The sequence below is a fragment of the Diadema setosum genome, chromosome 10 (assembly GCF_964275005.1).
Source record: "Diadema setosum chromosome 10, eeDiaSeto1, whole genome shotgun sequence".
Classification (NCBI taxonomy): domain Eukaryota; kingdom Metazoa; phylum Echinodermata; class Echinoidea; order Diadematoida; family Diadematidae; genus Diadema; species Diadema setosum.
Window position 1 is genome coordinate 39,489,241 of NC_092694.1, and position 72,089 is coordinate 39,561,329.

Genomic DNA, 72,089 nt, shown 5'->3' on the forward strand with positions numbered 1-72,089 from the left:
TCACCCAAAAGGCGAAGAGAGTGTAGGAGGCAGAGAAAGGGAGAGGGAGAGACAAGGGGGGGGGGGGGGTCGGGGGGAGAAGGGGAGTGACTTTTTTTTTCTAACATCACCAGATTCCTGACACGCAAACCGGGGTCCTGTGACATGCATGCATAACTGTCACTGACATCCCCTTCTCTCTTAGAGCAAGTATATGATTTAAAAGTACCATCAAAAAATGACGAAATGCGACCCACGTTTTTTAACATATTTAATTGACTTCCATGTATTAATTGTGAGCTTGATTCAACAGAAGCGTCTGACGAAAAATGAACTTTTATCAGATCACGTGCGTGTCTACCTTTCTTAATGTTGTATTTTGTGACTGTGATTCGCCCAATCACGATCGCATCGTATTGTGAACATAATTATAGTCAGTGACAGCTATGAACAAGACTGAAGCAATTGCATTTTTCCATGGCACACTTAAAAGCTCTATTAATATACTACAACAACTGAATGGCCCGTATTCTGCTAAAAACTTATACCCGAGTTTAAACCCACGCCTGGGTTTAAAGGGGGTTTTGGGGGTTTAAACCTGAGTTTAGACCCAGGTTTAAACCCAGGTTTAATTTGTATTCTACTAAGTCCAGCTGTGGTCTAAATTGGGTTTAAATTAAACCTACCCTGGAGGAGGTTTATTTCGAGTTTAAATCTAGTCTAACGATGACTGGTAAGGGTACCAGCACACAGATCAATGCCAATGGCACAAAACGAGTGGCTGGCTGGATACAGCAGCTGGCTTGCCGGTGTAGCGGCAGATAGCGTTCCGCGGCGTTTTTTTTGTTCTAAAACAGTATCCGCCGGCAGATCGTGTCCTAACACTGGCGGATACTGTTCTGAAGCGCAGGTGTCGTTAATATCGTTGCTTCTCACTGTGTTTTTTTCTTTTCGCTGCTTCTGCCAATGCGCCCCTGCTTGTTCGCTGCTTCCATTTCGAGTTTCACGTACAATACCTCTATATTTGCTGCTTCCGCCCCTCGCTGCTGCTGTTTCGCTGCCTCCACTTACACTCCAGACCGGTATTCCGTGGTTGATGTGGAGCAGCTAGCTCTGGTCCGCACGTATCTTTTTTTTTTTCGTAGCCATGCGAGAAATTATCTTATAAATATTCATTACGCAAGCAGGAAAAGCCTCGATTTTCGTCGAATACGTCTTGTTCTGCGCCGTATCCCTGTGTGTCACATAAAGCTTCCAAATTTCTTCACATATTATTGAAAAATAGTAATTTGGGGGCTGTCCACAATTGTGCATTAGATATCTCGATTGATATAACTTTGGGACAATTTCACATGGCTGAAGAGCAAGTCTCAGATTTATTGAAACCTAAAGGGTGCCTTGTACAAAATTGTGATGAGATCTGTAGGGAGAGAGAAAAATACAAATGGGATAAGAACGCTTTTATGAACACAGGTGTATTTCTTTTCATACACTGTAGCTTTATAACTGTAAAGATTACAAATGAAAAAAATAAAGAGCAATCTTTAATTCTATTCCATAAGGAGGCAGAAATGCTGCTTTTGAATAGCATTATGATCCCTCCCCCTCCCTCCCCCCCCCCCTCCCCTCGGCTCCCCCTCAAACGAGAAAATGAAAGGGAGGCAGAATTCACTCCAGTGCACATGGTGCAGGTATCATGCCTCGGTGAATGCAGCACTTTGTCTACTAAAATGTCCGCAGATTATAAAAATGTCAACAGATTATAAAAATGTCAACCGTGAGTCCCTGTAGCGTATTCAAAGAGAGGCATTAAGTCCCTGTTGTGTATTCATAGGGTGGCAGAATTCACTCCATCTCGTGACGATTCATGCAGCATTTTACTTACTAAAATGGCTGCCGTAAAGCTCGCGCAACTATTGGTAGCAATACAGTAGCCACTTGGGACCTAATCCGCGCAGCGCGGAACTCTTTTGACAGTCGAGTCCCTGACGAAGATCACGTGCACGCGGCAGGTTAAGCAACGCTATTATTACAACGTAGTAGCTTGTACGTATATCCGCCGCTGTACAGTATCTGCCTTAACTAATCGCGGCAGATTTCAGCCCATGTCGGAACGATAACTGCCGATTGAAACGATAACTACCGGCGGATACTGTTTTAGAACAAAAAACGCCGCGGAACGCTATCTGCCGCTACACCGGCCACACGAGAGTACACACGAAATACGCCTACTACTACGTACTAGATCTATAGTACTTGTAGCAAATTGTACACTTAGAAGAGACTCGAGATCTAAATGGTAGCAATACTACTACCTAGTATGGTAGGTGTTCAACCCACCGACCGGGTCCATAACGACCGACCGCGCATTATAATGGCATTGCGCGTACAGAAAGAAAATGTACGCATGGGACTACGCGCAACGGTGTTCGATTCTTCACTGGGCTACGCTACCGAGTAAAATGTGGCGAAAAAAACTAAGTATTCCCTCTAAATTACCGAAATTTAGCACAATCGAATAAGGTTTATCGTGTAACTAGATCCTCTACATATAATTAGGCCTACCTTTGCTGACTCGTTGTTAGATGTAACAATGTTAGAGTATCCTTCCGTAATAAATTTGACGATTTTGACCGCAAAATTGTCACCGCCGCTTGTACGATCGTGCACACACGTTGCGTACACATACACATGACATAAACATTTTGTCGCCCGCTACATACTACGACCGTACGAGTTGATGCAGAAACGAGAAATGAATGTGAAAAAACAAACCGACTCATCTATTATTTCAATTACGATGAAAAGTTTCCTAATGAAAATCGAGTCAAATTCATCAAACAGTCCTTCAAAAGTAATATCGAAGGATTCAAAATATATTCAAATATTATTGGGGAAAAATGACGGCTAGAAAAAAACAGCGGCCTGTCGAAAAAACGCATTTAAGTGTGCCCTTTATACGTACTGTCAGGGTGGTCGGCTGAAATGAGCAGGGCAACTGAGTGCGGAAAAAATGACACCCCACGCGTTCGAAGCCGCCATCGAAGAGCGCGTACCTCAGATCGCATTTTCAGTGCGTGCTTGTGAATCCGGAGTATTTTCTCCACACGTGAGTAAAATTCAGGCAAATTGTGAGATTTTTCACGTTTCTATTGATAGAAAAACGTTAGGTGTCCGGTATTATGAACACCCGACCATACTACCTGTACTAATACGTTAGTCTAGATAAGCTTTACGATGAAAATAACCTGAAGACTAGACCAAGAACTCAATGTAAGACTAGAGGGTAGAGCCTGAGGTCGATTTCGCATAGCCTAGATAGACTAACTGTTAGATCGAGAACCTAGATCGATCGTAGGACTAACGTTAGGACTAGCGTTAGTAGGAGTAGGGTCCGTGGTTCGGTAATCATGTAGAAATGCACACCTACCGTTCGCTTCGCCGTTTGTCTATCAAATTTTGTGCAGCTATTGGAGATGCTAAATTGAACCATATCCGAGATTTTCATGGAATTAGAAAGCCAAAAGGGAAGAAAAATGAGAAATCGGAGCTGAAAAGTACGGTTGTCGCGAACATTAGAAATCTCCGACGTAGTAAGTAGTGCATCGATTTCACAGAGAACGATGTCAACGATTATAATCGATTCTGGTAGTCTCTAATTAGCCGTTTACTAGATTCTATTCACAATATCGAACGCGATTCGTGCAATATGTGTAGGGCCTACTTTATTTTTCGTATTTTTTTTTTCTCATTGTTTCCATTGCCACAATCTTCACGATCTTATCACTATTACTAATACTATTCAAATTATTGATACAGATTATTCATATCAGGATTTGGACGTCCTTTCTTTAAAGATTGTGGCAAGTATTTCATCTTGGCAAAAGTTGATAATTTCATAATTTGAATAGTGTTGAAGGGAATAGAATGAAGTTGAGGGAAAAGTGGAAGAAAAAGGTAAGGCTAGGGTTAGGGTTAGGGTTAGGAGGGAGAGAGAGAGAAAGAGAGAGAAAAGAAGATGAGAAGGAAGTTGAATTCAAAGGGGATTTGTTTCTAGTAGTCTACATATAGGCCTAATAATGATAAATTAAAGGACAAGTTCACCTTCATAAACATAAGGATTGAGAAAATGCAACAATATTAGTAGAACACATCAGTGAAAGTTTGAGGAAAATTGGACAATCGATGCAAAAGTTATGAATTTTTTAAATTTTTGTGTTGGAACCGCTGGATGAGGAGACTACTACAGCTTGTGAGTCATATGCGTACAACAGTATAAAGAAAATATAAAAGAAAATTCAACATATTTTCACTTTTTTCGCATAATAAAAGAGCAATTGACTTGCCTCTTTCTAAAGGCAGGGGGAATAATATTACCCATAACATTTATCGGTAACAAGTCAGGGGAATGTGTACTTTTTTCAAAAGATGGAATTTTGTGAAATTCTCTTTATATTTTCCTTATATTGTTGTACGCATGTGACATCTAAGTTATTCATACACTGCAGTAGTCTTCTCATCCAGCGGGTACTGCACAAAAACTTCAAAAATTCATAACTTTTGAACGGATTGTCTGATTTTCCTCAAACTTTCAATGATGTGTTCTACTAATATTGCTACATTCTCTCAATCCTTATGTTTATGAAGGTGAACTTGTCCTTTAATGAGAATAGTGTCAGAAAAAGTGTACAATCATGTAGTAATATAGTGGACTTCTTAGTTATAAAGTGCTCATTTCACCTAAAAAGATATTCATGGCGCTGTGGAAATAGAATATTGAAATTGACATGGCGATATGTTTTTGATTTATAAGTTCGAATTACAGTACATTGTATAAATAATTGTTTTTTATGATAGTATTAATTTTTCCATTTCATTTTTTTAATTATGTATACAAGAACTGCAACCCCAATATTTGCTTTTGTTTTTGTAGAAAAGGTCCATTTTATTGTGCAATATTAATGATGGATATCATTTTCTCTTTTTTTCATATATCTTTTACTGTTTTGTACACATATTATCCTTCCATCATTTAGTCAGCAAAAAATGGTGATAGATATACAGTCATATGCACACACAGGAGAAAATTGACTAAAACTGATAAAAAAACAGACGCATCAAGATCACTATCTTCCACTTTTTACTGACAAGCCGACGTAATTTTTGTGGTTAAACACCAAACAAGCGGCTGTATCACAGACTACAACATCGATTATCATCGTTTTATCGCTCTTCCACATAATCGATCATTCATCATGCTACGCTGACACAGCCGTCAATCGGCGTACTTTTGAGTCAAAATTAGCTACTTTTCTTCTGTAATTGGCTATGAAATTTCATGAAACCGTCAGATATGGTCCATCTTGACATTTCTGATAGCCACAAGAAGTTTTCATTGACAAATTAAGGAAGGAAATGGTAGGTGTGCATGGTGTGCATTTCTACATGATTACCGGCTGTGGTTCTAGTAACGTTAGTAGAACCTATTCGAATAGCTAGAGTACATTATTGTAACGTTAGGACTAACGTTAGATCTATTAAAAGTTAGGTTAGTGTTGTACGGTAGGTAAAATCTAACGTTACTTCTATTTATCGAGACAGGGTTGATTGTAGACAGAAAGATCCGTCTGTCCGGAGGACTCTTTTGTATTTTGCCATTAACGCCGTCCTCTGTATACGGAGGGGATCCGTGAAGCCAGACGCAGTCTCCGCGGAACATTCCCCGACGGACAGATACAGACCGATCTTTCGGTCAAGGTTGATTGTAGATCTAGATCTATTTCTAAATTTTAGAATGGTTTCCATTTTTATCAACTGACAATCTTAAGAGAAAAGCTTTTATTCAATTTCCTACCTCAAAGTCCTGGTTTGATCAATTGCCAGTCCATTCCGAATTCACGATTCAATCGACATAAAAAGCCATGTCCCATCCAGCGCACACAGCAACCGTGCCGCCGCCGGCCGGCGCAGCGCGATGGGTCTGCTGGTACTGAGCATTCAAAGCTAGCTATGCGCTAGCCAAGAATATAATAGCGCTACGCTATACGCTTACCATTATTGTATCCTGTGATGTGCGTCGCACACGTCCACGTACACAAACTGTACAGTACCTGGCAACGGCGTAAATCCGTACTGAGGAGTGGGGGGGGGGGGGGGGATGATCGGCGATAGTCACCATCACCACGATTACAAGTAGAAGCCCATAACCGGACCGGCGCAGCCTTTTTTTTTTTTTTTTAAAGGGGCATAGTCCCGGTAGTGTAGATGGCGCTGTTGATGATACTGCCGAAGATTACCGAAGTAGAGCTGTCATCAAGAGTAAAGTGCGTAGGTGTCGCTAAATAACGTTGCCTTTGTTGTCTTCTCTGCGCATCGCGCAGTCTGTAGTAATGCCAGGGTGCGTGCATATGTGCTTGTTATTATGACATCACAAAAGAAGTTTGCTAAAGCTGTCATCCCCCTCAGCCGAATCATGAGCGAACTGTGATCGGACCACTGACTACAGTGAATCGGACTTCTTCGGACTCGGGAAAGTGGGCCAAAGCGTAAGCGCCAAAAGAAGTCGATAGCGTAGGTCTCTATAGGAAACTTGCGCCGTGCGCCCGCGCACGCATTTGACTAAAACACGGGGACCATGCACCTTTAAGGGGGGGGGGGGGGGGAAGGAAGCTTGGTACCCCCCCCCCCACACACACACACATAGTTTACAGGGATCGGATGTCCCACTCTTTTGCATAAAATATAAAGTGGGAGGAGAGTGATATATTTCTGACAAACTGTTACAAGCGAGCTTGAAAATTTTGACATTTTACAGTCCCAAAACTGCAGTTTGTGACTGTATTTTTCCGCTTTGGAAATTAAGGGGGGGGGGCACACCGGGTGCAATTGCTGGCATTAACTGACAGCAACATCAAGAGAATGGCATAACAATTAAATGCGAGCGAGCGAAGTGAGCGAGCTTGAAAATTTTGACATTTCACAGTCAAAAAACTGCCGTTTTTTGGGCTGCATTTTTTCGCTTTGGAAATTAAGGGGGGCACACCGGGCGCAACTGCTGGCAGTATACTGGCAGCAACATCAGGAGAATGGCATAACGATTAAATGCGAGAGAGCGAAGCGAGTGAGCTTCAAGATTTTTACATTTTACAGCCCAAAAAACTGCCGTTTGTGGCTGTATTTTTCGCTTTGGAAATTAATGGGGGGGGGGGGGGGGGGGGAGCACCGGGCGAAAACTGCTGGCAATTACTGGTAGCAACATCAGGAGAATGGCATAATGATTATATGCGAGTGAGCGAAGCGAGCGAGCTTCAAATTTTGACATCCCAAAACTGCCGTTTGTAGCTATGTTTTTCTTGAGAAAATTATGCATTCAATTTCCTACAAGATAGAATGCTGTTCAGCTCTGTTACCTGTCTGAAGGCCGGCGTACAAACGTCATGCAATGTGCCAAAATTGATACAATCACATTTCTGCTTCCTCCATTTTTTTTTTCAAAATTCAGGGGGGGGGGGGGGATGAATGTACAGGCCATCCACCCCTCCTCCATTTCAGGGGGGGGGGGATGTATCCCCCCCATCCCCCCGGGATTTACGCCCATGGTACCTGGTATATGCTCAGTGCTTCACGAGTCGTCGCAAGCAAAAATACAGCATGCCCTTATTCGACATAAATACCCGTAAAAACTATTCAAAATCCAAGAAAGTCACGCTCATGTGGCTAATACACTGCCAATAATAAATTCAAGTGGATTTGTGGAGAGAAAAGTATTCAGAGAGGGAGAATTTCTTCTTCCATAGAGGGCACCATGGTGGCTTGACCCAAGACTATTTCGGGTTTAATTCAAACCCGAAATAGACTTGGGTAAACCTCGCTAGCAGAATACAAAATTAAACCTCGGGTCTAGCTAAACCATAGGATAGTCTAAAATGGGTTTAAACCTTGGTCTACAGTAGAATACGGGCCATAAAGTTTATCATGCCCAAGTCTTATGTACGACAGAACTTCAGCTGCCAGTAGATAGGACTTTATACTTAATGACTTTCTATTTCTCACCGAAAGTGTCGCAGTGATAATTTCTGAACAGTTTCCTATAAAACTCTTCTCAAAGAAAATGCGATTTATCACTTGCTTTAAAATTGTATTTTGAGGAAAAAAGTTTGTAAAATATATTCTAAATGAAGGTCTTGCGGATTACGTTTCACAGCAACAACAGCAACGAAAATGCCATTATTGTACGCTGCAGTGATTGCTAAGATCGTTATTAAACATGTATACCCTGTGAAAGCTTGATTGGAATTAGGCCCTATATAGATTTGCTTCAATTTTCCTCTAAAGTAATTGTTTCCTTGTTCACCAAGCTGTCTTGAGCACTCTGCTCCACAGGCAGCAGATAATGGGGTCGTTTTTGAAGTAACACTACAACCACTAACCCCCTCCGCGTGGCGCCAAATTAAAAAAAAAAAAAACGACAAAACAACAAAAAAAAAAAAAAAAAAAAAACGAGCTCCCTTTCAGTTAAAGATGTCTTTATTTTTCTTCTTTTCTCGTGAATCTATAGGGACTCTTTATTGGGAGGGAAGGGGCGCCCAAACTAATGTTATCAGCTATCAATGTAAGACTATAACTTTTGTCGCGTAAACATAATTGCTTAAAGGGATGGTACAGTATTGGTGGAGATGAGAATTGGGCTTTTAACTTTTTGCGAGATACCAAGAAAACACTTATGAAATAGTACAGAGCATACCATTTTAAGAGGAATCCAAAGTTTATTTGATGAAAATCGGGTTTGGAATGACTGAAACATCCAAAAACAAAGTAAAATAAAGCGATAGTAATAAAAGGTTGGTCCCACACTTTATTAGAATGGTTTTGGATATTCCAGCCATTTCAAAACCAATTTTCATCAAACGTTGAATTCCTCATGGAATTACATGCTCTTTCAGATTTCATAAGAGGTTTCTCATTTTCTCACAAAAAAGAAAAAAATAGAAACCCGAAATTAGGTCTCACCCAAAACTGTACGATCCCTTTCAATGCAGAAAATGAAAACTTGCCTGGAATGTTTCCGTTAATTGTGCCTGTCTTGAACATGAATACAAATTCATTTTGTGCAACTATAGCAAACACGGATGCCGCGAGTAAATGATGAAAATTATGCGCAGCATTGTCTAGATTGACATTACACCTTTAATCAATGAGGGAAAAGATGACATCAATTACATTGTTTATCAGTCACGGCAAGAACATTGGAAATCCATACCTTTTCCTTTGGTTTTCGAACAAGGACTCTCTCTATCGATAATGATTCGAAAAACATCCTTAGCCCAAGGTCGAGAGGATGAACATAGATCTGTGTCTCCAGTGCGTTCCACATCCTGCCATCATGTCTACATCCGCCTATTTTAGACCAAAAATAGGCCTACATCGTCTCCCAGTTCCCCGTTGTAAAGTGCAATAGACCCGTTACATTCCCAGGTGCGTTTACCAGTCAAATAACCATAGTATGGAACGCCATATGTTGCAAAAGTCAGACAAGCCCTTGATCAGGGGTTTTAACAAGGCAAACGTCAAGCGATGTCTCGCCCGCAAATGGAAATTTGTAATCACAGTGTTTATCGATGTAAATCCTTTTGACCTTTGACCTTATACGACTTATCCGATATTTGAACTCTCCATAGGTGATGTGGATGTGTGCGTTTTGTGGTCAAAGCTCAAAGCTGTGGAAAGTTATTGAGAGCACACAATATTTTGTGATTAAATAAAGGAAGGTCATTGATATTTTAACCTTTGACCCTGTCGGAATTCACCCGAATATTCGAATTGACCGGCATCTTTATAGGTGGCTTACCTGTGGTATAAATTTGGTGGTCATAGCTCAAAGCTGTGGAAAGTTTTTAATACTACACCACAACACTAGATGTGCAGTGCCTACTATGTGAAGTTCATTGACGATTTGACATTTGACCTTGTCGGACTTCACCCATATTCGGACTTGCCAGCGTGAGTTTGGTGGTTATAGCTCAAATCTGTGGAAAGTTATTGAGAATAAAGACAGAATAAACTGACCAGAAAGAGTATAAATTATTAAGGCCACCGCACACTACACGATCCGACTGGTCTTAAAGTCTTTAGCCAAGCTGGGTCTTAAGACCAGTCGTACGACTGGACACCGCACACTATACGACCCGACTGTAAAGCGCGCGCAGTGCGCACTGCGTGCGTTTGCATTTTGCTGCATTGCGAATGGCTGAAAGCTCACGACTGGTCGTAGAGATTCAACATGTCAAATCTCTACGACTGGCGCTAAGACCCAGTCGTACGACTAGAAAATGGCAAGACTGTGACGTCACACTTCTAGTCTTAAGGTCTTAAGACCGGTGAATCGGGGCAAAATCGTGTAGTGTGCGGCGGGCTTTAGTGGAAAAGTGAGCAAAGAAATGGGATTCCATCGGGAGTCGAACCCGAGACCTCCGGATTGCTAGACCGGTGCTCTACCGACTGAGCTATAGAAAGCCCTAGTGCAGTGTTCGTCCCAGAAACCCTTAATTCTCAATGCTCGGGTGGTCAGAAGCTATATCAGTGTGTTTGTGTGTGACACACACGCACACACTTAAACCTGGCATAAACCCGAAGGATAATTCAACTTGGGGATAAATGCGAGGGATCAAGGGTTTCTGGGACGAACACTGTACTAGGGCTTTTTATAGCTCAGTCGGTAGAGCACAGGTCTAGCAATCCGGAGGTCTCCGGTTCGACTCCCAATGGAATCCCATTTTCTTTGCTCACTTTTCCACTAGAAAGTTGTTGAGAATACACCACAATACTATGAGTACAGGGCTTATCAGGGCAAGTTCATTGATCTTTTGACCTTTGACCTATTCGGACATCTTCCATATTCGAACCTTTTGGTAATTTACATGCGATATGCGTTTGGCGGTCATAGCTAAAAGCCGTGGAAAGTTAGAAAGGGTACTCCAAATTATTGACGCCGCATACTGAAAACTTTTGCCTTAATTCACGCAGAAAATCCAAGTTACCACCGAACGGACGCTCGCGAAGGTGAATGAGTGTGTGACGCTTAGCTAGTCAAAGCGGTGTGCGGAAGGACAAAATATTTATTGGCAACATAACTTCCCGCGTAATGTGTTGTGTGTAAGCGACAGAAATCGGGTAAAATCTGCAGTTGTGATGTAGTCAAGGACCTGATCATTGCTTTACAACATTATTTTATTACTATCAATCAGTTGATTACCTGTGTGCAACACGTGTAGGTGACCTATACAAGCGCGCGAGAGCAGACAGTAGGTGGCAAGCGACCGTTGCAACCATTTACATTATTACCACCTACGAAGGAAATGCACCAGTCCGGCTAGGGCCATCATCGAAAAAAAAGAGGAAAGTGGAATATATTTGGTTGTTTCTGCTCCTAAACATAACAATTTTGTTGTTCATAAGGCTGTCACATATCAAAATAATGTCTCACATACAAAAGTATCGGATATTAACTTGAATATGATATTTGGTGAGGAACAAAAGCTTGAAATTAAGGATATTTACATTGTTGACATCGGCAAAACATGGAGGTCAACGGCTCAAATTTTCGTGGGTAATCTCATCACGTGATAGTTCTGTATAGGTTGTACACGTTCCCTATATGCCAGCAATTGTGATTGGGTAGTCTAACTCTATTGCAAAAGTACGTCAGGACTGCTCAACCAATGAAACTGATTCTTTATCACAAAAGTGGGCAGAATCTCTGTGTTTGTTTGTTTTTTTGAAACTGTACGCCTCAAGTTCGTGCGGCCTTCTGTTCCCGAGATATCCCGTGTGGAAGAATGGCAAGACGGCAAAATAATTACGATCAAATTGGCCAAATTTGGACTGCTCGCCAAAGACAAATCGACTCATAAGGTACTTTTCTGATCAAAAGTGTGTCACTGCTACCAATCTTACAATAATGATATAAACACATGAATAATCCCTGAAGTGAATCTTTCAGAATCCGGGCACCCCAATTTTGCCACTTTAATGATTTAAAAGTTATGGCAGATTTTGTGGAAAGATGCATCGATTTTTTACCCGTTTCACATGTTGCAGCGTCCGCGCGGAAGCGCGGTTTTGTACTAGATGACCGAAAGTTTTGAATATGCCGACGACGACGGAAAAGTGATCCCTATGTACTACTGATCAGAGGTTTTTGCACTGTGCAAGCAAGAAAAATAAAAACTATTGATCAGAGGTTTTAACTTTGTAACAACGTAAAACTACTGAGCAAAGAAGAAGCTCTGATCAGTAGTATATACTTTACCCGAACAATAAGAGAAAAAAACCTCTGAACAGCAATGAAACGGAGTTAAAACCGCTAATCAGAGGTTTCGCGATGTACGTGCAGATAAAATAAAAACTACTGATCAGAGGTTTTCCTTTGCTCGTGCAGAGTAGAAACCTCTGATCAGTAGTTTTTATGCTGTGTGCACAGAGCAAACACCTAGTGATCAGTGGTTTGATATCTCCTTCTTTTACAACACATGGCGTTCCATACCTATCCATCCGCACTAAACTCAGAAGCTCAGTGGGATGAGAACCATAAAGACCTGCACCCTTCGCCGAAAGTAGCAGATTGTCTTTGCACATCTCAAAGAGCAGTTGTCGTTCATCGAGGTCGCATGCACCAACCTCATTATCAGTTTTTAAACGCTGTGAGCAGCTAATCAGTTGATGCGAAGAGACACATTGGTGTACATCGGGATATCTACTGGTCATTTAAAGTTGATAAGATTAACTACTCATCCGTGTTGAGAAGAAGACGCCAGAGTTGACTACTCATCCGTGTTGAGAAGAAAACGGCATAGTTGACATGTTTACAACAGTTTTTGCCACAACTTTCCTCTTCCTACTCCTCCATAGTCCATGTATTCAAGGTAAGTATCGTGTTACTTTGCTGCAAAAGGCTGTAATCTTTTAAATCCGTATTTCGTAGATCAGCGTAGACTGATTAACCGAATGATAAGATTCTTAGATGCTTTCCAAACTGGTATTTGTTATTTTCATTTCTGTTATATACAGTTTATTTTGAAGAAAGAAATGTTAGATACAAATATTATAATGAGACCTGATATATTCTTATGACTTTGAAAGGTTATACGAGCCGTAAGTTGTAAGGTTTTCCTAAAATTGGGTGCTATGAAATAATAATAGTACGTGTATATCGATCATGGATTCTTTTTTTTTTTTTACGTCACTAGTTTTATAACTGAGTGTACATCTTCCAAGTGCTTGTTTTTGTTTTTCCCGTGCAGACGTGGCAAAATCAACGGAGAGATGAATGGATACATGATAGGCCTACTGTAGATTTTTTTTTTTTTTTTTGACTGGCGCTTAAAAAAAAAAAAGTAAAGATAAAAATCTGCCTCCCCCCCCCCATACAATAGGTTTCAGCATCTAAGGGGCGTCTCTTGGCCGTTTCATTATTTTTCTCTCTTTTCTTAGTTCATGATTTCCCTTGACCAGTGAGTGTGGGTATCCTGGAGTACTCTGGATGAGATAAATGCCAGTTAGATATCAATATGTCACAAAGGAGAAAAGACCAAAAGGCAGACGTTAACTGATTCCGTTCAAAAGATTTATCAAGTTTTGAATATTTGTCATGAGCTGTAAGTCATCCTTTGGGGGCTTCCTTATTGGTACTAAATATTATCTTGCCGTAGTGTGGTTGCAGGACTCTTAATTCTGATTTGTGTGTGATGTTCCGTTTGCCCCTCTCCTTTTTAAGCCATTTCATAATTCATTCCACTGGCTGACAATGTCCCTGTTATTCGTACAATGATTTTCTACCTCACAGAGGAAGTACCATTAAAAGATTAAAAAGCAACTGTAGATCAAATTTAAGAATCTGTCGACTATTAAGAGAAACCTGTAGGTGATTTATTGTGTTTTCATTCAGGAACATGAGAAATTTACCCATATTGAGGAATAATCTTCTCCTGCATAGCAACAGTATGATGACTGAATGATTCAGTCATTATTCTGTTGCTATGCAGGAGAAGATTATTCCTCAATATGGGTAAATTTCTCATGTCAAGGGGAAGGATACAATATCTAGCCTACGACAAAAGAACAAGTCTCCTTCTGACATTTCATGTTCCTCTCTCTCTCTCTGTCTCTCTCTCTCTCCACACGTCTATTCTTCTGCATGAAATGGCACCCCACAAGGGAACTTGGGATGGAGTTTGGGAGGTAAGATAATCATGTGACCTGAGTACGAATCAAGCACTTCGACATTCTATTTATCCCTCTACACCTTTCCCCCTCTTTATATTTTCTTCCGATTATGGTGGGAGCAAAGCAGCTGGCAATTAACATTAGACCGGTTCAGTAATTTTTCTATTTCATTTCGTTGTTTTTATTTCCAACAAACTTTAATTGCAATAAAACATTTTAATACACTAAATGACACAAAAACAGTTAACGATGTAATCAAGGAAATTACTGTGAACTTAAATACAATAAATGTTGTGACTTGCATGTCAGAGTTATACCGAATCAAAGTTGTTGGAATGGAGTGGACTGCTAAAAAGCAGGGCTTGCATCCCAGTTCATGTTTTTGTTTGAGTTTCCAACACTTTTTTTAGTTTCATAAATGTTTTTACTTCTTCCATTTTTTGTTGTGTCTTATTAAGAATGACACTATTTTTTATGCCTCCGCCAACGAATTGGCCAGAGGCATTATGTTTTCGGGTCGTCCGTCCGTCCGTACGTCCGTCCGTCCCGTTTTGTTTTTGTCGATATCTCAAGAACCGTGGGTGGTTTTACATCAAACTTAGTATGAGGGTATATCCTGGGGGGATAATACTTTGTTTGGATTTTAGGGTCACGGGGTCAAAGGTCAAAGGTCACAGGTTATTTTGTGAAAAAAAGGTTGAAAATTCATGTTTTTCTCCATATCTCGCAAATGGTTCAAGGTATCTTCATGGAATTGAGTATATATGCTTGTTCCAATGGGCAGTGATTATCTAGGGAAGTTGGGGGTCATGGTTCAAAGGTCAGGGGGTCAAAGGTCAAGGTAAACTCCTCAAAATATCACTACTTTCCTTTATCTATGCAATGCCTGAAGGTTTGTTTTTTTAACTTGATGTATGCATGTATTACCCAATATCATATTCTGCGGGAAGTTTCTTGCCCAAAGGTCAAAAGGTCAAAGGTCAAGTGGAAGTGCTGAATTGCACTTTTTCCTCCATATCTCAAAAGTAACTCAAGATATCATCATGAAACTTACATATCTATGCATGTTCAACCTAACAGTGATTCTCTTTGGAACTGTGAGGTCAAAGGTCAAAGGCCAGGTTTAGATAATGCTATTTTCCCATTTAATACTGAAATTATACTTTTTCTCAATACCTTGAAAATTACTCAATGCATAAACTTATAAAAGGGTCAAAAGTCAAGTAAAAATCATCAGTTCCCCAAATACCAGCACTCTGACATTTTAATCATTCATCCAATTGAACCTAGTTCTAGGAAAGTGAACATTCAGCACATTTGTGGCAAACCTGTCATTTTGATATTTTGCCAATTGTGTGAAACTGTCATCACACATTGTCAAGACATTGTACTACATGTATATATCTATTAGGAGAACCATGCATTATGGTGGAGGCATATCAGTCGCCGTAGCGATATATCTAGTTTAGATATAACCCGAAAAAATCATTATCATCAGTTTTCATCGGGTGGACAGCCACATTTGTCTACTAGGTGCAGATCCATGCACCCGTTGCTGCCAATCTGCAATGTGATACATGAAATAACTAGAATAACAGTCATTTCCTTCACCTACCATGCTTGCATTCTGTGTTCCTCGTCTTTCCTACACTGATCCATATTCTAACTGATGTGTAGATGAGTTCATGCTGGTGGCTGACAGCAGTAGAGATGCAATATACGCTTCTAACATCAGGGACATCTCGTATACCAGACTCCCTCTCTCGAACCCTGGTAACGTGTACAATCTGGACTATGATCCTGTTCGCCAACTTCTCTTCTGGACGTCCCCGGGTCCAGGACGAATACACAGCTCTCGCCTCGACGGATCAGACGCTACTGTAGTTGTTTCCACAGACATAGATGGTGACATAGCCACATAATTCACAAACTTTTCGTAACGATTTTGGTCGTATTTTCTCTTATTTTTCATTCAAGTCACAAGTGCAATTATTCGCAAATAGTTTGATAATTGAGGGTATTATACTCTTAGGAGAGATGTGAAAATCTATCACTATCAGAGTGTCCAATTTTCTATAGATTTTCGGTAGGGTGCCTGTCCTTTAATTGAATTCGCATGGGATTAAACCGTTTTTTGGTTTTTGGGCAAGTCCAAGATATCGCGCACCTTACGTATGGGACATTCAGAGATTTCAAACCTGTGAAAAGTAATGAAGGAGCACTTGGATTTTACTGTTTATCATCAGGAGGACTGGTAGCCCTGAGAAGAATATTGTGTTTAAGTTTGATGTCATTTGACCTTGGGTTAATTATTTTATTAAGAAAAAAATGGCAACTTACGTATGGGACCAGAGAAAAACTGGATTTTTCAAAATAAAGTTTGAATTGAAAATTCTCTGAAAGTACCTTACTGATCAAGTTCTGTTTAGAAGTAAAGAAAGGTACAATACTGAAGTATCTTTCAGCAAAGTTTCACTGCAAAAGAATGGCGCATATTTTCATGAAGTTGGTTTAATTAACGAAAGTGCACCTTACGTATGGGACATGGCTCAACTTACGTATGGGACATTTGTCTTAAGTGCACAAGTGTATTCATGGAAATGACTTTAAATTTCCCCAGTGTCATATTCAGTTCCACAAATCATACTACAACATATAACAAATGAAATATACTTCTAAGTGGGTACTTTCCCAATTCAGATACCTAACAGAAGCTAAAATAAGACAAATAAAAGTAATTACCAATTTACAATTAAATGTCTTAGTTTGGATTCCGTCATGCATTAACACTGTCCTCATGATGTCTACACATACAGATACAGTATACTGACACTCTATTTCTAGCCCATTTGTAATACTGTGGTCAATATTTTTTATCAAATGAAAAAAAAAATGTGCGAATTCTAGCTTGTGACCTTAACGCATACATGCACATGTACCATGACTAATTTGTAATCTTGATAATTTCAACTGTAAAATCAAATGTCATGTACAGTGTAATTTGCAAATACAGTTTGAAGTGGGTACTTTCAGTAGTTTTAGGCTTACCTTGCAAGTTGTCTAAGTTTTCATAGAGCTTTGAAATTGTTTGAAATGCAGCACAAAACACAACAACAACAAGAGTAATTGATTTTGCTCTGTAATCATCATGTTCTGCCATGTGAATTTTAGCTTCTGCAAAATCAATCAAATTTTAATGAAACTTTTAGATTTTAAAAGCCGTGGTAGAACAAAGAGATAAAAGAATGTATGTGTCAATGCTGGCTTTTTTTTTCAAATTGCTCGGCTTCAGGTCTATGAAACCAAAGACGACAAAATTTGTGTTTATACTTTACATGCTTGTGTAGTGATACAGGAAAGATTATCATATTTGTACATTTAAATCTTAAGAGAAAATGTAATTCTAGATTTGAAACACTTAAGTAACTCACTGATCTGAAATTTACAATTTTGATAAATTCTAATAACCTATAATTTGATCATACACTATGAGATTGCAATGCTTGTTGATGATTGTGTAGATGTGGGGTACAAAGTATTAAAGTATGAGTTGATGAAGGTGTCTCAGAGCACATCTGTCTCTTCAAACACCTAGAAAAGAAAATTGAATTCCCTATTTGTTTGTGTAATTTGTGTTATTAGCACTCCAACCACAGAACCAGTATTGATATTGTGGTTCATGGCAAATGTAAACTATAGTCTTCATTTCACAGGATTTTCAGAAATCATGTTCATGACCTTGATAAGTCATGACATATTCTGAGGGTGTGCAGTTGAAATATTAAACATCATATCAAAATAAAAAGTATTCTCGTAGGGTTTTTCCGTTGCTATCAACTCAAGTAATGACAAAGTTACCTGCTGTCACCTCAAGTGATTTTTCTTTTCAGTAAGACCTGTAATGTTGTCATTGATGAGCGCCACAAGCACAATTGTTTTGATTTCCCTTTTTAGGCTGTACAGCCTGTAGTACATGCTGAACAGTGTACTGCACCTAAAATGACACTCAGAGAATCCCATTCTCTAGGACAAAGTCATTTTGTAGAGAGGTAAAGTTGAAAACGATAAGTGAATTAAGAAAATGTCCAATATCAAAATTTTAAAAGGAGGAATGTTAATTGAAGACCAGCTGCACAGCCTGTAATGAAAATAAGAAAATACAAGTGTAAATGAATATTCTTTATTTTCCTTTCTTAATCATAGAATGACTCAATAATGCTGTTCTTACACTCTCCCTGAGGTCAACTAAGTAGGAGAGGTAGATATATCTACATATCCTTCAGAGTAGGAGCAAAGATAACCATTAACCAAACAAATGTAAGGACATATACCATCCATGTCAAAAGGCGGTTTTCCCATTCACTTTGCATGTAATGTCCCATACGTAAGGCATTTGTACCATACGTAAGCAAACTTTAATTAGTTATAAGATGAAGGACTAATTAAATTTCCACATTTAGTTTTGCTAATCTGGAGTTAAAATGAATAAATTAGAACTTCCCAAAGTATGATTGGTCAATGTTTGAAATTTTCAGAAAAAACTTGAAAAAACATACTCAAATCCTTACGTATGGGACACTTCGTTCTGGGAAAGAGCGTAATTTGCATAATTAATATGCTGACCTTGTCTTACCTATTGGAAATTATACTAGCTCATACAGGGGTCATGTCCATAAAGGAACTAGGTCAAGGACAAATTCAACTGATTTTAGATGAATATTTTTAATTTGTCCCATACGTAAGGTTTGTTTTTAATTTATGCAAATTAAGGCCATATTTCTTGCATAAATTTGCATAATTAAATATTTTCTTTGCTGAAAATATATAATTTAACTCTTTGGCTACAACATCATATCAATAACTTTTTGATGAAATCAAGATGAATTTTGAGCATCTGAGGGGACATTATCTTGGACTTCCCCTTTTTCTTTTTTGCAGTTGTGTATAATGATGATGACGATGATGATAATGATGATGTGTGCGTGTGCGTCATTTTCCGTACAAATATGCGGTAAATCGTATGGATGCCAACATTCTAATGCATGAAACGTCTTCATTTATATAACCTGAATCTTTATACAAATACAAGTTATAGTTCTTCATAAGTTCATATAATAACACGAATGATTTTCCTGGGTTTGTGTTTTCAGAACCCTACGGAGTGGCAGTCGATCCAAGCGAGTCCAAGGTATACTGGAGTGATTACGATTCCTCTCTTGGCAAGATAGCCGTGGTGAATTACGATGGATCTGGAGGAAGAACTTTAGTTTCTTTACCACAAAGGCGACCATACGGAGTTACCATTAATCCTATAAGAAGGTGGGTCCGTAGGATTTTACTCAGTGTAGAAGATATTACTTTCTGCTAACAGTATTCAAGAAAAAAAAAATGAGTGAATTATATTTGATCCATTTGATTGAGGTCATAGCAAGTTGTGACAGTGGCATAAAGTTACACCCACAAACAAGAAATCATAGAAACTTTTAAAGGTATAACGTCAATTATGATTTAAAAAAAATAAGAGCAGATCATGTATAACTAAGTAAAGCCAGCCTCTCGTTAGTCTCAAAGTTGAATAATCGTTGATAACTTTTGATACCAATGTAATCAATGTATACGTTTCTAAGATGAACAATAACAATAGATTTGATGATGATATATTCTTTTGTAACCGTATTAATTTCTGCAAGCAATATCTTTTCGCTTCAAGGATAACTTCAGAATAGAAAAAGAGACAAAAAAAAAGGAGCAGATGATGAAAAAGAAAGCCACGGCCAATGCAGTGAAAGCTAAGATAATAAAGGGCGGAACACTTCCTTTTCAAAATAGAATGACTTAAGCATGGTTCTGAAGAAATTAACCTTTTTTGCACGTTTAATATATTCAGGGAGACCAGTCCATAGTTCTGCTGCCTCCACTGCAGAAACTCATGGTCCATTTAATTTTGTTACAGTTTGGGGTTGAGCAAAAAGAGGCTTGGAACGCAGATTTCCAGGTAACTGATATTTTTCGATAAGTTCTTGGAGAATCATTGTTTGGCCGAAATTATATATGCAGGAGAAAGTCAAAGAAAACCCAAACCCAAAGAGAAATATGGATTGAGTGAAAGCAGCAAAATTAGTAGAACATATCAGTGAAAGTTTGAGGAAAATCGGACAATTGATGCAAAAGTTATGAATTTTCAAAGTTTTAGTGTTGGAACGGCTGGATGAGGAGAATTCCACAAAAATTCATTTTTCATTAGATTTACACATTCCATGAACTTGATACTGACATGATAAGAGTAGCAAGTATTCCCCCTGCTTTCTGAAAGCGGTCAGTCAAGTGCTCTTTCAGTATGCTAGAAAAGTGAATTTTTGTGGAATTTTCTTTATATTTTCTTAATATTGTTGTCCACACATGCGTCATAACCTCTTGTAGTCTCCTCATCCAGAGGTTCCAACACCAACACTTTGAAAATTCATAACTTTTGCATCGATTATCCGATTTTCCTCGAACTTTCACTGGCTTGTGGTACTAATGTTGCTGCTTTCACTCAAGCCACATTGCTCTGTGGGTTTGGGTTCCCTTTAATAAAAGAATCTGTGCCGATATTGTGGTCTGGGCAGCCAGTGTAATCCATGCAAGTGGATGTGATGTGGTCATGTTTACGAGCATGGATTACACAACTTAAAGACGAGTTTTTTATTCTGTCAAGTATTTTATCAGGCATTTTGCCTACACTGTGTCTATTCCTCTCTAAATTCCGTGGATTGAAAGTCACAGGAGACTTTCACAGAAAACAATTTTATTTCATTTTTTTATGACATTCTGATAAAAAAAAAATGTCTTGGGATTTCGGGGTACGAGCCTCGACATCTCGCTCTCATCGAGAGCATACATAGGTAAGCTTAGGCTGTTGTGTGATACTTCCGGGTTTGCCCTTCAACCCATGACGTCATGGACACGCCCCCAAAATAACTACGGATCTTCCAATTGAGCATGATTCAGGAAATAATTTTTCTAAGTAGCCGTTCTCCAAAACGCAATTTTCTAAATGGATGAATTAAAGACCGCTGTGTTTAACATGCTCTAAGCTTGATATGGGGGAATAATCCAACAAAATATGCGTTTCCTTTAGTATTCTGCTTTAAGGAGCAGGTAGAGGACGTTTCCTACTTTGACTGTTAGCAGAAAGATGAACATTGGCAGGAAGGTTGATTGCCATTCAGCTAGACATGATCTACTAGCAAGACAATCGCCGTTCTGACAAAAACAATTAAGGACAGTAACCTGATAAGATCCTACCATTGTGGACAGTATACCTCCATGGCTACAGTATACAGCAATGGCTATCAGGACAATTACCTCTGCGCTCTGACAGTCTATAGGTATTAAACCGATTATGTTACTGTCTCCGATAATTTACACTCTATAGGCAATATCACTTTTTATACAATGCCATATCTACTGGTGACCTGTTCGTATACTTTGGTTTAATCATGACATCAGTTGAATTGTGAGTTGAAGGTCTTGAGAGGTCAAGTCAACCTTATCTACCGTGTAGGTAATAGATTATAAACTTCAGTTTCATCGCGACTGATTGACTTTTTGTAATGGTAATGATCGGTGTTTATATACGTTAGTCAATAAAAAAGAATCATTATTTATTCTTTTTATAGTAAATAAGCATTGATCACAACTTTCCCTGGCCATCAGGCGGAAGCTAAGCATTCTAATGGATATGAGGCATGTCTAGCAATCAGGAGATCCTGAAATTGAATCCCATTCAAATATTTTTGGCAATATGATTATCACGGTATTTACTCAGTCATAGATTGACCGGGGCTTGCTTACCTCGATAAAGAGCAATTTATCATTCAGTTTTGATAAACAACAACAACAACAACAACAACCCGACGCAAGAATAACTACATTTTAATTTGAGTAAACTTCAGTTGTTAGTTTATTTTGTACATGTTGAGGTGTGAGGATTACTTTTGACATGTTTTATGTCAAACATATAAGTAGTCATTCACCAAGTCATATTCAGCAATTTTCGCACATTACAGAGACTATTGGTTTAGAACATGGAGATTTTTTGAAAGCTCTTGAGGAGATTACCTTCCTTTTTGTCGAGCCCACCGGAGGTGCGGGGAGACTAAGAGATCGCCTGCGGCGTCTGTCCGTCCGTCCGTCGTCCGTCCTTCCGTCGTCTGTCCGTAACGCTACAAAAACTTCAATAACTCTTTACTCTGAGCTTCAATTGCAATCAAACTTCGAGGGAAGAGGGGTCGTACAAAGTTTCACATTTTACCATATATGAAGGTCACCTCAAAGTCAAAGCTCACAGGCAGGGGTCAACGAACTTCTAGAGCCCAATGTTAAGTTTTTATGGCGCGTTTCTATTATGGGTCATAACTTTTGATCCATAGGTCCATTTGTGACTAAACTTGGATGGTAGATGTCCCTTGGGGAATGGATGATCACAACAAGGTCAAAGGTCACAAGCATGGGTTAACCAACTTTTAGAGCTAAATGTTAAGTTTTTATGGCGCGTTTCTATTATGGGTCATAACTTTTGATCCATAACTCCATTTGCGACTAAACTTGGATGGTAGATGTCCCTTGGGGAGTGGATGATCATCACAAGGTCAAAGGTCACAAGCAGGGGTCAACCAACTTTTAGAGCTCAATGTTATGTTTTTATGGCGCGTTTCTATTATGGGTCGTAACTTTCGATCCATAGGTCCATTTGTGACTAATCTTGGATGGTAGATGTCCCTTGGGGAGTGGATGGTCACCACGAGGTCAATGGTCACAAGCATGGGTCAACGAACTTTAAGAGCCCAATGTTAAGTTTTTATGGTGCGTTTCATTTTTGCCATAAATTTTTGCCCTTTAATATCTCTTTATCTGTTCTATCTCTTTTTTTTTATCTGTTATATCCCATTCGCGTACAATTTCTTGTACGCGAATGGGCGAGACACATTATGGCACTTGCCTTGTTTATATTCTTGACTGCATGGAGAAGTCAGCCACGCCAAGTAGAAGTGCGTTGACATGTATACATATATTAACCGTGATCGCTAATCCCCTGTCATCTCATCAAGAATAAGTCTGATCCTAATCATCTGCCTTAATTCAAATTAAGCGTGATCTCAAAAAAAAAAAAAAACTACGAAGGGGAAAATTGGTGTTGGTAGATTTTTTGGACTGATGCCGGTAGGGTGAAGGAAAGTAAACTTGGAATGTCTTACGGAACATTGCGGAACGTTAAAAAAAAGTTTTGACGCTGATGGATCGAGACTCATTTATGATTTGAATTATTGTAAAAGTGAGTAAGTTTTGGTTTGCTATCTTCCAGAGAACTTTACTGGGGAGTCCAAAACCCAGGAGCCATTCAAAGAATAAGCATAGACGCCCTCAACGCTGAACCCGAGAACGTTGTTGACACTCAGATCCGGTACGTTCGTGGCCTCGCTTTTAACAATGAAGGTGTGTACATCGTTGTTTTGCTACCGTATCAAACAACGCAATGCCATCCAACCATACCATAGATAATGTATTTGGATGAATATGAGTAATGATAAATGTCATAAATATTGCGGGTAGGACCTACACGAGCACATACGTGACCGTGCACCTCAAATCGAACATAAAGTTGCACACACTGAATTTGCGTGAGGACTGAAAATAAGTGAAATGGGTCAACCTAACCGAACTTGACTTTGTCATATTTTCTGAAAGAGCGGGTCTTCTTTCACATTATGCTAAAATTTGGTATCATAAACCGGGCAGGAAAGTGTGTTTTTTTAGCAGTTTATCTCGAACATTTTTGGTAGAATAGTGTGATTAGGTGTGTCTTTTAGAATCCCTTTTTCATTTCTGAAAAAAGCCGTGTCCGCTCTTTTCACTTCCAACTCGGATAATTTTTGAAAGGATAGCGCTACTGCTTTGAAAGATAGCATTAATTATTGACAGAATGTGTTAATGAGGCATGCTTAATTTCAGTTTAATCCGATAATCCCTTCATTGTTGTTACTCTGGTGGTTTACTTCCTGTTTTTTGTCCCATTCATCGCACATCCAGCACGGTTGGTAAAGATTAAGCGCTTGAATAGACATTGTACTTCAGAGCCTTATCTCAGTTCACACTTTCCCTGAGTTTGTGCTCTCTTTTCAATATTTAGATAGGTTAGGAGAGCCCATTTTATTTGAGTCATACATCATTTTAAAGCTTAAGGTCTGCTCTTTTAGAATATGGTCTTAACTAAGAAATTTATGTCTGGCGACTTTTTGTTTGTTTTGAGGTGCAGAGTCACATATATTTGTATTCACATATTACATAGAAACAGGTCAGGTTTACAGACGTGTTGCTACATTTTGTGACTTCCGTTTAATGTCTCTCTCTCCTCCCTCCGATGGTAGCATCCGGGCACTTAATTGGTGTGACCATAAAAGTTGATTTTAATGAATTTCATACTGACTTCCTTTTCTTACTTGTTGCGCTATGGAGGATACATTGGAAATGTATAGAGATACTAGACCAAACGCTTTTTTTTTTTGCTAGTGTCTGTCTGTCTTTCTGTCTATCTAAGGGTATCTATTTTTAAGATTTCTCCTCGAATGACCTGCCATTATTATTTTAATGTCGCAATAGGTACCCATTTACACACCAGCTGGCTCAGGAGGGAGGAATCAAAGAGAGTAAAACATGCTTCCATATTAGAAGGGAAGTCATCACATAACAGTCTTGAAATAAATCTCAACATTGCCAAAGTCGCTCATAGTAGCTATATATGATACGTTCAAATCCATTTCATAAAGTCTCAGTGTGTCTTATGAGCGAAAAGTCTCATAGCCATCTCAAGACTTTCATGAAACCAGGGAGGTGATACATCCCTGATGAAACGGACCCCAGATCTGTATCCTCTGCACCGCAGTATTCCTACTTTTTTGCATTAAAATTTCACGTGTGGATTCGTCTTTCAACTTGAATTGTGTATCAATGATGTATTTGGTGTTCATGGACCAATGTGAGTGATTTTGTGAATCATCTCGTGTCCTCGTTTACCGGAATTCTGTGTGAGTATTACCATGACTCGTCATCATACTCTGCATACATGTCCGTGCACCGCACTCGGGCTTTGCGACAGCTCGCTGTCCAAGCTCAGACTGTTTGTCCTACTGACCCTTGCTGCCTTTGTAATGTCGACAATTGGCATGACCATGATCAAAGCCTCGGACAAATCTTCGTTCCCGCATTCCAACTCTACAATACCCGTGACTCTGGGAAGGGCTCCGTTCAATGAGACGTTTCGCTATTCAAGTTCGGAACTTTTGGAGTTACGTAACAAGGTCTCTGCCAGCAACGCCCGGATACCCTAAGATGTATTCAACAGCATACGCAGTCTTGGTATATCTCGTCAAAGAGGGCGTCGAGCAGGTAGAAAAACGCGGCGCCGGATTTCAGTTGTCCAGCAAGAACACCCGCAAGGACCATCACAAATTAAAAGAACAAGGACTTTACGCTACATTGACGTCGAGTCCTCATACAGACCGAATGTCACACGGAGTGCCTGGCCTTCGCTTTTTCTCCTGAATGCTAGATCACTGTGTAATGAATTTGATGACTTTGAAGCAACGATATCAACTCTGCACGACGACGTCCAAGTAATCGCAGTAACAGAGACATGGTTTTCTCCTGACAAACCATCGGCGTGCTTCAACCTGTCTGCATTCACACTTCATCGTAAGGACCGTCACGGACAGACTGGCGGCGGTGTAGCAATCTATGTAAGTGATACACTCAATTCAAACCTTGTGTTCACTGAACTTGTTCCCCAGCATCTTGAGATATTATGGATCAGAGTTACATCGTCGGGCATTGTTCATCTGCCTAAGCCAATGTATGTGTGTGTTGTCTACGCACCACCTCGGACCCCTCACCATCAGGCAATCACTGAGCACATCATCCAAACTGTCGACATTATCAATTCTATAGACGATGCAGCAATTTTTGTCCTCGGTGATTTCAATGACCTGAAAACTGATGTTATCGAACTAAATACTCGGCTCTGTCAAACAGTGCATGTTCCTACTCGCGACAACGCAGTTTTAGACAAAGTGTTGAACAATGTCGCAGAACGATTCGCGGAACCCAGTACTCATTCTCCGATTGCAACGAGTGACCATCGTGTTGTGAAAGTTCGAGCAATCAACATGATCAAACCGGAAAGGGCGAAGACACGCTCGTTGAGACCATTTTGCGATTCTTCCGTGAGGGAATTTGGTCGTTGGATCACTAAGTTTCAGTAGCATGAACTACAACATATTCCTGACCCTGACGACATGGTAGAGTATCTGCATGGTACACTATTACAAGAGTTATAAGCGATGCTTTGTAGAAATCAATGTCAAGGTGAAATCTGCTGATAAACCTTGGTTCAATGACTCGATCCGTCGGATGATAGATCGAAACTCCGAACATGACTGTGGCAACACTTCTCTGTTTCACCAGTTACGAAACAAAGTCCAGCGCACCATCCGACAAACCAAGAAAAAGCACTATCAAAGTAAAGTCAAACATTTAAAGACAACTGAACCGAGTAAATGGCATCGACAAATTAAGGATCTAATAGGTGATAAGCCCCAATCACTCCGACTGGCAAATGACATGACACCTCGTGAAATGGCGGACGATTTGAACACCTACTTCACAGACGTCTGCACGCAGTTGCCCCCGTTAGATCGTCAGGCTCTCACGTCGTACCTCCCAGCACCAACTCCTCCTCCTCCTAAGATCAAGCAGTATGACGTGTACAAACGCCTGAAACATCTTCATGCATCGAAGGCATCACATCCCAGAAATGTACCTAAGCGTCTCCTTAAAGAGTTTGCCCTGGAGATATCTGTTCCACTTACGACAATATTCAACGTGTGCTTGGATAAGGGACACTTTCCTAGGAGATGGAAGAATGCCTCTGTGTGTGCTGTGCCGAAAACTCCCAAAGCAACTACATATGATCAACTCCGCCCGATATCTGTCACGTCTGTTCTGGCAAGGGTGTTTGAGAGCTTCATTGCGGAGTGGTTGACAGCTGACCTCAAACCAAACATCGATCCTTCACAATACGGGAATATGAGAGGAAGTTCCATCAACCACTACCTCGTTCACATGCTTGACACAATTCATCGAAATCTCGACAAACAGGGTCATTATACCAACATTTGTACCGTGGATTTCAAGAAGGCTTTTGACCTCGTCAACCATACGAAGGTCATTGAAAAACTCATCCATTTAGGCGCCAATGTCTCCATCATACCCACTGTGTGTAGTTTCTTGACCGGTAGAACTCAAACCGTACGCTACCAAAGGGCAAAGTTCCGGACCCCTCGACATAACATGTGGAGTACCACAGGGAACAAAGCTCGGCCCGATCCTATTCCTTGTTCTTGTAAATGATGCTGCCCTTACTACCGACCTACCTTGGAAGTATGTGGACGATCTCAGTTTGGTCGAAGTACTCCACAAGTCACAACAGAGCTCCTTGCAGACACATGTGGATTCGCTCAGCGAGTGGTGTCAAGCCAATGACGTCACACCCAAACCGGAGAAATGTAAAGTTCTACAGGTCTCCTTCCTCAGGAGTGCCCCGCACCCGCTCAACATAACCATCGGAAATGTCTCCTTGGAGAAAGTGTCATCACTGACCCTGCTGGGTATCACCATCCGTTCCGATCTCAAGTGTGATGACCAGGTCAGCCAAATGGTATCGCGTGCTTCTAGACGCCTGTACATACTCTGCACCTTGCGAAGGAATGGTGTATGTGTCTCCGACCTCGTCCTCATCTACAAAATGTACATAAGGCCATTGCTAGAATTCGGGGTGCCTGTGTGGGGATCTAGCATAACTGCAGCCCAGAGTGAAGCTATCGAAGGGGTACAAAAACGCTCCCTCCGGTGTATTACCTACCCAAACACCACTTCTTACAGCCAACAGTTGAATCACTTTGACATTCCTACCTTGGAGGACAGGAGGCAGGAATTACTATGTCGCTTCGGCGCTGCCCTTCTTAAGTCTGAGCGGCACCGCAACATGCTCCCACCCACTCGTAGATCTGTCTCTCGCTACAACTTGCCTCTGAGAAACGCTGAACACTTGAACTTACCTTTCTGTAGAACTCAGAGGTATAAACAGTCATCTATACCTCATCTTACTGCATTACTTAACTCCAATCTGTAATGTTACGTGAATTTGAATGAGTCCCATACTGTTGGATATCAATATAATTCCATATCTCACACTTCTGGCAATTACATCAGAAGCTAATGATGTTTACTCTGATTTGTTATATTACGTGATCGCTGTCTGCTCGGTTTTGATGTTTATACTTGATTACTGATAACTGGATATTCATGATACCCCAAGCAATGTGTATAAAGAGTGTACTGAGTATGTTGGTCATGAAGTGCTAATTATAAGCAATACACGAGGCGTGCTTCAGGTACTGTGCTACAATTTTTAATTCACTGTGCTGCTGCTCGCTGGTGTTAATACTCGATTGGCCCTCATTCGTTTTTGATATATGGAATGACCGAGATGCCCTTTTTTTTTGTTTTTTTTTGTTAATAGAATGACCGAGATGTTTTTTTTTCCCCTCCCCGGTTTCAGTTCACGTATAATGGTTTTAGATGAAATGAATAGCGCCCCCATAGGGAAAGTCCGAGGAAGAGATCATCTGGATTTTGAGTTGTTTTATCTGATATGTATAGCAAACTATGACAGTGATATGTGAAATACATATGAAATTGCAGAGGGAAATTATGATTTTAATGTATTTGATATGCATTTTCTTGTGTGTTGGGGTTGGTGGCGCCGTCTGTGGATGACCTTGAAAAGGTTAAAGTGTAGGGTTATTTAGATTTTGAGTTGTTTTATGTATAATTTAAGGAGTTGGTTGCATAAATAACAATGTTTAAATAGTGAGGTTTTGAAGGACTGAAATAGTTGGATGTTTCTAAAGTCAACGTGGTCAAGGGAAGACATTCGTATGTGTGATATGATATAATATAAAGTATTTGTTGGTTTATTTTACTTTTTTGTTGTTTTATGGTATAATTCTGTATGCGTTTGTGATGTCATCTGTCATATTTTATGCCACCTCAATCGGTTATTTTCCCCTTTCATTAACCATGGGAAACACATCCTCACGTTTCGAATGGTATTGTAATTTTAATATGTCAACCGGCAATAATTTGTAGGTTTTCCTTTTTAATTTTATATCAAAATTTCTTCTCCTTTTTTCCACTATTTGAATATATTTCCCTTTTCTATCCTTAAAAAAAAAAACAATTTACGGATTTTGTATGATAACTAATATGTATTTCCGTTTGATGTTGTGTCGATATCACAATCTTTATTTGTAGTTCTCATGCTTCGGTGCATTGAAAATTTTCACCCACTTCAACATTTTACTTCCTTGCCCGCTCGTCTCCATCTTGCCATATTTGTTATTCTCTATACAAGTACACACTGTATCTCTTTACCTGTTGTGCAATACCCTCACCTATCCCATTTTCTGATGCCCCGGTGTGATGTGTATTATGTCTTCTTTTTTTTAACATAATTATTTCACGCATGCTTATCCTATCAATGTCATTTTATTTTTTTTTTAATGATTCTAATGTAAAGCAACCGTATCAGCCTTCGAGCTGCTGGATTGTTATTTAATTTTTTTTTTTACACACTTGCACAATAAACCATATTGAATTGAATTGAATTGAACAAAGTTCTAGACAGTTCTTTATGTCTATATAGGAGAGTGGATCGTATCACCGGACACTTTTTTTTTCGTGGCTCTGAATTCTCAGAGAATGAAATTTCTGCCAAAAATAAGGTCTGTTATTCACAAAGTCCTAATAATTACGAATTCGGCAAAATTATGAAAATTAGTATTCACTCCGATTTTTGGAGAATAGACTTCAAATATATCCCTTTCCCAAAAGTTGTCTTTTTGGGCGGTGTAAAATGAAATAATTTCGGACACGATTTTCGTAATGGAATAGTCGACGTCTTTCGCACCTTGTCCTTGCACCAGAATTACAATTCATCCCACGAATCACCGTACACATTCGTACCGAGCGGACGATAAGGAAAAAACCGGCAAAACCGACTCAAATTTTATATCTTACGGTAAAATGTCTAACTTGAACATTTCGAACAATTCACGGAAAAAGACCTTGTGATAGATCGACATTTTTTTTTCTAAATCTCAGGTGAAATGTGAATTTCTTAGCGTTTTTACATTTTTAAGTCGCGGTTTGTTTGTTGTTTTCGCGATTTCGGCCCATACAACGCTCTGTGAGGCTAATACACAAGGTCCCGCCAGTATTGAATGTCATTCGTGCGCAAAAATGGGCTCGTCATGCCGGAATTACCATGCTGCCCGGTAAAACCATGGAGGTTTTTTGTACCTCCCTCCCTGGTAAAACCATACCTGACACACACACACACACACACACACATATATATATATATACATATACATATACATATACATATACATATACTTCTATATCATATGAAATTGTTATTGACTTCAGCAGAAAGATAAGCAAGGAGTACCCCTACTGTTATTTATCTTATAGAGGATGTTGTCACTATAACTTACCTCGATTAATGTTCCTCCTATTCCACTTCTGGGCTCCTATTTAGGAACAAAAATGTACTGGCATGATGCCGGTTCGAACAGGATCGAATCTCTGGATTTATTGAGTGGCGAAAGGATCCTCTTGCTGAGTAGCAGTGGTTTTCATGGACTCACCTGGCACAATGGAGAAATATACTTAACGGAAACGTCCCGTGACGTCATAGCAATCATGAACGAGGCTTCACGAGGAGTGCGGTTCGTCGGTCCTCGGATATTCTCCAATGCCTTTGATATTTGTGTGGTCTCGTCTCTAAAAGGTCAGACTTTGTAAACGGTTATATCAGTGTATTCGCTCATTAGTTTGGAAGGGATCATCTTTAGTTATTGATTATGGGCCTACTTCAGATTCTCTGACAAGATTTTATGCTTTCTTTGTAGTCATGGATTCCATAATAACGAATAGCTCGAGCTTAACACCAAAGGCCAATGTAACAGAGATTCTGTTTTCTGTATGGGCCTGTGAGAGAATGTATTCGTGTTGTCACAATATTTTTAGAAACTCTTCAAAATGCTTTGATATACATGGGTCTTACCGTACAAGAGCAAGGGTTATATTTTTACATTTCTCGTCTAGCAGCGGATGATCAGAATCTTGAATTCATTAAGCAGTCAAATAATGTCATATGAAGTTATCAGTGAAACGACTTCGTCAAGTTTTGGTTCACTTTATCTCAGCGGGTTATTATCATTACTTCTTTGGTCCAACGGCCCCAAGATGTTCATAACAAACGACACACGCTGCGTATACTATAACGTTACAAAATCTACACCTTTCCTATGTTGAGTGACAGTATTCTGTTTCTACAGATCCATCACAATGGGCTTGCGATTTCGACAACTTTGGCTCTAATCTTTGTGGGTGGAGTCAAGATTTTCAGGACGATTTTGATTGGTTGAGACTGCCACGTAACGTCAGCAGACATTCAGAGAATGGTCCATCTATTGGTAAGTGGAAATGCCAAGTTTATTTCAGCCATCACTGTTCTTTGGTTACCCAATAAACCTCCGAAACAATAGCTGGACTTAAATAACATTTACCATGGGACACACTGCACCTGAGCAACAGCTAGTATTACTGAAGAAAGTATTGTGTGTTTTTTTTTCTTTTCAGAGCGACAGGGGGAGTGATTTTCTGGTGTTCCCGGAATTCCAGATTCTGAGCATTCTTCCCATGAGCCATTGAAGCCGACTGAATTGTCTTTCTTTGATACTACAAAGAATTTTAACAAAGGAAAGTGCATGCTCTATATCATGTTTATCGTTCGCCATCAGAGACGTGGGAAGGGAGGTAATCAGTTAGGTTGTGGTTATAGGGGTGCATGGTTTGACTAGCTACTTGATCGAAGAAACTATCTGCCACTTATAGCCTTCATAAACTCCTTCATTGTACTATCTTTCTCTGTTAGGAGATTACAGTATGTTCATCAACGGCACGACACAGGATGCCGGTGCTCGAGCTAACTTCACAAGTCCGTATACCAACACTGTAAGAACGACTGCCACCTGTTTACGGTTCGCCTTCCTCATGCCGGGGGTCTCCAGTCACTCCTTTCTCAAACTCTACTTCACCAATCAACGTTTTTCCAAGCTCATCTGGCTGAAGCGGGGTGACCAGGGAGCGTTTTGGAAACTAGCAAGGGTGGTAACCTTTGGCCTGGGTGAGGGACATTTCATCTTCGAAGGCGTGGTGGGTACTCCAGAGCGTAGCGTCATAGGAGTGGATGACGTCCAGTTCGGACCCTGCGATGACCAATTCGATGGTAATCATAGATCAGCACCTTGTTATCTTGGTATTCATACACGTTATTACAAATTATCATAAATAGCACATTAACTTCTTTGTGAAACATTAATCATTACTACTAGGTAATTTTGTTATGTTTTGTGAAATATCGCGACTGCTGGATTTCATGTCATACTTGGTCTTCTTCCATTAATTCTCCTTTTTCTCTCCCTTCTCTCTGGCAGCTCCGAGAGTCTCATGTGACAACGGCAGAATGGAAATACTCCTAAAAAGGGAAAGTTACCGAATCTCAGCTCCTAGCCAAATCCGTTTTTCCGATTCTCGTTGCTATGGTTACGCTTTCAACTCTGACTACGTCACCCTTTCAACATCTTTCGAAGAGTGTGGAACGCGCATAGCGGTAAATATGATAAAGGCGGAAACATGTACCGACAATAAATTATTTGACAAGACTCGTGTAGATTATCTGGCATCTCTTTTATTGTAACAAGAAAAACAAATTCTAGTAATTACGACTTATCCTGCCATGGTGAACGTTTTCAGGTATGCTACTCGTCATCTCTAACCGTCTCTCCAAAGAGCTGAGACGTCTGGTCTTGAATTAGTCCAGTTACAGTGAATCTTCCATTATCAACTTATTCAGTCGCTGCCTGCAACCTGAGATGGAAACTGTCAGAACCCAAATTATATAAACTACAGTCGTGGAAATTTGGCATCTTTCCCTGACTTTGTTTTTGTCAATGCGCTTTGAAATGTGAATATATTTCTATTCATTTAAGCCTAGTACTGTAAACATAACAACACATATTCTATAAATTGCAGGAAGGACAACGTGTATACGAAAACTCAGATAACCTGTTTACGATTTCTATAGACAGGGAGGGGTGTTGACCCCTGGTCATTCCATCTGACCTTGATCTGACCTGCAGCATGAATAAAGAGGGTGACAAGTTATAGACCATTGGTTCAGTCATGCTCTGTGTTTCGATATCACATGCAACCCTTATTTTAGGGGACCTTCATAACCCTGACACAAATACATTTTTTGTATTCAGAGTGACGAGGAGAACTTTTTCTTCACGAATGAGATTGAGGATGTGACCGGGCTTATGCAGAGCTTCGTTGTCAATTGCACGGTGAGGCGCAGACAACTCGTCCACACCTCATACATCGCCCAGTCATCTCTATCAGTCTTCACCATGTTCACAGAGGCGTTTGGCCATGGCAATTTCACCATTTCCATTCGACAATTCACCAGTCAAAATTTCGACGTAGCTCTGCCGGAACCGGCTCCCCCACAACAGGTATCCTACATCACCCGTCCTTGTATTTTATTGCAATTATCACGAGTCAGTGCCATGATCACAGTGTATATGGTGATGAACATCCAAATTATAAGCGGCTCATGCAGGCGATAATTTCATTTGTTCAGATCAAGAGAACATGATTATTTAAAGGGAAATTCATTCGAGCAAAATATTCCAATGTTTGCTACTATAGTGTGTGATGAAGATTGTACTTTATATTATTCAATTTGTTATCAAACGATTGATGCTTTCGAAAACACTTTTTCGCCAATCACTAATGAGCGAGCAGTACGTTTTGTGACTTCTGTGACATGTTGCTCCAGGGTACTCAGTACTGATATTGTAGAGATTTTACACGAGGTACCTTTAGCCTCTAAAGATGAGTGAATTAGCAGCTTTTCATATTGATACACTTGTGTCATGGAATTATCTCGAGTGCTTTTCATATCAATTGTCCGATGAATGAAAACTACCAAGGTGTTTGAAGGCGATACCATCTACCTCGGCACAACAATCGCATCCATGAGGAATCTTTACATCCTCAACGAGCGTTGCTGGGAGACGCCTTCTCCGAACCCAGCAGATCGGAGTTACCGAGATCTGATAGAAAGTGGGTAAGTTTAGGGGAGCAGTGATAGCCCTCTTACGCAATACGAGTTTTTTCCCTTTGTACGCCGCCTTGTGATGCTTTAGATTGGGCATCAGTTCCTTCTTTTATAGCAGGATTGCATCCAAACACTTCAACAACCTTTATACGATTACTGCGTCTTTGGATCTGCTCATCTATCATTTTGTATGTTATGCAAGACTCTGGACACCCTCGGAAAATCTTTGAGGCTGTACATGAAAGTCACTTTTGTTTGGGACAATACCATACGAAATGACTTTAATGTACTGTGAAAGTGATCAATGTTTCCTAAACATCTCTTAATTACGTGTAAACAAACTATTCAAACTCTACATTTTCAATCGTTCATCTACAAGCTTTTGAACATCTTCTCAAATTAAGTCAATATATGTCTTGCAAGTGAAAGCTCTTGAGCAAGATTCGTGATTACCGTGAAGATATTTGATGAGGAAAGCGGGTACACATTTCCAAGAGTTTATTAAACCATGAAGCTATTAGAGTACCTCTATGCAGGCCCGTAGCCAGGATTTTTCAAGGGGGGGGGGGGGGGTGCGGTCACTAAAAAAATGGACCTTCGGTACCAATACCAATGATGACACACACACACACACACACACACACACACACAATTATATATATATATATATATATATATTCTTTGGACGACCGAACTACAAAAGTTGTATAAGAATTTGCGCGCGAAGCGCGCCGCAAATTGTGAATTTTGACTGTTTTAATGACGTTTTAAAGTCTCGAGGAAATTCGTATGTTTGTCTGTTGCATGCAATCGCGTTACGGTATTTCATCTAGGAAATAGTAAAAACTCATTTTGCCAGGAAGTTGCAAAGTTTAATTGTGTTCGAGACTCTGCGCGCGTAGCGCGCCGCAAAATTGAGAATAGTGATTTTCCTGGTGTTGTTTTAACTTTTATTTTTTCTATTGTATACCCGCGTTAGCAGGCCTGAAGCCAGGATTTTTAAAGGAAGGGGGGATTGCGTTAATTAACAAAACGGTCTTTTGATACTGTCCCGGGAGGGGTAGCGACAATTAAAAGGTGGACACCTTCATTATACATGGACTTTCAAAATGGCCCCTAAACGAGTAATGATCATATGATTTTTTCGGGCCTTAAAATCAAGTATTCCTTAAATGTTTCCTGCACCCTAAAGAAGTACTTCATCATGATTGAACAATATACCATTTTCCCAAATTTCGGCCTTTTTGATACCCTTTGATTATATACGCTCGTACATCACACTTTCCATCAATCCGTGAGAAAAAACGACCCCTATTACGCGTTTTCTTTAGCGAGTATGGTCACGGCGTCCACCATTCAGTTGGAGTTTTCCATCCCATTGGATGCTGTTTGGAAGATGAAACATTCACTTTACTATACAGTATATCAGCCGTTGGTATGCGAGTTTGTCAAAAACGAAAATAAATAAGAAAAAGTTTAAAACAAAATGAATTGTAAATGTGAACCATTTATATTTTGCCTCCTTGTGGTAGGATATTTCCAGCATTTCCGAACTTTCAAATAATCATTTTAGATTTAATAATATTAAAGGTAGTAGATCCGATTCGCAAACATCTCCAATATCAGTCAAATGTCATATCAACCATCATGCTAAGAAGGTTTTCTTTGTGAAATTTGGAGGTCAGTGAAATTCAAAAATTAAACATCTGTTAGATATTGGAAGAAGTTGAGTGCAAATTCAGACCTCAGGCTTAGTGCTCAGATGTTTTCCTATTTGATTTGATCTGTCTTACTGTGCACACTAAGATACATACTGGAATGGTTATTTCTTATTTATTAAATTATAGTAGCATATTTGGTTACTAGCTGTCTCTAGGCATTTTCGAATTTGGGCTGCAAAGAGATCCACTACCTTTATGTTAGAAGAGAGAAAAGTATAATAATGATAAAATAAACAAACAAAAAAGAATGAGTTTCTTTTGTAATACTATCTGACAAACTTTTTACTTTACCATTTTACTTCATAGCTCAGCACTTTCCATTCTCTCTCATACCCTCTTATCCATTACATTTAAATGAAATACAACTAAAATGAGTTTGCGTGCCTGCATAATACTCTTTGGAAATTATAAGTGAGAATGTTCTTAGGTTTTGGCTCACTTTAAAATGAGAACCAATAGAACTGTCACAACATGAGAAAATGTATAAGTAATAAGAAATTCGCTACCTGTAAGTTAGAAAAGAGATTAGTAAATAATGATAAAATAAACAACAAAAAAGAATGAGTTTCTACCGCCATATCCAGAACAGAGCCTGAAACGGTGCAGGCTCAAGAAATCGTTTGTACTAATACGTCTTGAAGTATACTGTGTGATACTGTTGACTCAGACTTCTACAAAGCTGTAAGTGAGAATTTTAACCCAATCCGGCTCATTACCTGTGTTTTTTATGAAAAATATTAATAAAGAATGTAAATTAAATAACGACGCGTTACAATGCAGTCTAACGCTCTCACAATGTTATCATACATAGGGTTTTTCCCTGACTGTTTTTACTCCGGAGTTCTTGCAATATTCAGGCTTTTGTAATACTATCTGACAAACTTTTTACTTTACAATTTTACTTCATAGCTCAGCATTCTCTCTCATACCCTCTTACCCATTACATTTAAATGAAATACAACTAAATTGAGTTTGCGTGCCTGCATAATACTCTTTGGAAATTATAAGTGAGAATGTTCTTAGGTTTTGGCTCACTTCAAAATGAGAACCAATCGAACTGTCACAACATGAGAAAATGTATAACTAATAGAGAACTGGAGTAAGACAGGCCTTTCATTTTGTTTTGTCTCTCCTGATCGTTCGTAAGAAATGCTAATTCATGACCACCTTTTCACAATTTGATTGGAGCATGCATTCATAATGGAAAATAGTTGACATAATAATCTATCCCCAGGCATTATCATGCCAACATGTACTTATATGTACATGTACTATATCTTTGTGAGACGTAGATATAAAATGTCTCAGGTTTTCGATTATAGTAATTTCGAGGAAATTTCTTTAATTTTTATCATATATGTAAACTTGAGGCTATTAGATTTTCATCCACTTACCTCTGTTCCTGTGAAAAAAATGCAAGTGTCAACCTCAATGTCATCCACGAATCGCACGTACTCGGGCGGCCAGTGGAAAAAAAAAAAAAAAAAAAAACACCGGTCACACGCGCCAAGGGCCATGGCATGCAGTGCCAATATAATAATAGCTCGCACAAATTGATACATAACATTTGTGTTTGTGTGCATGGGGACGATCCGATGGTTCATATACAACGTGTCTTTATATTTATTTGGATTGTTATCTTGAGAATTGCTAAAAACCGTTATTATGAAAAAGTGGACCTTTCAGAATTTGGGGGGGGGGGGGGGTGCGTACGCACCCGACGCACCCCCCCCCCCCCCCTGGCTACGGGCCTGCTATGATTAAACCGTTCTGTATAATTATAAAAACATAGCTCATCATTAATGTATTCATCATGAAAGTGATTACTGTAACACGTTTTACATCGTGAACTGTACGCATTTTACCAAGCCTTGTCATCTTTAATCAAAATTTACGCAGATTGGCTGTATCGGGAAATGTGGAAATCTTTGATATTGACATCTCGACGGTGAAGGCGTTTTCCGTCAGGGCTTTCCAATTCAATCGCGTTACCGAGTTGGTGAGAATCTTTCAGCACTTATTTCCATTACCAAATTGCTCTGCAACGATGAACTTTACGGGTGTGTATGGTGGATGTGTGATGGTCTGTGGTAAGTGGGCATCATCTCTATAGTTTTGAATATGGATGAATAAGATTAGGGAAATGGCGACTGTAGTCCAGAGAAAGATCCACACCTTCACGATGGTCTTTATTTGGTACTATTTGGGTTTTTTGTTGTTGAGATTGTTGGTGGAAAAATATGAACTCCCTTTATGTCTGTGTAGTCGAAGATTGCACTGGTTTTGCAGACCCAGAGTAAGCAGAGTACTACATGTACTTGTCTGACAATAAATTATGACGTCATCATCTCAACCGGCCTCCAACATTTGGTCCCAGTGTATCTTAAATTCTTCTTTTTTTTTGAGGGGGGGGGGCGGTGGGCGGGGGAGATTAATCCAAGTTAAACGTTAAACTTGACCGTCGCAAACAAACTCCTTCTTCAGCTTATTCTACCACATAAAATTGCAAAAGTTTAAGGCAAAGAAATTCTGGTATGACAATAGATAAATGGAACGGTGAAAATATTTTGATTTTATGTGTATAACACTGAATTTGAGGTGCAATTTTATTCAATTTTCTCCCTCTACGATGATGGAGACAAATTGAAGAAAAATTCACACCTCAACTTTCACCGCTCTGCTTAATTATTCTCTTGCTTTCAAGACTGATTTTAGTATAGTGAGTAATAAAGCTCCAGCCACGGAGTCATTGAGCATAACTAGTATTTGTCATTTGATTATTTAACAGACATACATCCACTGTAACGTCCTGGCATGCCAGCAAAACGATCAATTGGAAAGTTGCCACACTTCGGACCGTTCTGGCCCACGTGCCAAAAGGTATTCGAACCGGAAACCTGCAAATGGTTACATACTGTCAAGCGGACCATTCGTCGTCCAGAGAAACAAAGGTATAATACTGATATTCCAAGATGCCATGCAGTTTAGATGGTCCCGAAAATAAAAATACACCCTGCTTTAGTACCATTTCTTCTTGTTCCTTCACAAAATTCGACATTTTTTCCATCATGGCGCATGCGGTACACCTTACAATGCTGGAGCCATGCGATCGGATTTTACCGGATGCATGGCTCAATGTGGATCAATAAGTAAAAATCAATGCATGATAATTGACCAATCAGATTGCAGAGATTCTAAATCCCATTTAGATTTTATTGATAAGCTTGAAACTGTATCTCTCTCTCTCTCTCTCTCTCTCTCTCGTATCTCTTCTACCTTTCAGTGGTTGTTTTCCATGACTATGCGTGTGCGTGAGTGTGTATGTGCTTTTGTGTACAGTCCTACGTGTTTTGGAGTATAAAGTATATGTTTGTATGAAATGTGGAGAACAATTTTACTGGATATCGCCAAATAAGAAACTGACGCATTCATCTTTATCATGTCGACGTAACCATCGTGACATGAATGCGGTTTCTCTTCAAACTGCAGTAGGCGCTTTTGATAGTTTTCATTCTTGTTATGTTATGTTATGTTATGTTTTGTTTTGTTTTTATTTGGTAGCAGCTGCTGTTAGATAGGTTTGTCATAAAGAGAAGTAAGTTAAAAATTTATGATTGTATACCTTTGTATTGGTCCTTACTAATTCCTTCCACTGTCCATCAGGTATGTCGGTGAGTTCGGTGACTGTGTACGTCGCTCTGTCCGCCATGTTGGTCTGCAGCATCAGTGTCATCTTCTATCAACGCCGTCAGAACACCAGAAACTAAAGGCTCTAGCGATGAGATGTTTTTAGATATGAATATTGCTTCATTTACAAAAGTAGTACATTGTACATGATTAGAAAGGGGAATAGAAAGGGATCAGAAATCTAGAAACGAAAAGGGGAATATGTTGATTTGAACACAGAAGTTGGTCTGTTTTGAAAAAGAAAACAATGAACGTGTTATTTTTTTCCATACAGGTAAGAGGTATCGCATGTAGGCACAAGTCTCCTTGACTTCTCTAACCATTATCAACGAAGCAGGACTACGCAGTACTGTCACTGTCACTGTGGGAATTTATGTGAAACATATCCCAAGAAAACACACAAGAGCATAACTTGATAATACTGGAATGTATAGCTAATGACGTGTCTAGTGTTATATAAAGACTTTATGCTTTCTTATTCATATTATGATATTCAGAAGGCTAATAAATGAAAATGTTATATCGATTGACATGAATATGCTTTAAAGGACAAGTTCACCTTCATAGACATGTGGATTGAGTGAATGCAGCAATATTAGTAGAACACATCAGTGAGAGTTTGAGCAAAATCGGACAATCCGTTAAAAAGTTATGAATTTTTGAAGTTTCTGCTCAGTCACGGCTGGATGAAAAGACTACTATAGCTTGTGATGTCACATGAGTACAACGATATAAAGAAAGAATAAAGAAGATTCAGCATATATCCATTTTTCTAGCATAACAAAAGAACACTCGACTTCTCTCTTTCAGAAGGCAGGGGGAATAATATTACCCTTAAGAAACGTCAGTAGCAAGTGGAAGAAATGTGCACTTTATTCAAAAAGTAAAGTTTTGTTAAATTCTCTTTTTATTTTCCTTATAAAGCTGTAAGCATGTGACATCATTCACTGTAGTAGTCTTCTCATCCAGCAGTGACTGCGCAGATAATTAAAAGATTCATAACTTTTGAATGGATTGTCTAATTTTCCTCAAACTTTCACTGATGTGCTCTACTATTATTGTTGTATTCTCTCAATCCTTATGTATATAAAGGTGGACTTGCCCTTTAAAAACAAAACTACCCCTACCCCTACCCCCCCCCCCAAAAAAAAAAAAAAAAAAAAAAAGTGCAGCAGAATGACGGTGATTGTACCCATGGATGAGATATTGTTAGTTATGGTTGGCTATGGTGCATGGTAACAGTGGATACAATTTTCTTGATAAAGATTGTTTTCGATTGTACCAAGCGATTGTATTAACTAAAAATCATTTTCGTTTTTGATATTTTCCATGGTGAATGGAGTTACTTTCACCAATTCAATGGCGCATATTGAAAGCTGCCTTTTGTGTTTGAATAGATACTGTGTCTTTAAACCTTTTATCTGTCGATACTGTAATGCATTCGTTTGCGAAATATATGTATTTATAACTTTATGGAAAATCACACAAAACTGAATAATGAAATAAACCCGATAAAGCAAGACCGAATTCAAGCGTGTGGATGAGCAAGTCATCAGGTTAAAATTTACTCTCTAAAAAAAAATCGAGTGAAAATATTCACTCTGAAAGGAGTGAATACATAAAAGAGAGTAGGATCGGTAAATATAGATCTTTGTTTACGATGTACCACGGGCTTCCTACAAGTACCAAATAAATTGGTATGAAATATATGAAGAAAGAAAAAGAAAAGAGTGTATTGGTGCTTTCATTGTGTACATCTTGTGTTCATTTAAAAGCGTAAAGTAAAAACATCAACACATCTTCGCTTTTGATTTCACAGTGTTACATTTCTATGCATTTCAATGTAACTAACCACCCAGCGAACTCTGTAGAATTCGTATGTAATTCTATCACAAAAATTAGAAAATCCAATACTTAATTGAACTTTATAGCCTGTCTGTATATATTTTGTCTTACTATGTTTGTTAGAATTCTCTGTTATATCATTTCCTATACGAAACCATAACGGTGGCATAGAAGTGCAGGTGTAATTATAGTTTTACGATGTGTTTGACTACCTGCATGTCCAGGGTGCTAAACGATGGAAATATCTCCACTTTTCGATATATCCATTCAGCTCTATCTATCTATCTATCTATCTATCTATCTATCTACACTGTATCTATCTATTTATCAACCCATTGTTCTGTTATATGACCGCGTGTATGTATGTTTGGTAAAACAATAACTGGTACAATCGTTACTGATAACCCATAATATGCTTTTAATGCTGACGTGGCTAGAGTATCAATTTATATCAGCGTTCAACTCAAGCACGTAGGCTCTTCATCCTCAACGTAATCATGAAATTGGGTTCCAGAAGATAAACGTGATAATAATGATAATAGTAATAACGACGATAACAATAGTAATTATAATAAAAAACACACGTAGTGAAAAGAGGCACGTTAAGAGTATCAGGGCACTATCCAAAATTGTGAAAAGATAAAAGAAAAAGAGAAAGTTTTGTTATTGAATAGATCAAGCAGTGTTTGCAAGGCTGCAAAGGTGAAATATATATTATCAGCAACGTGTAGCAGAACTCAGAAAGAACAAGCTCTTCAAGAGGAACCATATAAAGGTAGATATCAGATATCAGGTAGTAGGGATGTTAGAACATCAAGACGAGATCGAGAGTCAGTCAGAAAGTCTGGTGTAAGATTTGGGAGAATCCACTTAAGCGCGACAAAGATGCAAAGTGTCTAAGAGACGTAGGGAGACAATTCAAGTTGAAGAAGTATGTGGAGAATCAACAATACATCCCCATTGACAGAAGAAACGACTGAGTAAAATGCCGAATTAAATATCACCAAGGCCAAATCCCACAATGATCGGAAAAATCCTCCCCCAGCATTCCCACTGATTTCCACTGATCAGTTACTAGCCATCGCCTTTAAAGGGGGCGAACGCCCCACCCCATTTTTTCGTTTTATTTCTTTTGTTTTAACAAAAGAGGGGGCGCGCCCCCGATGAAACCTTTCTGTGGATCCGCCACTGGAAGCAGTGCATGGATTCTGGCTCAAACATTTCACGACAGTCTAAAATCACAGATTGCCCTGGAGAGAGGAGAGGTTCCCCACTGGCACTCTAACTGGATGACCACATTCGTCATGAAGGACAAATCCAAAGGTAAAGTTACCGCCAACTATCATGACTATCGACTCACAACTTGGTTGAACATAATGGAACTTTAATGACTGATATCTTTGATGTATATATGAGATCTATGGCTTCATTGAAAGGAAGGATTTGTTCCTTGTTGAACAAGAAGGTGGGAAGTGGGGGAGCAGATGAATTAGATATGAACTACGTATTGACAAAATGGTGTAATTTTTGTATAGCTTTGATTGACTACAAGAAGTCTTATATGGTGCCTCACTCGTGGATCGTATGACTGATTGCTTACGTACAGGTTATCTGAGTTGCAGATAACATCCGCACTTTATACTGGCAAATTCTATGAAGACATGATGTGCAGCCTTCACATCGAAAGGCAAAGATCTTAGTCAAGTGAGAACACAACGAGGAGTATTACAAGGGGACTTCATGACAAATCTACCCTTCGTTATATCGATCACTCATCCCACTTGTAATACGATATTAACCATGTTTCGGCCGGTTATGACCACGAGGGAATTCATAGCTCTCTGCATCACCCTCTGTTCATGGACGACGTGACGATAGTTTGTAAAGATGAAAAACTATTTCAAACGGTTCATCTGGTCAGCAAAGGCATCAAACAAGTGTACTACCCTGATTATGATGAGAGGAAGCCATACCATTAAGAGTGAGAAAGTAAAGTTCCTGAATTGTCAAGGGGTTCCATACAATGATAATGGGGCATTTCCAATTAAAATGAATTAAGTGATCAATGCACTATACATCAAATTCGTTCCAATGACTGAGTAAAGAAGAACAAGAGATCTTTTTCAAATTCTTTTTGAAAATGTATGTATGTGTATAAATTGTTTTGTTTTGACACTTACCACGAGCAAACTGATTCGCTTAGGTTTTCTAAAATTACAAACAACTTATCGCATCGAGATGTGTATATTTTTTATGTTGTCAATTTCATGATAAATTGGATTCCTAGCGAAGAAAAATGTCCAAACAATTGAAAATCGACATGCAGTAAATAATATCAACCCAAAGACGATTAACTACATCGTCATAGCAATGACGACCTATTGAACTATGTCATAGCCCTGTGATGTGTGAATCAGTTCTTCGAGACAGTTATGATTACGCTTATGCTCCTATACCATGTGTACAGCACAATTATAAGAGTTATGGAAGTCTCCGAAAAGATGATGAGAGATTATGAGGGAAAGGGAGAGGGAGAGACAAAAAAAGGGGGGGGGGTGGAGAAATGGGGATTTTTTTTTCCTTCTTACATCACCAGATTTCCTCACACGTAAAACGACGTCCTGTGACATGCATAAATTATATACATACCTGTCACTGAAATCCCCTTCTATATTAAAGCAAGTACATGAGGTAGAAGTACAATCAAAAAGTGACGAAATGTGACCCACTTTTTAAAAATATATATATTTATGTAACTTCCATGTAAAACTGAGCTAGATTAGGGTCTGACGAAAACTGAACTTTTATTAGATCACTTGTCAACCTTTCTTAATGCCGCATTTTGTAACTGATTCGCCGAATCATAATCACTTCATATTGTGAACGTAAAGTCAGTGACAGCAAGGAACAAGGTGGAGTCAATATGAATTTTGCTATGACACTTAAAAGCTCTAATACTATACCACAGGAACTGAAATAAATTAGTTCATGCCCAAGTCAGCTGGAAGTTTTATATACGACCAACTCCGAAACTTCAGCTGCCAGTAGGTAGGAATTAATGACATTCTACTTCACACATCACATTGATCATTTCTGAACAATGTGCTATAAAACTCTTTTCAAAAAAGTGCTATATTATCAATACTTTAATAATTTTTGAAGAAAAAGGTTTGCAAAATATGCAAGTAATATATATCCTAAATAGAGGTGGTGCAGATTACGTTTCACCACCACCATTTCCACCATCACCATCACCACCACAGCAACAATAACGAAAAATGCCGGTATATTAAGCTGCAGTGATCGCTAACATCATTATCAAACATACCCTGTGAAAGCTAGATTTGATTTATACAGATTTGTTTAATTTTTTCCTCTCATTCACCAAGCTGTCTTGAGCACTCTGCTTCACAAGCAGGAGATATTAATGGGGTCGTTGGTGAAGTAGCACTACAGTGACTTACCCCCTCAGCCAAATGAAAGAAAAAAGAAAGCTCCCGTTTAGTTTATAAGATGTCTTCTGTTTTGATAAAGATAATCATTAAGATGAATTAAAGAGAAAGTCAGAATGACTATGGGAACTCTTTATTCGGAAAGAAGGGGTGCCCAAACTATTGTTACCAACTGTTAATGTAAGACTATTGAAACTTTTGTGGCGTATTAAATGCAGAAAATTAAAACTTACCTGGAATGTTTCCATATAATTGTGCCTGTCTGGAATAAGGACAAATTCATTTGTGCAACTATAGCAAACACATAGGCCTACGAGCAAATGATAGAAATTATGCTCAGCATTGTCTATAGTTTGACTTTACACCTTTAATCAATGAAATAAAAGGTGACCTCAATCACATTGTTTGTTTGTCCAGTCACGGGAAGTACATGGAAAATTCATACCTTTCGCTTTCCCTGGATCAAGTTTCCCTGTAATATAGTTTTCTTTTGCCTTTCGTTTTCTAACAAGGACTCTCTATCGATGATGTTCGACAAACTATGTCATAGCCCTGTGATGTGTGAATCAGTTCTTCGAGACAGTTATGATTACGCTTATGCTCCTATACCATGTGTACAGCACAATTATAAGAGTTATGGAAGTCTCCCAAAAGATGATGAGAGATTATGAGGGAAAGGGAGAGGGAGAGACAAAAAAAAAGGGGGGTGGAGAAATGGGGATTTTTTTTTCCTTCTTACATCACCAGATTTCCTCACACGTAAAACGACGTCCTGTGACATGCATAAATTATATACATACCTGTCACTGAAATCCCCTTCTATATTAAAGCAAGTACATGAGGTAGAAGTACAATCAAAAAGTGACGAAATGTGACCCACTTTTTAAAAATATATTTATTTATGTAACTTCCATGTAAAACTGAGCTAGATTAGGGTCTGACGAAAACTGAACTTTTATTAGATCACTTGTCAACCTTTCTTAATGCCGCATTTTGTAACTGATTCGCCGAATCATAATCACTTCGTATTGTGAACGTAAAGTCAGTGACAGCAAGGAACAAGGTGGAATCAATATGAATTTTGCTATGACACTTAAAAGCTCTAATACTATTCCACAGGAACTGAAATAAATTAGTTCATGCCCAAGTCAGCTGGAAGTTTTATATACGACCAACTCCGAAACTTCAGCTGCCAGTAGGTAGGAATTAATGACATTCTACTTCACACATCATATTGATCATTTCTGAACAATGTGCTATAAAACTCTTTTCAAAAAAGTGCTATATTATCAATACTTTAATAATTTTTGAAGAAAAAGGTTTGCAAAATATGCAAGTAATATATATCCTAAATAGAGGTGGTGCAGATTACGTTTCACCACCACCATTTCCACCATCACCATCACCACCACAGCAACAATAACGAAAAATGCCGGTATATTAAGCTGCAGTGATCGCTAACATCATTATCAAACATACCCTGTGAAAGCTAGATTTGATTTATACAGATTTGTTTAAATTTTTCCTCTCATTCACCAAGCTGTCTTGAGCACTCTGCTTCACAAGCAGGAGATAATGGGGTCGTTGGTGAAGTAGCACTACAGTGACTTACCCCCTCAGCCAAATGAAAGAAAAAAGAAAGCTCCCGTTTAGTTTATAAGATGTCTTCTGTTTTGATAAAAATAATCATTAAGATGAATTAAAGAGAAAGTCAGAATGACAATGGGAACTCTTTATTCGGAAAGAAGGGGTGCCCAAACTAATGTTACCAACTGTTAATGTAAGACTATTGAAACTTTTGTGGCGTATTAAATGCAGAAAATTAAAACTTACCTGGAATGTTTCCATATAATTGTGCCTGTCTGGAATAAGGACAAATTCATTTGTGCAACTATAGCAAACACATAGGCCTACGAGCAAATGATAGAAATTATGCTCAGCATTGTCTATAGTTTGACTTTACACCTTTAATCAATGAAATAAAATGTGACCTCAATCACATTGTTTGTTTGTCCAGTCACGGGAAGTACATGGAAAATTCATACCTTTCGCTTTCCCTGGATAAAGTTTCCCTGTAACATAGTTTTCTTTTGCCTTTCGTTTTCTAACAAGGACACTCTATCGATGATGTTTGACAAACATCCTTCTTAGCCCAAAGTCGAGAGGATGAACCTAGATCTGTGTCTTCACCACGTTTCATATCCTGCCATCATAATTATCTCTACATTCGTCTTAAAACGAAAGAAAATCGTCTCCCACCTGCTCATTATAGATTTTTTATTATTTTCCCAGGTGCGCCTACCAGGCAGATAACTATATATATATATATATATATATATATATATATATATATATACATATAGTATGGAAAGCCATATGTTTCAAAGATCAGACAAACCCTTAATTGTTCAGAGGTTTTTAACAAGGCAAACGTCAAGCGATGTCTCGTCCAAGAATGGCAATTGTAATTACAATGTTTTTCAATGCAAGTCCAGTGTCCTTTGACCTTATCCGACTTATCCAATATTTGAACTTTCTTTAGGTGGTGTGCATGCGATGTGAGTTTTGTGGTCATAGCTCAAAGCTGCGGAAAGTTATTATAGAAAATACAATATTTTGTGCTTAGATAACGGAAAGGTCGTTGACATTTTAACCCATGGCCCTGTCGGAATTCACCAATATTCGAATTGACCGGTACCATATGTAAGGTGATGTAGGCCTACCTGTGGTATGAATTTGGTGGTCATAGCTCAAAGCGGTGAAAGTTTTGTTGTTGTTGTTGTTGTTTTGTTGTTGTTTGTTTGTTTTAGTACATCGCAAACACCAGATGTGCAGTCCCTATTTAGTTAAAGTTCGTTGACAATTTGACCTTTGACCATGTCGGACTTCACCTATATTCAAATATGGCCGGCGTGACCGAGTTTGGTTGTTATAATTCAAATCTTTTGAAAGAGGGTACACCACTATGAGTCAGTGCTCATGAGGCAAGTTCACTGACCTTTTGACCTGTGATCTTGTCGGACCTCTCCCACATTCGAACCTGCTCGAGCAAAGAAACTCCTCTGAACAGCAACAAAACGGAGTTGAAACTGCTAATCAAAGGTTTCGCGATGTACGTGCAGATAAAACAGAAAAAAAAAAAAAACACTGCTAATCGGAGGTTTTCCTTTGCATGTCCACAGTAGAAACATCTGACAAAGTGTCTGATCACTAATGAGGAGTTTTTATGTTGTTTGCACAGTAATCTGCGGTTTGATATCTAATACTTTTACAACACATGGCGTTCCATACCTATCAATCCGCACTTTTTTTTTCTCACTCAGAAGCTCTCTGGGACAAGGACCATAAAGACCTGCACAATTCGCCAAAAGTAGCAGATTGTCTTTGCACATCTCAGAGAGCAGTTGTCGTTCATCGAGGTCGCATGCACCGACCTCATTATCAGTTTTTAAACACTGCGAGCAGCAAATCAGTTGATGCGGAGAGACACATTGGTGCACATCGGGATATCTGCTGGTCATTTAAAGTTGATAAAATTAACTCCTCATCCGTGTTGAGAAGAAGACGGCATAGTTGACATGTTTACAACAGTCTTTGCCACAACTTTCCTCTTTCTACTCCTCCGTAGTCCATGTATTCAAGGTAAGTATCGTGTTACTTTGCTGAAAAAAGCTCTAATCTTTTAAATTTCGTACATCAGCGCAAACTGATTAATCGAATGATAAGTTATTATTCTAAGATTCTTAGTTTCTGTTATATACAGTTTATTTGGGAGAAAGAGATGTTAGATACAAATATTATGAGACCTGATACATTTTTATGACTTTGAAACGTTAAACCGACCGTTCATGTGACAGTTGTAAGGTTTTTCCTAAAATTGGGTGCTATGAAATAATAATACGTGTATATCGATCATGGATTTTATTTTTTTTTTTACGTGACTAGTTTTATTACTGAGTGTACATCTTCCGAGTGCTTGCTGATTTTTTCCATGCAGACGTGGCAAAATCAATGGAGAGATGAATGGATACCCAAAAAAAAGCAAAGAAAAATATCTGGTCCTGTAAGATAGGTTTTAGCAAGCAAGACGCGTTGTCCATTTTAACTCTTAATATGATACATCTTGACGCTTAATGCAATACCTTACCACCCTAAATGTAAAAACCTCATTATAGAGAGTGTAACCAACGCAGAATATCGGGCAAAAGGTCACGGGGTATATGAAAGGGATATGACGCAACTTCTTATAGCACTCTTGAAAGAGCAGCAATAGCTGCTTAGATTTGTTTTTGTTGTTTACTCAGGTAAAGATCACACAGTCTTATTAATTCCTTTGTTTGCTGCAAAGTTAATTAGGTACATTCGACATAGTTTTTCTTTTTAATCTATACCTTTATCATACAATCACATAAACATTTTGTATTCCAATCTTCATTCCGTGTTCACGTTTGTTTAAAGTTTTGATGAAAAAGAAAAAAAAATGGGCAAAAATTCTTTGAAAGGAAATTCTGAATATGAATAATATTGCTAGAAAAAAAACATATACCTACTGATGAAACGGGATGATTGTAGAATTGAGAAAATTAGAAATTAGAAAGATTTAGAAAGATTTCGCAAATTTTTTTACGAACCATCATTATCTATGTAATGTTTTCAATGACGAAATATCTGTCACACATTGACATGGCAGCAAATCACTGTCCGAAATATTAGCCTCATGACATTGTTCACGACTCCTGGTAATCACGATTATACTTACACGAAACTGGGACAATAATTGGTCTTGGGGAGGGTACACGAAATAAATTCAAAAATGCCAGTAAAGCAAAAAGAAATAAATGACTTTTTTTTCATCTTCAAGTCACCATTTATATAATGAGTTTCCTATGGTATATGAATGTATGAGTAAGGCAAACTGACTTAACTTTTGCCCATTTTTTTTTCTTTTTCAACAAAACTCTTAGCAATAATGAACACTGAATAAAGATTGGAATACAAAATTTTTATGTGATAGCATGATAAAGCTAATAGATTTAAGAACTATGTCACATGGACCTAATTAACTTTGCAGCAAACGATAGATTTAATAAGACTGTGTGATTTTTACCTGGATAAACAACAAAAACAAGTCTAACCAACTATTATCATTCTTTCAAGAGTGCGAGAGAAAGTTGCGTCATATCTCCTTCGTATACCCCCTGACATTTTGCCCGATATTCTGCGTTGCTTACCCTTTCTATAATCAGGTGTATACATTTAAGGTCGTAATTACATTAAGCGTTGAATATATTATATTTGATAGGGTTGACATGAATTACATTAAGGATTGTTATTACATTTAGCGTTAAAATGTATTACATTTAGGGTTGTTATTAAATTTAGCGTTAAAATGTATTACATTTAGGGTCGATATTACATTTAGGGTTGAAATGTATTACATTTAGGGTTGTTATTACATTTAGGGTTAAGGTGTATTACATTTAGGGTCGATATTACATTTAGGGTTAAAGGTATTAGCCCACATTTGCAAACCCACGAAAATCAAAACTGCATAAAACAGGTCCAATATGACTTCAAATACAAGTTATAACAGTAACATACCTCACCTGTTGCTCTTTGTCTATACCATTCGATAAAAGAGAGAAAATCATCGTTTTAAAATCAATTTTCAGACCGGGTCAACCCGACCCATAATCGAATTACGAGCGCGGGCTAGCTACGTACATGTAACTTACACATGTATCGCATGCATGTAGTACGTACGTGGACCGGAGCTAGCGAACGTTATACGCATGCATACGGTGCATTTTCATTTATTTTTATGAAAGTAATGGACTAATTGGAACGAAATTTTGCACAGGTGTTACTGCAATCATACCCAAACTCCATGCTAACTATGAGACCAATTGCTGCAGGTTTACAAATGTGGGCTAATACCTTTAAGATGTATTACATTTAGGGTCGATATTACATTTAGGGTTAAAAAGTATTACATTTAGGGTGGATATTACATTTAGAGTTGACATGTATTACATTTAGGGTCGATATTACATGTAGGGTTGACATGTATTACATTTAGGGTTGTCTCCAGTTATTACATTTAGGGTTAAAATGTATTACATTTAGGGTTGACTCGATTATTACATTTAGCGTTAAAATGTATTACATTTAGGGTTGTTATTACATTTAGGGTTAAGGTGTATTACATTTAGGGTCGATATTACATTTAGCGTTGATATTACATTTAGGGGTGATACACAAGTCTCCTTCTGACGTTCTATGTTCCTCTCTCTCCCTCTCTCCACACGTCTATTCTTTATCTGCACGAAATGACAACCCACCAGGGAACTTGCGATGGAGTTTGGGAGGTAAGATAATCATGTGACCGAATCAAGCACTTCGACATTCTATTTATCCCTCTACACCCCTCCCCCTCTTTATATTTTCTTCCAATTATGGTGGGAGCAAAGCAGCTGGCAATCAACATTAGACCACTATATTTTCTCTTTCATTTCATTTCGTTTATTTCATTTTAAAGAAAAAATGTCATTGCAATAGATCATTTGAATACGTTTAAATGACAAAAAAAAAAACAGTATAACGATGTAATCAATGAAATTTTTAGGAAATAAACTGAAATAGAATAAATGTTGTGACTTATATGTCAAATACCGAATCAAAGTTGTTGGAAATGGAGAGGACTAAATAAGCAGAGCTTGTAGATGTAGTCTCCTCATGCCCATCTCTGTTCATGTTTTGTTTGAGTTTTCAACATAATTAGTTTCATGAATTTTCGAGTTCTTCCATTTTTCGTCGTGTCGTGTTCAGAATGGCACTTTTTTTACACTCAACCAAAAAAAGTAAGTTCCCCCTATCATTTCTGAATATATTTCAAAAAGTATTTTACCAATTTTCATAATTGAAAATTCAAACGGGAATGGATAGGGAATTTTATTACTCATAACATAAATGGCATATCATTGCCACCAGATATCATTATTGATGTGAGAAAAAAAAAATGTATTTTATGTCAAAATGCATGCAAAAAAAGTTTCACTTTAGTGATTTGCATTAACTGGTAGAATCAAACAATCAGATCTTTGACCTCTCCAGTTTCCTGAAACTTTGCTCTAAGTTTCCTTATGGCATTGGGCGAATCCCCTAGTCTCCTGGCCACCTCCTTAACCAGAACCCCAGCTCTCCCTCTTTCCAAAAATTGCAGACGCGGCATGATGCAAAATGGCCATAAGCACATTGATGTGATCAACCCAAGCTGGAATTAAAAAGCACATGGCTTCGACCAACATTTTCATATTGAAAAGACCTATTTTTTTTTTTAAATAAAAAGCATGCATAACATCTGTTTAATTGGGGAGCACATTGTACCTAAAGAAATTCCTGAGAATTACATTACAATTTAAAAAGGTCATTCGCTAACTTGCATAGGAAATGTACACAATATACTTCATAAGTATAACCTTAAGTGCAACTTTTGTTCCCATGCATTTTGACATAAAATGCATTTTTCACACAATAATGATATATGGTGGCAATGATATGCCAGTCATGTTATGACTAATAAAATTCCCTATCCATTCCCGTTTGAATTATGAAAATCGGTCAAATACTATTTGAGATATATCCAAAAATGCTAGGGGGGAACTTACTTTTTTGGTCGAGTATATATCATACATATATAATACCCGAAATAATGATTGTTATCCCAAGTTTTTTATCGCGTGTATGCATTGCACGTTTGTCTATACAAGGTGCAAATCCAAGCACTTGTTGCTCCCTATCTGCAAAATGATACATGAAATAACTAGAATAACTGCCATTTCCTTCACCTAACATGCTTGCATTCTGTTTCCTCGTCTTTCCTACACTGATCCATCTAACTGATGTGTAGATGAGTTCATGCTGGTGGCTGACAGCAGTAGACGAGCAATATACGCTTCTAAAATCAGGAACATCTCATATACCTTCCTCCCTTTCTCGATCTCTGGTGACGTGTGGAGTCTGGACTATGACCCTGTTCACCAACTTCTCTTCTGGACGTACTCGGGTAATCCGACAGGACGAATACACAGCTCTCGCCTCGACGGATCAGACGCTACTGTAGTTGTTTCCACAGACATAAAAGGTGACAGGGCCACAGACATTCACAACTTCTCGTTATGGTTTCGGTCCTTCTCTCCCTCCCTCCCCCCCCCCCTCTCTCTCTCTCTCTCTCTCCCTCTCTCTCTCTCTGCCTCTTTTTCTCTTCTTCAAATACAAAATTAGTAGCTTAAAGGGACTGTACAGTCCTGGTTGAGATGGGGATATATGTTTGTAACATTTTTTTGCGAGTTGATGAGAAACCTCTTATGAAAAATAAAAAAAGAATTTATTCAAGAGGGGTTCAACGTTCATTTGATGAGAATTGGCCTTGAAATGGTTGAGATATCCAAAAAAGCGATCATAATAAAATTAACATGCCACGACTTTTATTAGAATCTCTTTGTTTTACCTCTTTTTTAGGTAATCTCAGCCATGAACAGATTTTCATCAAATAAACTTTTGATTCCCCCTTAAAATTGTAAAGCTTTCTAACAAAGGGTCCCTATATCCACTTGGATTATGAAAACATTATTCAGATCTATAAACAAGAAAAATAATTTGTATTATAAATATGTAATGAATAAATCTAATATTGTATCAAAAATAAATATATTAATTATAAGAATATTTTAACCTCATTGTTGCGTACTGTAAAGAAACAATAATACGCTGATCAGTTGATTTTACATAAAGATGATATGAAAAATACATGGAAAGTAATTAATCATGCTTTGAATAAGAGTGGGAAATCTGCAGTGATATCTCACTTAAAAGTTGGGGATGAGAATAATATGAGCGAACCCAGACAAATGGCTTAAACATTTAATTCTTACTTTTCTGAAATTGGTGAAGATTTAGCCCAATCTATTCCCGCCTCTAACAAACATTTTGATGTATTTTTACAGGATCCAAATCCCAGTTCTATTTTTTTTTTTCAAACCAACAAACTCCAGTTAGGTAATTGATATTGTAAATGATTTGAAATTACATAAAAGTTCTCGTTTTGATGAAACAGATAATTATCTTTTAAAGAACATCATTAATCACATTGTTGAACCTATTGCTTATATTTTCAATTTATCATTAACAGCTGGCAAGGTTCCAGATGAAATGAAGCCGGCTAAAGTTATTCCTATTTTTTTTAAAAAAAGATAAGCAAATAGTGAGTAATTATAGACCGATATTGTTACTTCTTTGTCTAAAATATACTTTTAAAAAATTGTATACAATAGGACTATTAATTTTCTGTGAATTAGAATAGTATTTTAAGTAATAAACAGTTTGGCTTCCGCCATAAACATATTATACCGCATGCCCTTTTGACATTAATTGACCAAATTGCTCATTCAATTGAGTCATCTCTACATACTGTAGGAATCTTTCCGGACCTCTCCAAGGCCTTCGATACCATAAACCATTGAATACTTCTCCACAAATTATGTCACTATGGGATTCGAAGAAGGACCTTGGAGTGGTTCACAAATTATCTATCAGACCGTAAGCAATAATTATGTTAACGTCAACGGTACCTCTTCTTCTATGCAGTTCATCTCTTGCAGTTTACTTCGGCCACTCCTATTTCTTATTTACATCAATGATGTTCAAAAGAATGTCCTCAAATATATTGCAGTTTATATTATTTGCTGATGACTCTAACATATTTTACTCTCATTCTGACCATCTTGAACTCGTTACCAAATATACCATGAACTTATTTATGTTATTGATTGGACGAAAGCTAACAAGTTATCCCTTAATTTGGAAAAGACTTCGTACATGATTTTCAGTAATATACCTTAACTGATCTTCCTAATCCCTTACTATTATAATTATGATATTCCAATAATGCAAGTTACCTCTACTAAATTTCTTGGTGTGCTTTTTACATAGATAACACACTTTCCTGGAAAGACAATTTTGATACCATTTCTCGTAATATAGGAATAATATACCTAAACTCAAATGTGTTTTGCCAATAGCACATTTATTAATGCTTTATTCTACGTTGATTTCTCCGTATATAAACTATGGTGTTTTAGCTTGGGGAAAATGCCTCATCAACATTACTCAACAGGATTTTATTATTAGAGAAAAAGGTTCTTAGAATAATCAATCATATGTCTATGTCCACATACCGCCAGAACTATGCACCAGCTCGTTGAATTGCAATCATAAACATGCAAAAGCTCCGCTACTGGGTCCCTTTCGATAGACTTTGTACATTTTTGAGAATGACGTATTTCGTAAAATGTTATCAAAGAGTGTGCAGCAGATCTTTCACTTACCAAACCTCCCTCATATGAAGAGGCGTCGATGGGGGGGGGGGGGGTGGTTCCCCCATAAAAGTATTGGGGACAAACATATTATTTTGCTCCTCCTCGTAACTCCCGAGATGTGGAAATGTTCGTACTTTTGTGATAGAAAACTGTCTAAATATTTCACCAAAAGATGGTTTAATTTCAATTCTGAAAATACAAAATCTCCCTCGCGTAAGAGGGGGATAGGTCTACTCCTTCCATACCCCCCCCCCCCCCCATTCAGTCCTTTCTACTTAATACACTTTAGATTGACAGATTTTAAAATGTTTCATCTAAAGAGTGCACCAGGTCTGTTACTTCAGTTAAAAAGAAAAAATGCAAAAGTTCCATGGGTGGGAGGAGATATCTATATACTAGGGGAGGGTGAAACCTCCGTTAATTAAAAGCCTTCAATTAACGGTGGGTCCCCCCCCCCAAAAAAAAAAAAAAAAAAAAAAAAAAAGTTTACACTTCTGGGATTGAAATTTTCCCAGATTACATCATAAATGCGTTTACGGGATATTTTCATCCGAATTCTAAAAATGCAAAAGCACCCTCGTATGCAGGGGCGTCGATCCTGGAGGACCATTTGAGGACGGGGGGGGGGGGGGGGTCGAACGGCGGGAGGGGGAGGGGGCAAACATATCATTTTAATCCCCAATGATTCCCGAAATGAGGACAATTTTCTTGCGTTTTTCGATAGAAAGCTGTGCAAACATGTTATCCAAAGTTTGCACCAGATTGCAGAATTTCAGTTCTGAAAAAAAAAAAAAAAATCTCACGAGGGAGGGGGATACTCCCTCCCTCTTTCGGTCTTTTTCTTCTTTTTTTCTTTTCTTGTTTGATTGACAGATTCCCAAATGTTTTATCTCAAGTGTGCACCAGGTCTGTCATTTCAGTCACAAAAAAAGAACACAAGAGATCCACAGCGGGTGGGAGAGGATATCTTCTTTCATTCAACACTTTCCCCGCTTTGTTTCCCGTTAAAAACTTTAGTACACTTTGGGGATTGACAGCATTCCGAATTTTCCATTAAAACTTTTCATTTGTATTTGTATTCCAAGACTGCAAAAGACCACTCGTATGCAGGGACGTCGATCCTGGAGGACTAGGTTGGAGGGGGGGGGGGAGAAAACATGTTATTTTGTCCCCCACTAATTCCCGAAATGAGGAAAATTTTCTTGCGTTTTGTCGAAATATCTTATCCAAAGTGTGCACCAGATTGCTGAATTTCAATTAAAAAAAACTTCAAAATCTCTCGTGCTTGGGAGTTGGATACCCCCTCCCAAACCCTCCCCGTCTGTACCCCTTTCCCTAGCCTTAGTTCACTTTTCAGATTAAAAAAAAAAAAAAAAAAATCTGAATAATTCTGACTGCACAAAACTTATAACTTATATTCCGAAAACTCGAAAGTTCCTTGATGTACAAGGGAAATATCCCCTTTTAATGAACCCTTTCTTCTCTCACTTCCCCCATCACAGATCATTTTTTTTTAACTTTCCTAAATATTCCATCAAATATGCGTATACCAGATATCTTTCACAAAAAGTGCGCTTCAGATCGCTTCATTTCAATTCTAATAACGCAAAAGCTTCGTCGACTGGGAGGGGGAATCCCCCTCCCACATCCTCCCCCTAAGCTCTACCTCACTAGTCTTAGACACCGTTTACAGTGCGGCCGCGGCCGAGCCCAGCCTCAATTGCGGGGCCGAGCCCCGCAATTTACACTGCCGGGCTCGGCCGCGCTTTTAATTCAAACCTCTCAATATTTTGTCGTAGTGGCGCTCTGCCTGTTAAACAAAAGCAATTTGGTATAGTCTGGTTTTCAGACCCTTTGCCAACTGGATTCCGTGGCGACGAAGTTGCCGTTCGGGCAAAGGCCTTTGCCGAAGGAAAACTCCTTTGCAGGACAAAGCCACCTTAAACTATACTAGTTTTCGACGTTGAGGGGGTTAATATCCTGAAGAACAAAATAGTACTGGCAGAGGGTTTGGAAGCCAGACTAAAATTGGCCTCGCACTGAGCCTCGCACTGTAAACGGGGTCTTAGACCCCGTTTACAGTGCGAGGCGCCGCGGCCGAGCCCGCCTTCATATCAGTGTAAATGCGCAAAAGGCCAAATACGAGGCCAAAATTGGCCGCGCATTTGGCCACGCTCTGGAGGTGGTCTCGGCCTTTTCTCAGTGTAAGTGCAAAGTAGGCCAAATGCGCGGCCAATTTTAGTCTGGCTTCGAAACCCCCTGCCATAACTATTTCGCTATTCAGGATATTAACCCCCTCAACGTCGAAAACTAGTATAGTTTAAGGTGGCTTTGTCCTGCAAAGGATTTTTCCTTCGGCAAAGGCCTTTGCCCGAACGGCGACTTCGTCGCCACGGAATTCATTTGGCAAAGGGTCTGTAAACCAGACAATACCAAATTGCGTTTGTTTACAAGCAGAGCACCACTACGACAAAATATCGAAAGGTTTGAATTAAAAGTGCGGCCGAGCCCGGCAGTGTAAAAGGACAAAATTTCGGCCCCGCAATTGAGGCTGGGCTCGGCCGCGGTTCGGCCGCGGCTCGGCCCAGCCCCGCACTGTAAACGGGGTCCAAGTACAAGTATAAGTTTGCACCAAATCTCTAAATTTCAGGTCTGAAAATGCATAATCTCCTTCTTGTGGGAGGAGAAATTCCCCTTATCTGCACAGTCGTGTGCTTGCTTTTTCTGTTTGAATTGCTTAGCAGACAGCGTTCATGATAATTATTCATCGTAAAAATTGATACAATGAGTTTATTTAAATAACACCATTTTATATACAAATTTTTCATTGCAATCTACATCAAACTATTCTGCTACCTGAAACAAGTGGGACTGTTTCAAGTCGATAAAACACTCAAACATGCATAAAATTGCAATTTTTACAACATCAAAATGCAGAAAGTTCGCTCCGCTCGCATGATACGTGATAAAAATGTTCAATAATAATCTACATCAAAATATTCTGCTACCTCAAACAAGTGGGAGTGTTTCAAGCTGTTCAAACACACAAAAACATGCACCACATTGCACCAATTACTAGTACAACATCAAAATGCAAAAAGTTCTCACTGTGGGAAGGGAAACATCCCCCTCCCACACCCTACCCCCCCCCCCCCCCCCATCTCCCTCGCTCGCTCCGCTCGCTCGGGTTCGGTCGCGTTCATGATATTAAGTGTAAGAATTAATACGAGACGTTTATTTAAATGATACCATTTTATAGCCAAATTGTTTAATAATAATCGACATCAAAATACATTGCACCTTAAACAAGTGGGATTGTTTCAAGTCGACAAAACGCGCAAAAGCATGCATCAAATTGCACCATGTACAATTATCAAAATGCAAAACACCCCCTCCCACACCCTCCCTTCCCCCTCCCTCACTCGATCCGCTTGCTCGGGTTCGATCGCGTTCATGATATCAAGTGTAATAATTAATACAACAAGTTTACTTAAACGATACTATTTCATAGCCACATTGGTTAATAATAATAAACATGAAAATATATTGCGACCTTAAACAAGTGGGACTGTTTCAAGTCGACGAAACGCGCAAAAACATGCAGCAAATTGCACCAGGTACAAGTTTTCTACAACATCAAAATGCAAAAAGTTCTCACCGTGGGAGAGGGGACACCCCCTCCCAACCCCCCCCCCCCCCCCTCGCTCGCTCCGCTCGCTCGGGTGCGGTCACGCTCATGATATTCAGTGTAATAATTAATACCAGAAGTTTATTTAAATGATACAATTTTAGAGGCTAAATTTATTGTTCAATAATAATCTGCATCAAAATGTACTGCATCTTAAACATGTGGGACTGTTTCATGTCGATAAAACACGCAAAAAAGCATTAAATTGCACCATTTACAACATCAAAATGCAAAAAGTTTTCACCGTAAGAGGGGGAAACCCCCTCCCACACCCTCCCACCTAGCCTTTTGGCAAGACCCCTTGACTGAAAAAGAGACTAACTGCGAGAGAACGGGTGAACGCGAGACCGTGCGGCGCACGTTCTAACCCGTTTTTCGCCGTGCTGGGTGTGGCGAGTTAGTCTCAATCTTCAGCCACGAGGCCTTGTCAAGAGGATACTAAGCATTTCCCACATCGCTTCGCTCGCTCGCATCTAACCTCTCCCCCCTCTAAGATCATATCCTGGCTACGCCCGGTGATAGGCTCCACTATTTAGTAGGCCTTCACAGTGATGTTGCACAGGCGGAGCAAGAGCTGAATACCACGATTTATTCAGTCAATTATCTATGAATAATTCTTTTCTTACTTGTTTTTTTGATAGGAAAAAATCAAAAAATTCACCAAAAATGTGCACCACATTGCTGAATTTCAGGTCTGAAAATGCAAAATCTTCCTCGTGTGGGAGGGGGGAGATACCTCCCTCATCCCCCCCCCCCCGGTCGCTCATCTCCCTCGCACAGATATTCCTACTGAAAAACCCTCCCCCCCCCCACCATCATTAAAATGGAACGATGCCCCTGGGATGATTGCTTTATTGACTTAAATCAAGAAAATTGAACAAATACAATAGCTATAGGAAAATGTCTACGACGTTATTACATACAAAGAAATGGAGATCCATATTACTATTTTACTTAATTCATTTGGGCATTATTCAGGGCTACGCTTCGTTTTTGATGGGGGGGGGGTTCAAAATCACCTGTAAGTCAAGAAAAAAAAATCAAAAGACAACAGAAACAACAACAAAAAAGTCTTCATACTTTTAAGGTCTGATATTCAGCAAAAAAAAAGAACAAAAACAAAAACAAAAACAAGAATAAAAAGTCCCCCCCCCCCCCGTGGATCCGCCACTGTTATTCAAGGGTGTCGGTTCATGTTCATGATTGGGAGAGGTATGACCAGCGAGGGGGCCTCGAAGTGACCAAGCGGGGGAAGGATGTCCAAATTCTTCACTTTAGAGCATCCCCTAATTGTTTGTTTGTGTGTGTGTGTGTGTGTGTGTGTGTGTGTTATTAATCTAATACATGGAAAAGTTAGGAAATAGCCCACGTCAAGTCTTATTATCGGCAATGTAAGGCAATTTAATATAGACTATAGTAGAAAAGCAACACTGCAAAATCAATGATATCTTTGATAAAACAAAGCGTAAGGTGCATTCTACATCACATTGCGCAACATTGCAGCGACTCTTTGCCGTTCGGATGTTGAGTACACTGCGCACATCCTGCTTAATTCAGAATGCCAACCAGGAATCACGCTGAATCATAATCTTTTGTCGATGCCAGGCTTTTTGAACAATGTTTCACACTATATACCTCTTTAATCACAATTGTAGTTTAAAACTTTGGGGAGAATAGTTCATTTTTTGATCACCCTTTCATGTCGATTTCAAAAGCAGTTTAATAACCCTTGAATTTACCATTTTCGTATTTTTTTCACTACCAGCGGATTTTTTTTTCTTTTTTCTTTTTTTTTTGGGAGTGGGGGGAAGGGCCTAGTTATGCCACTGATGAAACCAATCTTGAATTCCATGATCAACTGAGTATTTGAAACATGGAGGTGGGTGAATCAATTACCGGTTTATGAAGAGGCACAGTGTGATTTACAACTACTTTGTATAAGCTTACATTATTGCCTACTAGTACAAGACACTGGTCAGTTCAGATTTATGTATGTTACGTATGGACCGGCCGCGTCTTAGGGCCGGAAAAGAGGGAGGGGGGGGGGGGGTGTTCAAGGGTCAGTGATCTCCACCCCCCCCCCAAAAAAAAAAAGAAAAATGTTCCCAAGTCCATTTGATACATATAGGGCCCATGTATCTCTGAACTGGGAATGGTACGTACATCACACTGCAATGCAGATGGCACCGCATAGCACTTTCCATTATGAATCGGTGATTAATTCAACCACCTCCATGTTTCAAAGGCATGCTTTGCTGCTCATGGAATTCATGATTGGGGTCATGCTTTCCAGTTCCATGAAAAAAAAATACCATAAATCTTAACCTCTTTTGTCACAACAGATACACTAATAGTAAATACGGGTGTCACTTTCGTGGCATGAAGCTTTCGCGAAGTGGAGCCGACGCGACGGCCTTTTTCGCAGGATGAAACTTCTGCGAATTAACTGCATTCAACATGTTCCATGCATTGTTAGACTCGTGCGCATTTTGCTGTCGCGAACCTTGGCTTCTCGCAAAAGAAAATACGAAAGTTTCATGCCAGTCAAAATTTCTTGAAAATGAAATTCAGCAGTCATACCAAGAAAAAAAAATCCAGAGAGCTCTTACTCTTGCTGTCTTGTGTCAATGAGTAGGTCCTGAGGGATCATCTCTCCAAATTTGGTGCTTTTATATCCACCGTGTAACGGTAATTTCACTATGCGACCTGAATAAAGGAGAGATGTGAAAATCATTCACGGTCTCCTGCTATCCAACTCTCCATAGATATCCGGCAGGATGCTATAGTCCTTTAATTGGCATGGGATGAAACCATTGTTTGCATTTGTATGTATGTGTATATGTGTGTGTATGTGTGTGTGCGCGCGCGCGCGCGTGTGTGTGTGTTTGTGTGTGGTGGCAATGATGATAATTTGTATGTACGTCATTTTCCTTACAATATGCGATGAATCGTATCAATTTACATAGCATTATAATTATCAAAGTCTTCATTAAGGTGTTTTTTTTTTCGGATCCACTGAATGTTTTGTTTGACATGAATCCTGATAATACGAGTTATAGTTCTGCGTCAGTAACGATTTTTTTTTCTGGGTTTGTTTTTCAGCTCCTTACGGAGTGGCAGTCGATCCCAGAGAGTCCAAGGTATACTGGAGTGATTACGCATCTCTTGGCAAGATAGCCGTAGTAAATTACGATGGATCTGGGAGAAGAATTTTAGTTTCGCTTCCACATAAGAACCCATACGGAGTTACAATTCATCCTACAAGAAGGTAGGTCCGTAGGCTGGCTCAGCTTTTTTTTTTCTTTTTTTTTCACTGATTGCAGAAATGTATACTTTGTGTCAGCATTCTATACAGCCAATACGTGAATAACGTAACTTGATTTATTTGAGAGACCATTGCAATTTTATTTTCGAGTATAATATAATGACGTTTTCAAGGAAGGCGACCATGGCGATCAGTGAAAAAAAAAATACAAATCGTGGCGCGATCGCAATCCGTCTCCATCTTTGGCCTCCGAGGCGATTACTCTACGGTTTCTCTACGCTCAACCTGCGCTGAAAGCGCTAGTGCCACGATAATAATATGACTCTGCAACGTTGTTGCCGCGTTTCCAGGCCGACGAGACGCGCTGCTTCTGCGATCGAACCGATTCCATTGCGATATTCGTACGCTTATCAAGACCTCGCAACAACAGTGGTACGATCGGAGCGACAGTGATACGTTAACGCCGGGCTCATGCTACGATCTCAAGAGATCGTGGTATAAAGTGGGTTTCATAATTGAATTTTTTTTCAGGCAGATGTTAGTGTCAAACCAACATGGATATGCAGAATATGGCTTCATCATGTTACATCTTAGCATTCTAGAACTCACCAGTTAGAACTTACAACATCTATTCAAATAAAAAGGTAAAATGTGTATATTTATAATATTAAATAACCGGCTTACGAGCAAACTTCAAATCGTATCCTACAATGAGTCCATCTTATGAAGATATATTTGAGAAGATTACAACTTAATCTACTTGCATTGACCTGCAAAGGTAGGCATATAATAACAAACAAACAATTGAATAAACAGAGTAGATTCGTAATGAGTGTACGTGAAAAAGGAATTTTATACACTTTTCTCCACATCCACCTCCCTGGTCTGGTGCATTACTTTCTTGGTTGGTTTCTGTTACGTGTACTGTAAAAGTGAAAATTTTCATGGGCGATGCTGGGGGCCGCTTTACGCGTTGCTACACCGTCAAAGCTACGAATGCACTCGTGAGACGATCTAAAACCACGGCGCTTTCCCTACGGAAGTTTTGGACATGTTCAAAACTTGGCGGCGACCATGGCGATGGTGGCGACCCTCCGCGCTTCTGAACCGCTCAAGATACGATTGAGAAGATTTAAAGCGATCAAGCCACGATCCGCCTTTTTTTTTCCCGATTTTTGATGATCGTAGCGGAATTGCCGTCTAGTGAGAAGGGGGTATAAACAGAGAAAGTGATTCTAAGGAGAAGCATGAAATAGCGAATAGGGCCCGCGGGACGTTTTTCGGGGGCTTCCGGCATTCTTGACTGCACGACTGCACGCCGGGTCGGTGCAGCTAGATACGCCAAGAAGGGGTGTGGTGCCTGACATGTTTAAATATATTACCCGTGACCGCTAATCCCCTGTCATCTAATCTAAAATATGTCTGATCTTACACATCTGCCTTAAATGAGAAATCTAGTCCAAATATAAGTTAGTCTGATAAAAAAAGAGTTAAATCTTATGACTTGAACAGCAAAAAATTGACTGAAATCGGATGAAAAATAAGGAAGTTATAGTAATTTGAAGTTTTCAGTTCTTGTACAGTGGATATGAATATGCAAATGAGTGAACTAACCATGTCATAGCCTCACAATTTTCCATTGATCGTGTACACAAGAATTACGGAAATTCAATGTTTCTGTCACTGAAGTCTGAAACATTATGGTATTCCTGGTTGAATAACTTCAGAATAGTGGTCAGTTAGATATACCAGGATTAACCTATTGCTTTTGAATGAAAAACTAAAAATTTCAAAATTTTATGTCCAAACTATATGGCAAGTTGTGAGGGGATGACGTTGCATATTCGTACTGACTGTTCAAGAACTGTTTCCTGAAGAAAAAAAATAGGGAAACTTCAAAATGTTATAATTTCCCTATTCTTTTTACCCGATTTTATTCAAAGTTTTACCTTTGAACTCGTTATATTTTACTATTTCTTATCAGACTAGCTTATAGTTGGACTGGATTTCCCCTTTTTAAAAATTCAATTTTCAATAGCGTGATTTCACAAAAACTACAAAGGGGAAATTTAGTGTAGGTAGATTATTATTATTATTATTTTTTTTGGGGGGGGGGGATGGGGGGACTGAAGCCGGTGGGATGAACGAACATTAACTCGGAATGTCTTACGGGACATTGCGGAACGTAAAACAATAGTGTTGACGCTGATAGATCGAGACTCATTTATGATTTGAATTACTGTAAAAGTGAGTGAGTTTTGGTTTGCTATCTTCCAGAGAACTGTACTGGGGAGTCCAAAGCCCAGGAGCCATTCAAAAGATGAGCATAGACGCCCTCAACGCTGAACCCGAGAACGTTGTTGACACTGAAATCCAGTACGTTCGTGGCCTCGCTTTTAACAATGAAGGTGTGTACAACATTGATTTGCTACAGTATTAAATAACGCAATGCCATCCAACTATACCACAGATAATGTAATTGGATGAATATGAGTAATGACAAATGTCATTAAAAAAAAGCGGGCACATGAGTATACGAATAATTTATGAGTTGTGAGTGCATAGGGCACGAATATCGCACGAGGCGCGAGATAAGCCACTGGTCTATTCAACAAGGCGCGTAGCGCCGCGTTGAATAGACCAGTGGCGAATCTCGCGCCGAGTGCGGTATTACGTGCCCCAATGCACGAACAAAATCATAAATTATTCGTTTTATACAACACCTTGTCCACAATCACAGTACTAAATAAGTGACCGCTAACTCAGGAAGGCCCAAAAATAAATGTAACAATTAGGCCGAGAATTGTAAACCACCCTGTGTACTCCTTTCAAACACTCGTCGTGATTCCACCACACAGTCACAGGAATCACAAACTCCGCAGGGTCGCCGTATACCCATTCTACGCTAACGTTAGATCGAGTTAGGCCTGACTGTTAAGCCGATCTGAGATGTCGGTAGATCTAGTAGTAGGTCTAGACTTTCTCTATTTCCGAAAATGATTTTGTATGAAAACACAGAAAAATAATCAAATTACGGTTTCTCAACTCGAAATGAAGTCTTGATTTTGGGATCACTGTGGTCCACGTAGCAGATCAGAGTCAAAACTAAAACACAGCAGTAGGTAGGCCGCAATACATGCAACTAGCTAGGTAAAGTAGCTGCGCGTACACGTTAACGTTGCAGTACTCCGCTGCGACTGGTCTGTTTACCGGCAGCGCATCGCAGCGCAGCCGGCCAGCACGTACAATGTAGTTTGCTGGCGCTTTGCTGCTGTGTGCCACAGAACTCTGTGAGCGGCCATGCATTAGTAGCCCCCCACGAAGCCGTGCTATAGTACCTTCGAGCCGTGCTATAGTACCTTCGAGCCGTCCAATGAGTTTGGTAGGTATTTTCTATTGAATGTCATGTGACATGTTCTTGGCCAATCACAATTCGACATCATTCTGAGGTGTTGTATAACACACACTATACTGTATGCACATTGACCTATATTACATAGAAAAGGGGCAGGTTTACAGATGTGTTGATAAATCCAGCGACTTCCGTTACCCTTCTCCCCTCCCTCCGAAGGTAGCATCCAGGCGCTTTGGTATGACCATAAAAGTTGATTTAAATGAAATTCACACTGATTTTCTTTTCTTACCTGTTGCGCTGAACATCGCAAATGTATATACCGAGTTACTCAGCTATACATAATAACGCTAAACCTCTTTCAATGCCTGTCTACCTTTCTGTCTATCTAAGCGTACTTATAATTTATTAAAGATTTCTCATCGAATGACCTGCCATTGTTGCATTATAGATGATGACTGTTGTATATGGGTTAGTCAAATCACACTTTCGTACGCATTACAATAATCGGTCATCTGCTTTTTCACATGGTGTAATGGAATAGGCAAATTTATCCTATCGATTGCTTGAAAAATATGACCGTTCAATCGTTTGGTATCGTTTGTCATTTGCTACGTGAAAATGTTTTCCCATGGGAGAACATTACAAAAATGTTATGCCCATGAGCGAACATAACCAATGTGCCTCCATCACGACCTATCGTGACTGTGTTTAGCCAATCACTAACCGCTATTTGACTAACCCATTTGATATAATATTGTATCCTCTGCACCGCAGTGTTCCAATAGTGCGCGACAAAGTTCTAGACAGTTCTTAATACATACATTACAAAAATATTTGATGTATTATAAATACCCCTTTATCGCGTCGCCGTCCGATACGTATATATATATATCAACGGCGTAAATCCATACTGAGGAGTGGGGGGGGGGGGGGATGGTCACCATCACCACGATTACAAGCCCATAACCGGACCGGCGCAGCCTTTTTTTTTTTTTCTTTTTTTTTTTTTGGGGGGGGGGAGAAGCTTTGTGCCCCCCTCCCCCCCCCCCCCACACACACACACTTTACAGGGATCGGATCTCCACTCTTTTGCATGAAATATAAAGTGGGAGAAAAGTGGCAGCAACAACATAAAGACTTTTTGTTCTTGTTGCTTTTTTTGTGCTTGTCAGACGACTTTCGGCAGAAAATCAGACCTTAAAAGTATGAAAACATTTTTTTTTTTGGTGTGTGTGTGTGTGTATGGGGGGGGGGGGTATCCCTCTCCCATACGAGGAATATTTTGCATTTTCAGACCTGAAATTCAGCGATCTGGTGCTCACTTGTGGTGAAAAGTTTGTTTTGTTTTCTTTAAAAAAACAATAAGAAAATGAAATATTCACAGTATATTATTGAATGACACAATCGTGGTATTTCAGCACTTGCTGTGCGACATCACTGTGAAGGCCTACTAAATAATGGGGCCTATCACCGGCGTAGACAGGATTTGATCTTAGGAGGAGCGGTTATGTGAGGGAACGAATCAAGCGAGGGGGAGGGTATGGTAGGGGGGTTTCCCCCTCCTACGGTGAAATCTCTTTACGTTGAAAATCTTGACATTTTTCAGTCCAAAAACTGCCGTTTGTAGCTATATTCTTCGCTTTGGAAATTAAGGGGGGCACACCAGGCGCAACTGCTGTCAATCACTGGCAACAACATCAGGAGAATGGCATAGCGATTAAATGCGAGCGAGTGGAGCGAGCGAGCATGAAAATTTTAACATTTTACAGTCTAAAAACTGCCGTTTGTAGCTATACTTTTTCGCTTTGGAAATTAAGGGGGCCGCATCAGGCGCAATTGCTGGCAATTACTGGCAGCAACATCAGGAGAATGGCATAGCAGTTAAATGCGAGCGAGCGGGGCGAGCGAGCTTGAAAATTTTGACACTTTACAGTCCAAAGACTGCCGTTTGTGGCTGTATTTTTTCGCTTTGGAAATTATGGGGGTACACCGGGCGCAACTGCCGGCAATAGGGCAGCAACATCAGAATGGCATAAAGATTAAATGCGAGCGAGCGAAGCGAGTGAGCTTGAAAATTTTGATATTTCACAGTCCCACATGTCCTTTGTGGCTGTACTAGTATTTTTTCGCTTTGGAAATTAAGGGGTGGGGGGCGCACCAGGCGAAAACTGCTGGCAATTACTGGCAACAACATCAGGAGAATGACATAATGATTAAATGCGAGCGAGCGAAGCGAATGAGCTTGAAAATTTTGACATTTTCCAGTCCCAAAAACTGTCGTTTGTGGCTGTATTTTTTCGCTTTGGAAATTAAGGGGGCGCACCGGGCAAAAACTGTTGGCAATTACTGGCAGCAACATCAGGAGAATGGCATAATGATTAAATGCGAGCGAGCGAAGCGAGCGAGCTTCAAAATTTTGACATTCGCGTTTTGACAGTCCAGAAACTGCCGTTTGTAACTATATTTTTCGCTTTGAAAATTAAGGGGGCGCACCGGGCGAAAACTGCTGGCAATTACTGGCAGCAACATCAGGAGAATGGAATAATAATTAAATGCGAGCGAGCGAAGCGAGCGAGCTTCAAAAATTTGACATTTTACAGTCCCCAAACTGCCGTTTGTAGCTATATTTTTCGCTTTGGAAATTCAGGGGGGCGCACCTGCTCACAATCACTGGCAGCAACATCAGGAGAATGGCATAGCGATTAAATGCGAGCGAGCGGAGCGAGCGAGCTTGAAAATTTTGCCATTTTACAGTCTAAAAACTGCCGTTTGTAGCTATACTTTTTCGCTTTGGAAATTTAGGGGGCACACCGAGTGCAACTGCCGGCAATTACTGGCAGCAACAGCAGGAGAATGGCATAGCGGTTAAATGCGAGCGAGCGGAGCGAGCGATCTTGAAAATTTTGACATTTTACAGTCCAAAGACTGCCGTTTGTGGATGTATTTTTTCGCTTTGGAAATTAAGGGGGCACACCGGGCCCAACTGCCGGCATTTACTGGCAGCAACATCAGGAGAATGGCATACTGATTAAATGCTAGCGAGCGAAGCGAGTGAGCTTGAAAATTTTGACATTTTCCAGTCCTAAAAACTGTCGTTTGTAGCTATATTTTCGCTTTGGAAATTAAGGGGGGCGCACCGGGTGCACCTGCTGTCAATCACTGGCAGCAACATCAGGAGAATGGCATAGCGGTTAAATGCGAGCGAGCGGAGCGAGCGAGCTTTAAAATTTTAAAATTTTACACTAAAAAAAACTGCCGTTTGTAACTATATTTTTCACTTTTGTTTGTCCCACTTTTATTTGAGAACCATACCCCCCCTCCCATCGAAGCCTCTATACATATTAGGTTGCTTTTGTTAAGTGAAAGATCTGCTGTACACTCTTTGATAAATTAGGGAATATACGTCTTTGTCAAAAGTGTACAAAGTTTATCCCTTATCCTGTATAGCCTACCTTTTGCATGTTCATGATTGCAATACAACGATCTGGTGCATAGTTCTGGCGATATTTGCACAATTTTCCATTAAGAAAGTTCGAGATTTGTCCTCATCTCGGGAATTGCTTGGGGGATAAATGATTTGTCTGTCTAAACACTTCCTTTGGGGCGGGGCAAATGCCCCTTTGCCCCCCATAGATTCGACGTCCCTGATCTTCCCTTGGTATGCCCATAGATGTATCCTGACTGAGTCATCAGTCACTGTCGTTTCTCAGGAATGATTCAGGAAATGGAGGGGATTCAACTATGGCGATAAAGTTGTTGTTATTGTTTGTTTGTATGTTTTCGTACATATTTTGCAGATGGTCCCCAGTTACTCGCGTCATAGCATGTTTACATGTAGACCTATACTATTTGACGTTGTCAACGCCTGAGCCATACCTTACAGTGTATGTCGATGTTACTTTCTTCGCGAGCGAGCGAAGCGAGCGAGCGCTTGAGAAAATTATACATTTTCCTACAAGATAGAATACTGTTCAGCTCTGTTACCTGTCTGAAGGCCGGCGTACAAACGTCATGCAATATGCCAAAATTGATACAATCACATTTCTGCTTCCTCCATTTTTTCCCCTCAAAATTCAGGGGGGGATGATTGTACAGGCCATCCCCCCCTCCTCCATTTCAGGGGGGGGATATATCCCCCCCATCCCCCCCCCCCCCGGATTTACGCCCATGATATATATATATATATATATATATATATATATATATATATGTAGATATATATATAATATACCAATAATGAATGTTTATGAGTGCAATGGACAGAATATTTCATGAGGTTAAAGATGAAATGATATATTCAACGAGGTGCAGCTGAGTTGAATGGATCAAAGATTTCATCTTTCACAGAATGAAATATTCTGTCCATTGCACGAATGAAAAACATTTATTATTTGTTTTATATAACGCCTGAAATAGATCCTTGTCATTTGATGTTTTGTAATAATTAGGAACAAGAGAGATCGCGAGAATGCTCACTGAGCGCTTTACGCTGCGCTAGCGCGCTGTCGCATACACACACTGCAAACGCAAGCGTTTTACACGCGTAGTTTGTCGGGTTCTCAGCGAGCGTGCAATGGAGCAAATCGTATGGATCCAAAATTGCACGGTAAATGGAACCACAATTGCACGGATGATGACGTCATAGTGAAATGGGCAGAATGATCAATGTCAAACAACCAATCAAATGACAATGATCTCTTCAGGCGTTATATAAATATATATATTATATAACGCCTGAAGAGATCCCTGTCATTTGATTGGTTGTTTGACATTGGTCATTCGGCCCATTTCACTATGACGTCATCACCCGTGCAATTGCGGCTCCATTTACCGTGCAATTTTGGATCCGTACGATTTGCTTCATTGCACGCTCGCTGAAAGCCCGGCACACTACGCGTTTGCAGTATGTGTATGCGACAGCGCGCTAAGCGCTAGGCTAAGCGTAAAGCGCTCAGTGAGCACTCTCGCGATCTCAGATTCTCTCTTGGTTCTTTATTGATAAAATATCAAATGACAATGATCTATTTTAGGCGTTATATAAAACAAATAATAAATGTTTTTTTATTCGTGCTATGGACAATGTCCATTGCACTCATAAACATTCATTATTTGTATAATATATAATCGATATTGTAGTTGCTCCGCGTATTGGCAGTACTAGAAATAGCAATGATAATGTCACAATAGAGGAATGCATTAAATGCCAATCTTGATTTTAATTAAAAATCCGAATTTTCGGGGGTCCTCCCCCTTCGTCCGGGGGAGGACCACACTGCCATATTCATTAATACGGGTACACTGCCATATTGTTTCGCACTGTCATCCCTGACGAAGGGGAGGACCCCCGAAAATTCGGACTTTTAATTAAAATCATGATTGGCATTTAATGCATTCCTCTGTTGTGACATTATTATTGCTATAAAGATATATATATATATATATATATTCGGACGGCGACGCGAGAAAGGGGTCCTTAGGGCTTAAAATACCAGAAATGAATTTTCACTGCCATATTGTAGAATGAACTCTGACGTATTTAGATTTGCAAACCGTTTTCTGAAATTTCACTCCTTATGCCCAAGCTATGACATTTAAAAAAGCATGTTTTACAAAAATCATGCCACTTTTCAATGCGCTTATGCATACGCGAGCAGCAAGCCAGCTGATCTTCTTTTTTTCTTCTTTTTTTTTTTTGGCTCGTACTCATGGTTTGTCAAACTATGGCGTTAGTGCGGGACAGCGCTAATTAAGGGCCATTTTGTCGCGTCGCAACCCATATTTTGATTTCAGCAGAATGAAGCAAAGAGTAGGCATTACTGTTATCTACCACAAAGGATGTTATCACTATGTTCGCCTCAATTAATAATCCTCCTATTCCACGTATGGGCTTCTATGTATAGGAACGAAAATGTATTGGCATGATTACGGAACCAACAGGATCGAATCTCTGGATTTATTGAGTGGCGAAAGGACCCTGTTGCTGACTAGGAGTGGTTTCTATGGACTCACCTGGCACAATGGAGATATCTACATCACGGAAATATCCCGTGACGTCATAGCAATCATGAACGAAACTTCACGAGAGGTTCGATACGTCGGTCCTCGAACATTCTCCAAGGCCTACGATATCTGTGTGGTCTCGTCTCTAAAA

The 72,089-nt window shown here is 39.3% G+C and overlaps 2 protein-coding genes across 2 annotated transcripts in view; both read left to right on the forward strand.

The window, feature by feature from the left end:
• The first annotated feature begins 12,835 nt into the window (after positions 1 to 12,835).
• Positions 12,836 to 40,149, forward strand: LOC140234358 (uncharacterized). The gene is made up of 14 exons (XM_072314417.1): positions 12,836 to 12,899; positions 14,191 to 14,214; positions 15,877 to 16,104; positions 19,350 to 19,518; positions 23,546 to 23,676; positions 30,899 to 31,150; positions 31,701 to 31,838; positions 32,300 to 32,653; positions 32,862 to 33,037; positions 33,693 to 33,941; positions 34,422 to 34,558; positions 38,170 to 38,269; positions 39,059 to 39,221; positions 39,934 to 40,149. Exons 1-14 carry the CDS (start codon positions 12,836 to 12,838, stop codon positions 40,035 to 40,037), a joined length of 2,289 nt encoding a protein of 762 aa, XP_072170518.1. The 3' UTR covers positions 40,038 to 40,149.
• Positions 40,150 to 48,779: 8,630 nt separating this feature from the next.
• The window catches only part of LOC140234352 (uncharacterized), a 27,267-nt gene continuing 3,957 nt past the window's right edge, over positions 48,780 to 72,089 (forward strand). The window contains exons 1-6 of the mRNA XM_072314410.1: positions 48,780 to 48,896; positions 51,599 to 51,622; positions 53,164 to 53,397; positions 62,421 to 62,586; positions 64,861 to 64,991; positions 71,839 to 72,089. The exon at positions 71,839 to 72,089 is cut by the window's right edge and continues 1 nt beyond it. Coding sequence (XP_072170511.1) covers positions 48,833 to 48,896; positions 51,599 to 51,622; positions 53,164 to 53,397; positions 62,421 to 62,586; positions 64,861 to 64,991; positions 71,839 to 72,089 — 870 coding nt within the window. The 5' untranslated portion in view covers positions 48,780 to 48,832. The remainder of the gene's footprint in view (positions 48,897 to 51,598; positions 51,623 to 53,163; positions 53,398 to 62,420; positions 62,587 to 64,860; positions 64,992 to 71,838) is intronic.

Coding starts and splice junctions, on each gene's coding strand:
- LOC140234358 (XM_072314417.1), top strand. CDS start 12,836: ATGTTTACAACAGTTTTTGCCACAACTTTCCTCTTCCTACTCCTCCAT. Junction 16,105..19,349: donor TGTTTCCACAGACATAGATG/GTGACATAGCCA, acceptor TTGTGTTTTCAG/AACCCTACGGAGTGGCAGTC. Junction 34,559..38,169: donor CGAGATCTGATAGAAAGTGG/GTAAGTTTAGGG, acceptor AAATTTACGCAG/ATTGGCTGTATCGGGAAATG.